The 72,089-nt window shown below is 44.8% G+C and overlaps 1 protein-coding gene across 1 annotated transcript; it reads left to right on the forward strand.

Moving 5' to 3' along the window:
* The first annotated feature begins 721 nt into the window (after positions 1-721).
* On the forward strand, positions 722-58,277 carry LOC131286342 (ecdysone receptor). Its single transcript, XM_058315283.1, has 6 exons — positions 722-1,265; positions 56,154-56,327; positions 56,404-56,726; positions 56,809-56,955; positions 57,042-57,194; positions 57,267-58,277. Exons 1-6 carry the CDS (start codon positions 737-739, stop codon positions 58,194-58,196), a joined length of 2,256 nt encoding a protein of 751 aa, XP_058171266.1. The 5' UTR covers positions 722-736; the 3' UTR covers positions 58,197-58,277.
* The last annotated feature ends 13,812 nt before the right edge of the window (positions 58,278-72,089 follow it).

The following is a 72,089-nucleotide window of genomic DNA, read 5'->3' on the forward strand; positions in this document are numbered from 1 at the left end:
TCAAGCGTGAATAAGTTCTTCGTACAATCAGCCCGCAGCAGAGTAGTATACAGTGTATTGCTGGGAAAGTGTCGACGCTGCAGGATCTATTTGAGCTAGTGAACGTCAATGCAAGTACAAGAAAAATGTTCAGATGAATTAGAAGAGTATATCTATGAGATATTTCAAAGTTTAAAGTGAAGTGAATACAAAGAGCTAAGGTTATTCATCGCGTGTGCAACGGTAGAAATATAAGTGCAGTGTGTGGACGTGCTAGTAGCGATCCATGGTAGTGATATATAGTGTGTTACTTACGTAGTTTATGTCCCCGTAGTAGGATATCGAGTATCCGATCGCGGGACGTCGGATCATCCGATCACAATCCGTTTGTACAACGCTGCTACTTCCTGCACAGCGAGTAGCAGACCCCCGACGTGTTGGCCTTTTCAAATTGGGTTTTGGGATTGATTCTCCCTACCCCACACCTCAACTTCTAGACCTCAAGCAACTGACACAAAATAGATATGACAAATACAAAACCGGAACGGGATACAACGCATTTGACCTCCGCACAGAGTACCTCATAGAGAAAAAAACCGCTGGTTTCGTGATCTAATCGCGACGGTTTTTTTTTGCTACAGCTACAACGATTAGCGAAGGAGATTTTAGAGAATCAAGCAGGATCTAGAAGGGCTTACTCCCAGGAGTATCAGGAATTTTGGAACGAATAGGCTGTTAGAACGCTTACGGCCACAAAATGATGAAACGAAGATGGTCCAACAACGGTGGCTTCACGGCGTTGCGCATGCTGGACGAGAGCAGCTCGGAGGTGACGTCCTCGTCGGCCGCGCTCGTCATGTCACCCGGCATGACCATGTCACCGACGTCGCTCGGCTCGCCGGAGTACAACGAGCTCGAGCAGCTCTGGGGTGGCTACGATGAGAACGCCTACAACGGCCACAGTGTCCTGTCGAACGGGAACAACGCCCTGGGCGGTGGCGGCGGATGTGGAGGCGTCGCCGCCAACCAGCTGCTCATGAACGGCATCATGAACGGGGGCCAGAATGGGCTGAACGGGATGATGAACGGGATCGGCATCGGGCCGGGTGTTGCCGTCGGTCCGCACGGCCCGAACCAGGCTAGCAGCAACCAGATCCAGCAGTTCGTCGGCAACCTGATCAGTGGGATGGGCCACTCGCAGACGATCATTCCACCGCTGCCCTCGATCATCCAGAACACGATCATGAACACGCCCCGCAGCGAGTCGGTCAACTCCATCTCGTCAGGTAAGTCCGGAACAACCGGAACTCAGTCTCTTGTGCCCTTGAGCCAGACGCCGTTGAATCATGGCAACAACTCTCCAACATCTCCGGCGAGTCGCCGATCTCAAGATCACATCCGCGAGCTGCGGGGGAAAACCCCTCACCGAGTCGTCATCTCTCGATTGTTACTTTCATTGACCTAGATTCGTGCGTGCGTGGTTGTGTTTCTTCTTTTTTCATGTATTTCTTACACTCGGCCTAGGCTTGTCTCGGACCAACGTATGGCAATAATACGCCAACCGAAAGCGCGTGATGATTAAGCATTCGTTTGTGCAACCTCTTCCATTCCGTCGCTCCACCATTCCTGAAGGTGTACCCTCTGCCGTTCCGATAAGAAAAGGCAGCTTTTCAGGGTTATGACGTTTATGGAAAAGAGGCCTCAAGCAATACTGGCATTGAATTCAACTACGCTATTCTTATGCTTAATTGCAAAATCTGTAAATAACTCAGAGCTGAGTTTTAGTCCGCATTAAGAGGATCGTTAAACAAATCATTTGATTTGTAGCTTTGCAATAGAATGCCTACCCATTCCACGCACGAAATGAATTGTACAACGTGTGAAGCTCATTGATACTCGCGCTTCAGCGATGACTCTATTTATTACCTTCAATAAATTACCCTCACGCCGCGACGGTGTGTGTTATTTTGCGACACTGTTGTAGGTAATTCCACTCAGGAATCTGTTCATCTGTCCATGGGATAATTTGGGAGCATACTCGTGTCTACCAGCTTCTGTCCATAAATATTAGTCCTGTTTGTGTGTTTTTTTTTTTTTGTGAATACTTGTACACTGCCACTAGTTAACAGGAGAGTGTCCATCACTCGTGCGATGAGTTCCTTCTAGAACACACCGTGTGAAGTTGGATGGTCCGCGGGTGGGTTGTATAAATTGATCATAAATTATGCTTTCATATAGGCGAGGGAGGTGGCGCTGGTGACATCTGGTAAATGCGTTACCCTCTAGCAGCCAAACCCTGCATCTTGTGCGCTCCTTGATGGCACGAGACGCTCTTGACCTCAATTTCGGCCCGTTCAGACAACATCTCTATCTCTTCGACCGTGGTAGGATCGCTGTAGAATGTAGCGGTGGAAGATCACGCATTGACGGACAACAACATGTGAGCGTGGGGTTCTGGTGCTGCTCACCCACATCCGAAAACATCAAACCCCGGTGCGGTTCCAGTTTGTGGCAGTGTTGTGTTTTGATTTCCCATTGCCGAGCATCTAAGCTCAGCTGAGTTGGTTTTGCGTTTTCATGAAGGTTCTAATCTAACAACACGCAGCTTCTTCTGAACAGTGTGGATCCGAATGTTGTGACCGCATCCTCAAACTCGGACTCGGTCCTATCAACACTTTTCTAGGTCAAAATCGTTCCACCATCGTGCGGCTCCTCGAGGGAGTTCACGCAAACATAAGCATTTTTTCACTCGAAGAGGGCGAGAGACTGTCTTTCCTCGTTTTTGGAGCAAAACATTGGCTTTGCGTCTTCCGAACGCCCAATCACCACCACTGGCGCGCGATTATCAAAAAGTAAGAGCACCCCTCAACTCCCCCCGTCCCCTCCATCTTTCCCATTGAACATGGACGGAGACTTATAGCACCACAACGCACCCATTCCGGACTCCCTCATCTCCGACAAAGGGAGGGAAACATGTGGATGAGTTTGAGTGAGCGAGCACCACGCGAGTTGAGACGTATTTTTCAGGGTCACTGCCTGCTGACTGCCAGCGTCTTCTACTTTTGTGCCGCCCGATGTCTGGATGGTTCTTATTTTCTTTGATTATGAATTTGCAAAAAACAAATACAACTCATACGATACACATGGCGGTATGCGAGGAGAGAGAATGTTGGTGCACAAGTTCACACGGTGCGCAGTGCGTGGCGCCAGCCAAAAAACCTAGCGAACCTATGATACCGATGGGGACACCGATTCCCGTCATATGAAGAAGATTTAATTGATAAGGAAAATTAATTGCTTAGCTTTTTTCTATCTCACCGAGCAAAACATCACTTTGCTGCCTGAATTTACACTGTGAGCCGTTTGCTTAGGTGTGGTATTGTGCTAGGAACTTATCAATCAAAATGAAACCAGCTGTTGATTGATTTTTATATATTAGAGTGTATTTTCTTCCCAAAATTATTCTTGCTTAGGAAAATGTTTTGATTGTTTGTTTCTATCGAAAATATATTTTTGTGATAGAAATCAAAGACAGATGGAAACAAATGCAACTCAATAAATCGTTAATCCCTTTCGGTTGTGTATCAATTCTTACAAAAACGAGGCTAAGGGAAGAAAAAACAAAACACCAAGGCCCGAAGACGCTGCCCTGAATTAATGTGGGTTAATTAACAACTATTCTGCGTGGAGTACGAGAGTGTATGGCGACGATAACACAGTTTTATCCCATTACATATCATTGGCAAACATAGGATAAATGTGTTGATCTTATTGTGCTTTTTTCGTCCATCCTTCCACGAGCTCAGGAAATTGATACTCGCCCTGGATACACTTTACTTTCTTTCCATCTTTTCTCTTTTTTCCCTCCGCCCTGAAGGGACAAAATACATTTCGGTGAGTGAGTGAATTATCAGCCACTCCAACCGAACCATTACTTACTTTCATTCAGCCTTGTCCCCTGGACCTACATGGGGTCCTCATGGCCCAACAAATCGTTCCAATGTCACATAGATGTTGCGTGGAGTGATGCCTCTATTTGGGTTATCCCGAGCTTAGCCGAGATTTTTGCCCAATTCCTGCCACTTACGGCTTGCTGTAATTGAACGAGAGTGCCCTTCGTTCACGGTTCATTACATCCCAATCCCTCTGCCCGTTCCCGGATCGAATAAAAACACACATACACGAGAACAATCGGTGCAGCGATAACGTTGATCCAAGGATTCTCCCGAGGAGAAAACTAGTAACAACAAAACATAATCATCCTTCAGCTACCGACGTTGCGGGAGTTTTCCAAACCTTGACCAACAGAAAAGGGGGGCGGGGAGGAGCACTGGCGCCACTACTACCACCGGAAACTAACACGTACTTCCTACCCGGGTGAACCTACGACGTTTGGGAGCGTTATCAGTGCGACATTCATTCTTCCGCTCGAGGACTCGTTAGCATTGCAGTCAAGCGTGTTGTGCCATTGGACTTCTGGAAGATGTTTCAAGGGCTGCGCGCGGTGTGTGGTTGTGCAATCATAACATGTTTACGCTTGATAAGTTCCTTGAAAGTGTTGTACAATTATCCTCGGCACTGTTTATAATATTTTTCGACGAACCTAACGTACCTAACGGCATCATATCTGACTTAAATTACAAGGAGATTACATGTTGTTCTAGATAGGGATAAAAGTTTAAAAGTAATCCTTACCGACCTCTCCAACTTGCCTCCCCCAAAGGGCGCCAAACATCATCCCAACAACTTACAACAACTTTTCCTCAAAGGGCTCAAAGTTGCTCCATCATATCGACCTGATGACGTGGTGTGGTGTGTTCTCCTCCACCTTTTTCCCCCGGCATTTGTTGATAACCGTTGTTTCACGGCACATTCCATTGTTTGTGCGCCACGCTACACTTCCGTATCCTTCCACCCCCCGCCGTCTAGCCCTCAAAGGAAAATGAGGTTAACTTTGTACCAATTTGATTAAATGATTACCCTCATTTTGTGCTGTTGTGGAGGTGTCGGGTCTACTTCTTTTTTTGTTTTTGCCTCCCGATAGCTTTATACACGCGAGAAGAATGGTACGCGATATCTTCGTGTATGCATTTGTAGGTCAAACGTGCCCCTAGTGGACGTGAGGATGTGGGATGTATGGAGGTTTGTACTTGATACAGCTCTTCGGGGAGACGAAGTTGTGATAGATAGTGAGAGTGCATCGATGAATATACATTCATTATGAAGAGTTGTAGATAGAAGAGTTTCATTTTTCCTCAAATCAACCTTATCGGAACAAAAGATTAACCTTCAAATTAAGGCCTGAAATGTAAATGGAAGTTTTGGATCTTCTCTGAAAAATTACTTTTTAATTCTTTTGGTACTAAAACAACTTGTTCCGTTGTTTCCAATGTCACCCTTTTTTCTAATCCTTTATCGCTGTTGGGTATGTACATGTGTGCAGAGTTTATTCGCTCACCTCTCCACGACATGTGTGTGTGTGTGTTTCTTCACACATCCACCCCTCAACAGCTCCAACCCCAAGGGTGGTTTTATGATTTCAAGGGCAACGACGGTGTAACCAATTCAACTGTACACAGCGTTACAGCGTTTGGAGGGAGTTTGTTTTGCTGTTTGCCTAAACGCACCACAACACGGGGTTGACATGTTTGGATTGTTCAATGTAAAGTCTCTCTCTCTCTCTGTTTCCCTCTCCCCTTGTTGCATCCCTTTCTATTGATTGCACCTGCTGATAAAAACCGCTTTCAAAACCACCTCGCCTAAGGTGACTCAATCCTTTAATAGAGCGGAACGGAAAAGTTCACAACTAACACGCGGGCGCACGTGGAGGTGTTGGCAAAACGACACATAAAAGCATAAAACATGTTTTTTTTTCTCTCTATTTTACACTCCGAATTGTTGCCATTTGTGTCGTTTTTTTTCTTCGTTTGTGTCACCGTTCAGCGTTGTTTGTGTGTCAAGGTTGCCCGCCGTTTCCGCGAAGGTCCTGCCCTTTTTCTCTTGTTTCGATCGCGTTGTTTTGTTTTTCGGCCAGCGACTTGCGTTTTAAAAAAAATTTCGCCCATCAAATGCTGGCAAATTTTTGGCGCGATTGCATCATTCTGGCGGATGGCCAAAGAGAACTAAAAAACGAAAAAACACACAGAGGTTGAAGCACCTACGTACTCCTAACGAGCGATGCTACTCTAGTGGGGTTTGGATATGGGTGGTGACGCATCGTAAATATGGTAGAAAAAAAAACACATCGAAACCCGCACACACTCACGTGCTCAATACGGGACACGTAAAACTTTAAAAGAAGGTGGACGCGGCATTTGATCGTCAACCACGCAAGATCATTTTCGATGCTCTGAAAATGTAATATTGGAACCTTCCTCCTTTGCTTGTATTGAAGGAGGTTGCATTTATTTTTCTGCATCCCAACCGTTATGAGATCAGAAAAATAGTTCCTTGACCCGGGAGAAAAGTGGAACATATTTCTTATGAAAATCTTGAATGTCAATTATAAGTAGTGTTTTGGGTGAGGTTTTATCTCTTTGTCGATTATGAACACCTTTAAATTAATCCAGTTGAATTCTTAAGAGCTGAAAAAGTTTTTGATTGCCTTAATTCCAGTTGGGAATCGAACCCATGCTGTTGGTGTATGGAAGACACCTCTACACGCTACACCACCAGACCGACGCCAAAAAATCGATTCGATATGGAGTTTTAAATGATCGAGGTCAAATTTTAAACCCACTTTTAAAACCTCTAAACTGTTCTAGCACCTCGTCGACGCAGCATCGACCTCAAAAATTGCGCATTTGAAAAACGAAAGTTCTTCCACCGCAAAGCGCGAGTTGGTGGACGAACAGAAAATCCCTGCCCGTCTCCACCGACACCAATCGCAATCCGTCCTGCGGTGCACCAAAAGTTCGTCGAACTGTGGTGCAGTCTCCGCCGTGCATGTGTTTTTTTCGGCGGGGTGAGATTATCTACACTTCTACACACAGCCCCACAGTGTGTTGTGTGTTGGCCTGTTTCATTTTTTTATCGCACCTAAACGTGCCTCCCTTTTGCTTATAACCGCAGAGGAAAAATAAATGGTATGTAGCACCGATCCAAGATACGGAAAGTGCACACACACATACACACCCCTTCCGCTCTTCTAATGCATTTCGCATTTGCAAGATCTACTTTCCGGCTGCGCGAGATGAACCACCGTCGTGGGTGACTGATAAGAAAAAAAAACAGGAAAAGACACCTAAGGAAGAGGGGAATAAAACTGGCGGATGCAACCAAACCAACTTCCTTGGGTTGAGTTTTTAAAAATACCTACCGCAAACACAACGATCCGGTGGCATTGTACTTATGGTTTTCATTTTTTCCCCCCTTTCCACCACACACTGAGAAGGAAGGGGGGCTGCAGTGATGCAATTTGTTTTTTTTCGTTAACTTTGGCTTTCATTTTTCGTCTTGCCAAAATTTCAAACATTGAAGACGATAGGATGGGATGGTGGTGGTGTTTGTTGGAAGAGGCGGGGGGTGGTTGTTTTTGGGGTCAAGTTCGGCAAGAGGGTTACCATATTTTCGCGCACGGCCTAGTACTACTACCACTACTACTACCAACTTACTACTACCCGAGTCTAAATCGGTCCACACAAACGAAAGGCAATGATCGGCGAAATGGACAAAATAAAACAGCATTTTTACGATGATAAACACTCGTAGTCGACACCATTCCGGGAGGGGGTGTGTGAAGGATGAAGGATGTGGTGGGCTTGGAGGGAAAATATCAACAGGGAGGATAGAGAGAAAGAGAGAGAGGAGAATGAACCGTGGATTTCTGGGTGCGCCATCAGAAGAGAGAGAGACGTGGATTTCGCGGCGCGACAACAGGACGCGGACCAGAAGTGCGACGCGTTTGGCCTTGAAACAATTTTGCTACACCCTCCCCACGACCCCAATTGGCCACCCACCCGGTCCCCCGGCCAAAACGTTCCCAACGAACGGCCTCGTACGATTATCATCATCGGTGAATGTCGAATGTGTTGCGTTTTTATTTTTCATTCCGACGAGTTTTAAGACAACTCTCAAACACAGACACACACACAGACGCGGTGCAGATAGCAGATTGTTCTCTGGGTGTTGGTACATGGGTTAGGTTGGTTGGGTTTGTTTTTTTTTTTTTTTTTTTTTCTTAATGGATACACACAATTCACGTTCCGATCAACGGCCGTTCTTCGTTCGAACCGGGGTTTTTTTAAGGTAACCAGCGTTTGAAGGTGTTTGAAGGTTCGGGAAAACAAAACGTGTGACACGAATCCCTTTGCAAAATAATGTCACGCGGGAGGGGGAGGGGGAACGATGCCTGGGAAGTGTAATTTCCTTATCGCGGTTTTGCGGGGTTTTTTTCGTTTTTATTTTCAAAACCCAACGCCTATCACCAATCGACCTTCCTCGGGTTCCTTCCCCCTCCAAACCTCTCTTCACTTTGCCTTTTTTTTATTATTGGTTGTAAATGAAGAAAAAACAACCAGTAGCTGCGTCAGGAGGACAAGACTGGGTCACCTCAATCTGCTGTATGAGTTTACCTCCTCTTCCAACTTTGTTCCTTTTGCTAGTAAAGAATTTTTGCGATAGCCTAGTATCGGTACAAGTTTATTTTTTGTTTTACTTTAGGTGCCTCCCCCCATCTCCCTTCCTCCTTCCACCACCGAAAGACATCCTCCCGAGGATGGATGACCTCTTTTTCCTCCCTTTATGAATGATGCTGCTGTTGCTGCTGCTACTTGTTGTGTGTTGTGTGAAGTTTATTTGACTGTGACCGAATTTGCTGCTCTTCTGAAGGTGCCGCCTTCATTCAGAACACGGGTGGTGTTGGTAAAAATAAAATCCTCTCTCTCGGGGATGTGTTACGCGTTGCCTTGAAGGCAGAATGTTTTCGGAGGGGTTTTTTTTATTCCTTAGTTTTATTCTTCTGAGAAAGCGTAATCACAGACTGTTTGTTCAGGATTAATCTGCTTCATCTGACGTTCGTTGTGGATTGATTTAATTTCGGTGTTGTAATGAATTCTTCTAGAATGATTTAAGTACTAGTTCTATGTAAATAGTTTTACTCTTTACTAAACTTAATAAAGACTTTAGATGTGGTTTCTTCATTGAATATTCTCCTTACCTTTTCTATCGAAAATACCGAAATAAACAACGCCGACCATTCGGAAGGTGTAAATAGATTGGGAAATCAAACGTTCTATTTCGTCATTTTGCCTTGTGGAACGTTGTGACGCCGACCGAATCCGGGCCGAAAACGAAAAAACAAATTCAGGGCTTCCCTCGCCGCTTGATTGATTCAATTTCTCGTGGCAAAATAGGTCAGACCCTTTTGCTTGCAACATCCCCCCAAAACGGCAAAACCACGTGCGGGTAGATCACCACACTAGAACCTCGTGCCAAGCCGGGTGCGAAGAACACGCTGTAGAATGATTTCACGCCACGAATCGTTTTCCACAATGTTCGACTGCCTCTCTGTCTGGCGGTTGTTGCTCAAAAATCTCCCCAACACTGTGTGAGTTGGGAAAAACAGTTTCCACACGGGGAAGATCATCCATCCGTTGAAACAACAGGCATCGTGATCAGCTTGAAATGCGAGCGGAAACGCATAATCTGACCGGGGGCGAGGTGGCCGCTTCTTCGGCAATGCAACCTAACAAACGCACCGGACAGCTGAAGAGTGCGTGATTCGTGGCGTAAACAACACACACGCTCACACAACGCGCGTCAGGGTGAAGAACTCTTCCACTGAGGGGGAAAAAAAACTGCGGGTGCTAGAGGGGAAAGAAACTTCACGTTCTACAACCCCGCGATACAAAATTGTTTCCGAGGGATGCTCTGTATTTTGAAATACAAGAGAGAAAAAGAGACACGGATATATAGCGTATAGAGGGAGCTCTAAAATCGGCATAGGGTGGTTGTGGTTGTTTTCTATTTCGGTGCGGCTGTTTACCAAACCCCACCGGATGCGGTATGGAAACTGTTCGAAGACGTTTGACTCACGTTTTGTCTCGAACACCGTGAAGATAGAGGGGGAAAGAGTAACTCTACCTCAAATGCATTAAGGAAGTACACGAGGAACGCAAATGCCAGAACTGTGGCACGCTCGCCCCGTAACGTACAACAATTGTAGAACTGATGTTTGAACTATTATTAGTTCTTTGTCTATAAGAGGTTCTTCTAGATCTGACGAATTCTACAATCTGGGACTATACTCGTACTATCAGAGACCACCCGGTTAAGTTGTCAACTAGTCCTCTGGCGTTAAACTTAAGCTACAAAGTAAGACCGTATGCCACGAGGAGCTACTAAGTCGGTGATGTAGTAGACTCAAGGACGCTCGTGCACGTTCTCAACAGATCGACGACTGATCGACACATCGGTTCGGCGGTCTAGCGAGTGGCCGAGAGTTCATTAAACCAAAAATACTTGTGCAACCCACCGCCGTTTGTGTGGCATGTGTTAGAGATCCCGTGTATGCAAGCCAATGGCGGATGTCAGGTCACAAGCCATCACACGGTTTTTTTTTCGATACGACATGGCGTTTGTACTAACTAGGTGACTAGAAGAGATGGACAGTTTTTTTATTTAGAACTTTGGGAAAATTAGTGGAAAACAATTGTTATCCAAGTATTTGAAGTTCTGAAGGCTATCTTCAATATCCACCTTTTTTGGAGTACACTTATACATAACAAATCAATAAGTTCAACTGAGAACTCATGAAATTCAAAACAACCCTGACTTATTCTTCAACTGAAACAAACTGTACAACTCAACTTCTGTTCTCCATCGTGAAGGATTTTTTTCACAGCTCCACATACCACAAACATTCAACAACATCCAGTCCTGCCTAGCACTTCGCTAGCAACGCCTGCTGCGAGGACGCGGGCAAAGTGGTAAATTTGTCAACTACACGATAAATAGCAAACAACAGCGAACCTAGGATTTTGGAGTAGCCGCCACCTACCGAGTGTGATCTATCTATCCACTTGCATACGCGATGACGTTCGATGTTAGATTTCATCATCGACAGTTTGCTCAGCCTTGAACTGATGATTAGAAAGGTTCGGGGTGATAAGTAGAGGGAATGTTTTGGAGCGGAAATGTCATCACATTCTATGTGAATATCCAGGAACATCGATGCAAACAAATTAAGTTATTTAGTGTTGTTTCTTAAAGCCACATGGGATTACATTACAGAATTGTTATGGTTCTTCACAAGTACTAAAATTGATTCATTTTCGTTTTGTTTTCTCATTTACCGAAGCTTATGCCTAAGCAACTTCCGGATGAGCACTAACTTTTTTTGAGATTGCTTCTTGTCCTCGCAATCAATCCGTCCCGGGGTCGTCGGAGTGGTCCGATTGATTGATGAATCTGCAACGCCAAGAGCATCACTTTGCTAGATGAAGTGATTTTCCCTTATCGATCTCTTCCCTTCATTCGCCTCCGTACTTCAACCTATTTTTCCTTCCTTGTTTCCATTTCCTTGTGGACATTTTCTCTTGGTTTACCGAAGTAACATTTTCCTCCCTTTTTTTGGGGTAACAGATGTGTTATTTGTTTCTGTTTTTTGTTTGTCACCACACTCCTCGATTGGTGATCGCCAGCACTTCCTTCGAACGAAATTGCGTCATTTCGTTGCGCCACCGGGCGAATATAATCTCCGATATCGGAAAGGCAGTAATGTCACTATCATAGTTCTTGTTGTTGTTGATGAAGCCGGAGTAGTCCCTTTTCCAAAAGGGTCTACGAAAACAACTACTCCGAAGAGGACCGTCGTCTCCATCTCACGCGAAATCGAAATCCATTTGCACCTCGCGAGTGTTTCGAAGAGCTACCCACCCACCCACATACACCCACACCACAGTGGTTCGGTGTTTGGTGTGACCTTGGGGCCATTATGTAGCGGCCGCAACCATTAAGGTCCAACACACTCTCCTTCCCCAAATTTGCTTGCAGAAACTACAAGAACCACGAAGACGAGTCATTAATCATCATCCAACCCAAACTAAACAACACAAGAAAAAAAAACTCCTCGAATGACACTCACGCACACCTCACCTCGGGGCGTAATGGACAATAATTTGCTTTGGTAGATGAATACCGACGCGGCACGATACGCATTCGCTACGCTTGCTTCTTTTTAAGGTGCGTCTAAATTAAAGTCAAGTCTTTCAGGACCGTCTTATAGCTGCCTGTCTTGACATTGTCCTAAAATTGGACGTCGGATTAGCCGCACCGCACCGAGAACCGGAAGGGAGAAACCAATCGATGGAGCTAAAGGAAGATCGATATCTTTCAACATATGCACCGGATGTTTTAACCATTTGTTTTTTTGTTTTTGTGCTATCTCGTCACCACCTTTGTGGTTTCGTTTTTTCTTTCTTCATAGTGTCCATTCCGCTCTCACATGGAAGTTTCATGTTTCAGCATTAGGGGTGTTGTTTTTATTTAAATTTTTTCTTCTACATTTTCCGCTGTTGGGGAACATATGGTTTAGGAGGTTTTTATTGCCAAACCTTGAAGTGGGGATGACCTTGGCAATGAAACATATTGCGCCTCCTAATTTCACTTTCCTGCTTGACATAATATTTATCCATGGATAGAGATCGAAAATTCCATTAATCCTTAGTTTGGACAAACTTAAAATTGATATTCTTTTATCCACTTTTGAAGAAGAACATCTCTTCAAACGCACGCTAATGTTGACACACTCGTTGGTTTGACGAGCTGAAGCGACATCTTTCACTGCAAATATGTGTGCTTTGGGTCAGCTTGTTGGTTGGTAGTCATTTACCGGTCAAACCGGGCAGAAGACCCTCTTCCTCTCACATTTGACAGATATCCATCAGTTAGCGGGTACTTCCCGTTCGTCTCCCGTATTTGGTGTTTTTGTTTTTGTTCGTTTTCTAGAACACCAATCGGGACGAGTGCGAATTTTGAGTCGTCTTCCTGCAGTTTGTTTAAGTTTTATTTCCTATCCATCTCTTGCAGCGGGAATTCACGCACCCCGAAAAGACTTCGAGAGACCGTTACGATTTCTTCTTTCTAAGCAAGCTAGTGGTGATCGGAGTCCGAAATCAATTACGCACACCCGAAAATAAGTCCCTCCGGGGGTGTTTATTTCTGTTGCGTAGGAACGGGCCGGAGACATTTCTACTGCTTCTCGTCGGAGGTTGGATGTGTGCCGTATTTTGGTGCAACTCTCCGACGGAAGAAGGAAAAAAGCAGTCACAAGGAAACAAAATCAGGTCGTTGAAGTGAACGAAATATGGGGTGAACGGGAGAAGATGTCCATGGATTGACTTACGGACGACGGTTGACGACGCTGACACGCTGGTCGTATCCTCCCGCTGTACGCGAGATCGATTGACAATTGACAGCTTCCGAGATTGAGGATGTACATCTGTGCGGTGAAAGTTTGCTCTAGTGAACTGTGAACTGAATCTTCCGTCTTGAGTAAATCCTGATGTTGTAACATTGTGGAAATGTGTTATTGCATTAATTTTTCACGACAAGATTTTACTACTTTATGTCAATGTTACTAATAACAATTATTTCTTTTTCATTCCAGGTAAGCCTCGAATGCCTTCAAGTCACCAATTACGTCCCTTTGAAGATTGTAGGATAAGTATAAACGGAATTGAAGCAAGCAAGCTATAAACAGCTTCAGAAATCGATGGAACCTTTTTGAAGAATTAAGCATAATTTATGTCATCAAAGACCAGATGTTTGGTGGTTAGATTTCCTTCCCGTTCTGAAGAGGAAAGCAACCCTCTTAAAATGTCCTCCACCGTAAAGACGACGGTACCCGCTGTGGCAGCTTTGTGATGGCACGCCAACCTCATACCCGGTATCAGGTTTCGTGCCTCACGACATCGCGAGGACAATTTCTCTATTCAACTCCAACGAAGATGATCACTTAATGCCTTCCATCATTGTCGACGGGGCGCGCTGTGTGAAGTGAACCGGCTTGTGTCACTGGCGGTCTATTTTTCTTTTCCATATTCCGTTCCGTGGTCTCTCCTCCCTCTCCAACCCCTAACGGAGGTGGTTGGTGACCCAATTATCAGCATGTTCGACATTGAACCGCACACAACTTTTCGCACCGGTTTTGAGTTTCACTTTCCTCTGCCAAAGGCGGGCGGGTGTGGTACGGGGTGTCGCTCCAAATAATTCCACCGCGCCTAGATCGGGTCGAACCTAGCCTAGCAACTGTCGCCCAGATCTAGTTCAACTGGCAGAGGGGGGCGGGCCTACCTTTTACGTCGAGGGAAGATGAGAAGCTACACCCGGACCGGGAGATGGCAGCAGATCATAGGAGAGGGAAAGAAAATGTCTTAAGTAGAGCATAAGGGCCATCATCGCGTCGTTTGGTCGCCGGCCAGCTATCAAGTTCCGCTGGTAGAGTCAGCGTTCCCCCTTTTTTTTGTGCGATTCTTTTCACTTTTTAATGGATCTTTAAGGTTGCCAACTTAAACCATAAAGGCCGACGAACAAGAAAGAGTACGTTGGGTAATTCTAGACTGGAGACATTGTAGAACTTTTGAGGTTATATAGTAACCCACAAAAACCCAAAAATATTACAGGATATCTTTAGAAGTTTTTTGTATCTATCTTCAACGGTTCTTTGTCTTAAAATCGATTACGAGATAAACATAGTCATAGACAAGAAGTTGGTCTAAGAGTTTGGGAACCTAATATCTGCAAACTTGATTGTTAATTGAAGGTCATCGAGCATAGAAAAAATATAAAACTTCCTTCTAAAGCATGCACATCTGATATCCTATACGTAAATTCGACATCCTGTCTATCAAGTATCCTTCTACACTTGATCGAACTTCTAGGAATTTGTCGGTTTTTGAGAGGAAGTTGGGCGATCCCATAAAAAGTTCTGCATCCCTTACGGTATCTCATGTAGGTATCTGTAAAGCTGTAAAACTCCAAACTTTTTGACAAAATACCGTGGGCAAAAGATTATCAAAGGAATCTGCTCATGACTTTGGATAAGTACTTTGTTATTTGGCGAAAGTAGCCATTTTGTGCTTCGTTACCTCATTAATTGTTAATCGTCATCTAAACTGTTGTGCGGTTAAAAAAGACATTAGGATTTCCCGGCAAAATCTGTGAGAACTAATTTTATTTTGCTTTCATTTTCCGACGGTCGTTCCAAAGTCAGCGACAGATATTCAACTCCACGTAGATTCAGGTTCAAGATGTACTGCAACTCACACAAATATACACACAAGCATAAAACCGGCACTATTTTGGGCTGGTCACGCTGAAAGGGATGCCACCGGGAACCTGCCCAGGTTTGACCGGTTTCGATCGTAAAAGCAGATCGACCGCCGGAGGGCATCGTTTTCGGACTTGGCCACATTTGGCAAGGCGTACATCTTTTTCTCCCACCCGGGGAAGTACGAAAGCCGGGTCCTAAAAGGAGGCCACACCGCCCCGAAACAGGTTGACAATGGCTGTGGGCTCCAGGGTGTGAGGCCTGCGTTCGCTTGGGAAGCCATTAAATCCCTTCATGTTTTCACGACGACCCGGCCGATTGCTATCTCCGCGCCGCGAAGGTGGGGTGTGTGGCCGGTCATTTCACTTTCGACTTTTGATTTCACGTCTTCTTTCGGCTGTGCAGATTCCCTTTCGTTCGTCCGCGGGCACACACTTTCTCCCGAAGTGACGCGCGACCGGACCGGTCTCTTCCTTCTTCCGAAAACGTGTTTCGCTATTTTGGCGGTGGCTCCGGTTGTCGCGTCTAGGCCGGGCTGTCGCTTTCGTCGCCGCCGGATCCGTTGCTTCACTTTCTTCGCTTGAAGTGCGCTTTTTCTACCTCTCCCTGCTTGTTGCACCCTTCTCGTTTCGTGGAGTACCATCGTTCGCACTTTTTTGTTCGGTTTCTTCATTCCATCCAAAATCCCGAAATCGAATGAAGTTGCGGCTTGACGAAACTTTCGCCCGCATGGAAACGGGTAATCCAAACCGTGCTTTTACTGGTGAATAACTCTGCAACATTTAAGATACAATGAAAAGAAAAAAAATAGATTAAAGATGTTTTTAAATCTAAATGATAAACTATTCTAAAACGTATATTTATGTGTAAAAAACTTAAAAATTGTAGATTGCTGCTGAAATAGTGAAAAGAGATCCAACATGACTTGAAAAGAACATTCAATTAAGAGCATATAAGTAAAATGGAATAACTCTGCACATTTTATAGGGTATAACTTATTTTATTAAAACTTTTTATAACTTCATAAACTAGAAGTAAGCGTGGCATGGATAAAAACAATGGCATTAAACGATTATCTCAAGTAAAACTAGCAAAAAATATAGAAGAAGTAAAATAGAGTGCTTTAAACAGATCTTTACATTGATTTTTAAACAACCAATCTACACAAAATCAAACATATCAAACACTTAACGTTAACGATCTACAACAAAATTTAAACGATCAACTAATGTAATGAAAACATAACAAAAGACAATCAAAAATCATATTGCTATTTATAATGGATGCAAAACAAAAAAAAGCAAATCCAAGACTACATTCACAAATTGAAATGGAAGATGGATCAGTTAAAACATGAAAACGAAACGAACATGTATGAAAATAGATGATTAAAGAGCAAATCAATCAACCGCAATACAGTGTGTGTCACGAGTTCACTCCCTAGCCCCGTGAAAGGGTGAACGATCAGTGGTGGCCGGCTCGGGCTTGGATGTTTCTGTGACACCTTTCGTAACACCCGCCCCCCGCACCACCAACCCCCCTTTTACCCATCACCCGGCATCCATCCAGCAACCAACGCGAGAAATAGTAGGATTTCACTTCTTCACCCCTTTTGCCCATGATCATCTCGATCTCATTAGGGGTGTTAAGGGTACACGCACAAATACACATACACGCACATCCATGCAAACACTCGCTTATGCTCCCAGTATGTATGCTGCTGTTGTCTAGCGTCGTGACATTCTCTATGACAAACGCCGTGGGTGCTACCGATGTTTTCTAAACGGGGCGGGCTTGACCTACTTTTTCGGTATAACCCCAACCCCAAACCACCACCACCATCACAACCAACATAGACGTGCCGTGAACAACCTCCCTTATGAGTTGCCAGTGTGCCCGTGCGCGCCAAGTTTCACGATCACGATCATCACCACCATCAACATCATCGTCATCATTGCCATGGGTTTTGTGAATCGCGCTGTAGGGAGGGGTGAAATGGGAACCGCCAACCCCCACCCCTAATTCGAAGGAGTGAAAAAAAAACCACACACACACACAACATTCAAATCGGGGCCACCGGTGAAAAGTGAAAGGGGTACGCGAAATAGGAAAGTGAGATTAGTCGCTAATGCCTGGTGTGTGCGTTTCTTCTTCTCTTTCTTCGGCGTCGCCCTCTTATTCTTTTCCACCCCGCGGAGGTGAAAATAGCAAAACCTTTCGTCTAGCTTCTCATCCCACGTTGTGTCCACGAAACGAAAGGAAAGGAAAGGGAAAAGAAAAGCGCTATCACGCGCTACACTTTTTCTTTCACACCACCACTCACGTGTTTGCCTATCTTCGGTCACTATTTTCACTTTCCTGAACCTGATCCGGTTTCCGCTGTACACTGTAGGAATGGGGGGAGGGGGGTTAGAAAACGTCACCTCGAACGGCGCTCGTTTCGATAGTGATTAAGCACCGGCTCTATCTTTTTATTTTTAAACAGTTTGACTCATTACTAAACTGCCACTGCCCTTGAACTACTTTAACCCTTGAAAAGGGGGGCCGCCCCATGCTGTTGTGAGGTGAGACCACTTTTAAAACTCAGCTGTGTAGTGTTGAGGGTTTTTCGCCTTCTTTTTTCCTCTCACCTCTTCTAAGGTGCTTTAATTTGCAAATGGCCTTTTCAACTATCGCTGCCAAATGTAGACTTTGAAATTGGTTTTGAACTAGTGTAGTGGTTAATGAATCGTTTGTCGAGATTCATTCATATGAATCTTCCACCTAACACGTTGACGTTGACACAGCAGAAATCAGTTCTAAAAAGTTTTTGACCCATAAATAAATGAAAATCCAACAAAAAAATTATAGTAATATTTTATATTAATTCTTTGGGAAGCTAACTTTTTGCGAAGCCTGCAAACATCGTCGGTTTAATAAATGTTAGGTACAAATTTTATTACCACGTTGACTGCCATGTCACCCAAAAATGAGTGACAGCAAAGCTCAGTTCTAAAAAGTTTTTGAGCCATGAATAAATGAAAATGCAACCTAAAAATTATATTAATATTTTATATCAATTCTTTGGGAAGCTAAATTTTAGCTTAGCCTTCAAAAATGGTTGGTTTAATTAATGTTTTAAACAAATTAAATTAAAAAAGATTGTTCTAAAAAAGTGTGCTAAAAACGCTTGGCAGTCAACGTGTTAAAAAAGATTGTACTAAAAAAGTGTGCTAAGAAGGCTTGGCAGTTAACGTGCTAAAATTCATTCAGATGGAATTATGAATCTTTGCGGATTCGAATCTTCAAAGTTTGATGAACCTTTCGAAACTTTAATGAATCTTCATGGATCTGTTACGAATCTTCACGATTCTTTCATTGGCGTGAACCATGCGACCAAAAACAAATAAAGGGGGTTTCCATCAGTTTGTGTGTCTTCGGGATTCATGCATCTCTCGACGAAAGATTCATGAATCCCTCAAACACTAGAGATTCACTCAGATTCATGAATCTGAATCAGATTTACACTACTCTAGTTTGAGCAATTAAAACAATTGCACCACACAATTACAAACGAAACATGAACGTGTGTTACTTTTCTCGATCTAACCAACACCTAAGCCCTTTTTGTTTGGAAAATGAATGACATTTGCATTAACAATTACCGTCCCTCGGTTTGTGTTGTGTGCAAGCTTTTAGGTCCGAGGCCTTTAATTGCCTTCTCAAGATTACCGAATGCAAGAAGTGTGCACTTGGTGGGAAAACTGTTCATTAACCATTCTATTTTGGAAGTTTTCCAGTCACAAACATTTCGCCTAAATCTGCACGCGAAAAAGCAAACCTTTTCGTAGGGAAATAAAACCGCAGACAATAGAGAGAGAGAAACCTCTGTCCAAAAGCTACTTCTTGGTTGGTTAGTTGGTTGTAAAAGGTGGTTTCTTCTTCGAAGTTGAATTTCGCATTAGGCGAGGTTATGTGTTGTGGCTTCCCGAAAGTGAATCATTAATATTCCGTTGGGCAAAAATTTAAACAAACCAGACAGCTGGCTAGTCAGACAGACACTTTCATTTTCTTGTCCCTTTCCCAGTCCCGAAGCGCAGACGGTGTTTGAGTTTGTTTGCGTTTTCGGTTGGATTCACCTTTGGGAGGTTTATTTTTCTTATTGGTTTTTAAATGGCTTTTGTTTTGTTTCACTCACTTTGTTGTTGTTGTTGAATGTGGTTGCATAAAACATTCCACAGTAGTGCACTTTCGGGAAGCAAAACCCCACCCCGGGGTAAGGGTCACCCTTGCTGTCTGCCGTACTAAGTCTCCCCCTACGATGACCTGGATAAATTGTTGGCGCTCGATTTGGCCTTTACTTGCGCTGACCTCGATTTGCGTGAGCTTCACCCCACCCCCCCTCGGTGGTCCGGTGGTGGGTTCACAATTATTACTTCGTTTTTTTTATCATTCCTTCCTCTCATGTGGTGAGTAACACTGACGGTGGTGAATGCACGTCACACCACGCACGGCTGGAAGCATTTTCTCCATAAATGGCTACACGGCACAGCATAAGGTTCCGTCCGGGGTCTGTCTGTCCGTCCGCCTTGGCCGAACCCGGACCTCGTGACCTTTATTTTAATTCTTCGTTTCTTTCCCTGCCCCCTTCAACAATCCCGAAAGGAGAGAGGTAGTGTTAGAGTTCTTCCGAAAGATGATTTTAGGTGGTGCGTCCTTCGAGGCGTTGAGGCTGTTTTGTGCATCTCATTTTCATTACTCATTATGGTTCAATTATAGCGAGCATGTAGGGGGTGGGGAGGGAAGGCAATCAGCCAGTAACGGCCGATGTAGGTTTATGGATAAATGTAAGCACGTGCGCCTTCGTTCCGAAAACGGGAAAGCGAGGTTAGGATTAACTCCCGGATGAGATGACACAGCATAGAGTGGTGGTGTACGGAGTAGTGTCCGTCACCGTGTCCTAGATTGAGGATTTGGGGATGTTGAAGGTCTTCTTCTTGTGAAGAAGCGCTTGCATACGTCAGAAAGCCTTAAGAAGGATACAGTGAAAGTATGTTACAATCCTCAACGAAACTACATCGTCATCGGATGCGTCAGTGTTACATTTGAGCCAAATTCGGTTACGGAAATCTCACCTCGTTCGTCATCGAATGCTCGATGCGGGATGTTGAAAAACAAATAGATTTTTATTGAAGCTGTAAAAGAGAAAGGATTTGATTTTTGTTAAATTGTGTTTTTTTAAAAAACCAGCTCTATTGGAGACTTATGATGGGTTTTAAATGTCAAAAGTCTTCGCCATCGACACAAAGAAACGGGGTGGCAGTAAAGTCCTGCCACATAGCGAAAATAAAGCCAGTTGAACACTCCCTCCTCCAACTGACACAATATGGTGGACAAAGAAAACTCTTTCATTTCTACTTGCCGGCCCTGCCGGATGTCTTGGCAATTTAACCAACGATTCAGGAGGAAAAAAAATTACCACAAGGTAAAGCCATCAAAAAGTCATTGCAAAAAAGTAAAAATAAGGTAAAATTTTGCATGTCTTGTGCCGCGTCATCGTTGACACAGATTCGAACTCTCCACCCGCACGAACACCGGTTCGGTATCTTTCTTTGTTGGACGAGATACACCCGTGATTATCGCGCGTGTCCCCTTTAGACGATGCAGTTTTAAGTTTTTTTTATTTTCATTCTTGACCCAATGCGGCCGCGTATGCACTTTTCACTTGCCATCAAAAGTATTTTGCATACACCCGCACACGCAACAGATTATGTTTATTTATTTGCCATTCGGCTGCATGGTGTGGCTCTTACCTTCAATTATTCTTTGTAACGCTCGTTACTGTTTGGCAGCTGTTTGCTCCATCCATTACTGTTTAATTGGATTCATTTGATGCTCTTATTGAATTCGTCTGAGGATTTTTTTGGTTTTTCTTTTTGTTTTTTGTTACCACTCGACATACATTTATTTTTCAATCGTTTCAATTTCTTCTCTAGAGAAAGTTTTTATTTTGTTTATTTTATTCATTTCTTTCATACTCTAGAGATTTTAAGAAATTTGTTGTAATTGAGATTAAGAGCAAATACCCTCTTAATTTATTATTTATTTCATATATTTCCGTACAATATTCAATAATGCTTGCTGTACATTAGCTTCATTCAACACAAAAACTCTTGAAATTGATGAGTAGATACTTTTAACGCGTTGACTGTCATGGCTATCATTTTTGATAGCCAGCTGTAATTAGTTCTAAAAAGTTTTTGTCGCACAAATAAATGAAAACGCAACATAAAAATTATAGTAATATTTAATACCAATTCTTTGAGAAGCTAAGTTTTTGCTTATCCTTCAAAAATTGTTGGTTTAACAAATGTTATAAACAAATTTTATTGATAAAGATTGTACTAAAAAAGTGTGCTAAAAACGCTTGGCAGGCAACGTGTTGATTGTAAATATTTCCTTCTTCTTTATGATGTGGTTTTCATCAAAAGAATTATTTTGTCCATAGTTTTAATACCCGCCAATTTATTATTGGCTCATTAAGGGATCTCTTAGGCGCGTACAAAAAAGATTCTTTATCTTTGAAAGATAAAGGTGGTTGCAGAGAGAAGAAATCTACTTTACAACAAAAACGATCTTGGCTCACCTTTTGAGGAGGGTGTGTTGTGGTGTTTACCTTTTCGCTCGAACAAGAACCGAAGGGATTGGACGGTACATACGCAAACACTTGCCAGACGCGTTCGAGTTATGTTCCTGGAAGCAAGTTCCAGGCGCGTGAACGAATGTAGGTCATTCGGTTTGTTTACTCCTTGCGGCAGAGCAGAGCAGAGTGACGTACTCCAGAAGCGCTCCGTAGGCAATCCTTCCCCAAATTTGCTCCCCGTCTCGAGTGCGTCTGTGGAAGGTGTTGGTTTTTTGTTCTACGGTGGAAAAAAACCGCTTCATAATATCATTTAAATGTTCCACTCCTACAAGCAAACAAGGGATCGTAAGCCGCTGTTTAAATAAACGTTCTTGTGCAGCTTCTTTTTTATTTTGCAAATCATACTCCACGTTACTCCTGGTAGCGGTTGCTAACGGTTTTTCTATTCGATACTAAACGACTCTTCTTACAGGCGCTATGATCAAAAGCTTCTTTTGCGGGAGATGTCATCGTTTGCGGAAAACATTTACCGAGTATTGATATACCGACGATATTAAGAAGAAGTACTTTAAAGAAAAGAACTCTCCATTGGAATCACCAACAAGACAAGATGTATACAACTTCATAATTTGAAATAAAAATGAAAATTGTTACTAAACAATTAACCTCACTAACTAGGAATTTACATATACTCCAATCATCATTAGAAATCAATCGGAGTTTTAGTTACAATGTTTTGCGCAATGGCAAGAGAACCCTTTGAACTGTGTTAAGAAGGCAAAAAATCGATATGAAAAGTTTGATTCTGATTTAATGTATCTCGCGTGTTTTGACCCAAACGAGCCTACGGGGAGGAGGCAATAACTTCTAATTATCATAAATGTGGAAAAAGGGTTGAACATCTCAACGGGAAGTCTGAGGGGTAAATTGTGGAACTTCCGAAGAGAATGATCATTCATTGTATAATGATACTTGACGAAGTTTCCGCGACCCAAATTTTAAATTATCTTACCAAATGTAAGCTTTGAGCTAGACATTAAAAATCGTTTTTACGCCTCCAACTTCTCTTTTGGGAAGTTTGTTAGACTCTTGTGTGCATTCAATCGTAATCGTTTTCGCATATTTTGATTAGAGTTACTATCGTTAAAGCTCACGAAAACATTCGTCTTTCTATATTTCCTGTACAGTGCGTAACAGATGCCTTCATATTATTGTTTGTAAAACTTAACGAAAAGCTAAACTTGCTGCTCGGTCGCAAGTCGAGCAGGTATAAATCATTCAGAGAATATCTCATGGTAGTAAAATGAAGTTCAAACGCTCTGGACCATGAAACGGATTAAACCCTTCCCGTTGGCGAAGCTAAAGTTTGTCGTAAATCCAATCCGCTCGCGCAGAGAAGATGTAATTAAAACTCATTTCGAAAGGCGCTGGATCGGTTCCCTCCATCGTTAAGGAAACTAAGTTTGGATGGAGCGAGATACTCGGAGCGGATAGGAGTTGGCTTGTTTTTAATTCGCTTAAAATATGATTGAAAGAGACACATTCATCTGGGATTTTATGTTAATTGCGATCCGAAACTGCTGGCTGCAGCCAGGCTTTTGTGTTTACGCATGAGCTCGACCATATAAGCTCGAATGGCGACGTTAGCAGCCATCACTAACGATGCTGTCAACGCCGGCCCATCATAATACGCTGGAAAAGCGAGAAGCTTACGTATTCTCGGCGAGTTTCTGGTCGAGCCGTCATAGTTCTTTCAACATGTTACACAACCACTCAGCTGTCACCTGTCGATCGTACTACCACCAATCTAAGCCCGCGCCCTGTGCCGCGTTCGGGCGGGATCGGAATAGTTAATGAGGATCCACACCTTTTCTAGTGGCAACTCGACGACTCCCGCCCGCGTTCTTGGGTGAGCTATCGTGTCACCGGCATCTCGAAGATCTGGCACCCGGAAGAGAGAAGAATAGGTGAGGGTGCTAGGTGACGACCGATAGAGAATTTAAAGTGCGTTTTAAGTACAGCATAGTAGTCAAGAGGAGCGTAGGGAATTCTCGTACACACGTGTCTCCTTGAAGGTACGCTGTTGGTTAAATCAGGGGACAAAGGATCAAATACCAATGCGTCGCATACAGTGGCAAACTCCGAGAGTTGCCAGGAAATGTCAAAAAAGTTTTCGTTGTCTCAGGTGAAGTATTCCAAATCAATGGAATTGATTGAAGTCCAGATATTATCAAGCTGATGATGGCCATTTGCGTCTTAAGTTATGCCAGTGTCAATTTTGGATCTCGTTTATTCAAATCACCATATGCCTTATGCTAGGAAATAAATTATTCACACTTTAACTACGCCCTAATTGGTCCTGATAGCAACCCAGGCCCTATGGATTCACCTTGAATACCTTGCTATATTTGATTTGAGTTTACATTGCACTGCCTATAATTCGTTCTTCAAATGGAAGCTCTGGCGAGCCGAAAGTCTTGACATTCACCCTTAACCCTCGTTTGACTCCATCCACTCTCTCGCGAGGTCCAGGGCCTCGAAACCGATAGTCAGAGGTCCACAACGAGGTCTTTCGGCAATGCGTTGAAATCGTGATCCAGAAAAGAATGTGAAGTACAGAGGAAAAAAAAGAACCTGTCACATCCTAGTTAACCTCAAATACCAGAGTGGCCATTTTGGTTCCATGTGCGTGTTCCACAAATTGTTTCTGCTCCACGGACCTTCCGAAGGTACTGTCAGAACGGGTCCACCCCGGGCCGGCTCGCGATATGAGCCTACTTGCGTGCCTACCCCGGTGGGTCAATAACCCTAACGCAAACAACATGATGCCGCAAAGAGGGTCCGGCGCAATGTGTGATGTAGCATATTCTACAGTAGCTCTCTGACATTACCACAGGCCTCTCCAATTATAGGTCATATCGAACGATGGCATGCAAGGCTGCGGTTGAAATTGGCTTCCTCTGACCGTTCTGAGGTGCTGGCTCTTAAAGCTTCTAGCTTTAAAATTCTTAACTTTGAAGCATTTGAAGCCTATATCAGATTACTATTGTCACGGTATTTATCTTTGCGGTACGTGCCCTGGGAAGCTACTAGAAGCGTCTTTAATTTGCCCAAAATCATCAGTCCTTCTTCTATGCCTTCTCCGAAATTGGTCGCTCCGTTGTTTTTATGGCACATCCATCAATCAATCATAATGTTCACATGGTGGAAAAATGACTTCCAACCGGTCAACTCCCACCGACACCACACCAAAAGCCGTCCTGGGGGCGTTGTTACCGTTGACTGTCGTAGGCCTTTGGCCATGTTCTGCGGTTGGTTGACGTCGAAAGAAAGAGAGGCCTCCAAGGTACGGCGGGTAAACAAAAAGTGTTGGAAAAGCAATAAATGCTGACCATCACACAAAAAAGCAGGCTCGCGGGAAAATCGGAATCAGCCGACGGACCGACGGGCAGGATCTTCTAGGCATGGTTTTAATGTATGCCGGGGTGGTGGTCCGGAAGTGTGGTACCCTACCCGAAAGGCCCTTCATCCCTTCGTTCCCATCCCTGTGCGGAAAAGCCGACGATGGTCAAAAGTAGGCCGAACGTTTCGTTTACCATTTCACCGTTGCTAGGATACGCCTTGTAGGCCTAGCGGAGCTGCCTGCGAAAAGGTTCTGTATTGGTGATACAATAACTTGGCAGAAGTTTTTGTGGTCTACAAGCGAGAGATTTTCACCTTTTTGGGCATCTTTCGATTGGGAATCAAAATGTTTGCGCATTGATTTTAGGGGCTTCTTTCCGATTGTAAAGTACAACATTGGCCTCCAACAGCGGATGCAAGCTACTCTAGGTTCTTCCGGAGCCAAAAAAACGGAGATACAACATCGGTATCGGATCTTATCAAAACGGAAATTGAGGATTATAATTGTGGCAATGAATCCAGAGGAATATGAAATAGATATTGGAAAATTGAGGATGCTCTATCAAGAATCGGACGCCTCGAACAAATGCGTTTTGCCGACAGATTTTTCTCTTCCAAAAATAGCAGGAAGTGCTACACAATCGTAACGCAATTATTTGGCGCCCGACGGGTTGTTCGTTGGGTTTGCACGTATTTTCCACATCCGGGTCCATTTTCCTTTCTCCATTTATTTTAGTTTGGAGCAAAACAGAGGGAGTGTAATTTCCACTCGCTGCATTCGGAAAAGCTCTCATCAATTTTGCGATTTTCAGGATGAACCAGTTTGACCTCCACGGAAGGGGCATAATTTGGTTTCATAATTGGGGTAAAAGCGATAACCTTTGAACAACATAGTGTGTGCACTTAACAGAGAAGAAAAGAATGTTAATACTGCCAGTTGCTGTTCTCAACATTGAGCGTTATCAAGCATCGCATTATAAGCCTATAGAATTAGATAGATTTTTACATAACTTTGGTCTGTTTTAGTAAAGCACAATTTTGTGCTTCAAAATCAAACAGGGCACCATTTCGTGACTCACCTTACGGCAAATGTACGGCCCTAGTCCTCGAAAGAAAAGTCCTCGGCAACGCCAAAAATGTTTGCCGGTAATTTGACGAAACCAACCCCAAATTGTATATTTATTTAAACAAACAAAATACAAATTGGTCGAGGGTGTTGGGTTTCTTTTTCTTCTATTCTTTTTACAGTTTTCAAACGACTTTTCTCGCCCAATCATGCCTAGCACGGTTTTCGTTTACATTGGAGTCACAGAAAAAAGGCAGTTTACCGCAAAACTTACCGACACCAGAGGGAGGTTAGGTCTCAAAAGCTACCTTCCCTCCCTCTGAAGGAGTTTTTGTTGTTTAGTCAACCGGCGAAAGTAGGAGAGTCGTCTTTTATTTTGTTTCGTTGAAAGCCATATTGAAAAAAATCTCCATTTATTGACACTCCAATCACGATTCCCATGAGCTTCCCTCGTATGACGTGTGCGCTTGGGAGGGGAAACTATCATACCGTGGTTGCGTATGTGTTAGCTAATTATTCAAATTAGCTTCAAATTTCCGGCTTCCGGGTTGGGCGAGTGCGCCGATATTGGTGAGTTGGTGGCGGCGGATGGGGGGGGGGGGGGGGGGGGGGGAGTGATAATGAGACCACAATTTACCAAAATCGTCGTGAAAGCTGTCAAGTGGCGCTGTCTACATAGAGAATTTCGTCGTTTTCGACTTTCGACTAAAAATTCGACTATTTTATAAATGAAAACTTTCCAGAATAATGATCCAAAATTGTTTCGTTTCTCTGAACAACAATCTTGAGGATATTCTGAAGAAACAATCTCCCCCCTGGAAACCCTGAACCCCACGACGCTTAGGATCTGACGTGAGTGACCCCGAAAAGCCCGTAAGGTCCCGTTTGACAAACATTCCCGGCGTCGACCGGCCTGGCAAATGAAAACAAATAATCAATAATAACAAACACAAGCGTCGTACGGGAATGTGTGTGTGTTACTGTGTGTCGTCATACCGCCACGCAGGGGTCAACAAACGTCAACGGCACTACTTTATAATCCCCTGTCCACCTCCATTTCTTTCTCTTCCAAAGCCGATGTTTGATTTACTTGTACGTTCCTCTTAGACGACAGGTTCTCGGGTTTCGCCTTTTACTTTTCGCCCGTCGTCTTCCTCACGCACAGGTTCTTTCGCGGTTTCTTCTATTTCTTTCAGCTGGGGAACCTGGACGTATATGTGTGATAATTTGCCGTCGAGCTTTCTTACGGCGCATGGTCGAGTCCTTCGAGCTCATCCCGATGCTGGGGAAGTAAGCGTTCGGGAGGACTGTTTATTTGTACCACGCTCTAAAGACGAATCGCTTAAATGTTGATCCTCTTGTTCCGTCATTCAGATAGTTCTGTTTGCCAAACCTCTACGTGACCGACTGAGGGACGGGACGGAGAGGGTGAGCAATGATTCTGTGTGCCGGTTCCATTTCGACGATCAAACCGCCCTACGCCTAAACTGCGAGGTCCCCCGCAAACAAATCTAGGGAAGTCGAGCAAATCAACCTGGTAGAGATGTTGTTGTGCTGTGAGACCTGGAAATACAATGTGAAGCAGTGTGTGGGCTAAGAAAAATTCTAAGCTAGCGTTAAATCTAAGACCTAAGTAAAAGTAGGATAGATGAAAGACCAGGTGTAAGCGCAAGAAACGAGATGGAAGGTTTTAAATGGAAACCACGGGGTTCTTCAGCTTCTTCCCACCGTTTCATGTTTGTGCCTTTTGTGAAGTTCAAGAATGGATGATGTTAATCAGGGAATCACGCTAGCAATTATGTATGGAAAAAAGAATGAGAGGGATGTGGGAGGGTGACCGGCGCTGAAACTAGCAATAAAACGTTCTAGGGGTGTTCTAGGATGGAGGAAAAATAACCATAGAATAGGAAGTTCACGATTAATCGGGGAAGGTGGATGGATGGATGGAGTGGTGGTACACATGATTTTTAATAAGCTCTTGGCAAAAGCCCCACCGCCATAGAGGTTCGCAGGTTCAGCTATTGGCTGGTTGGGCTTTTGATGTGTTAGAAATATGGCATGCCTGACGAAGATATACCTATAGGTTTAACAGCGCAAACAGTAAGAGAAATCATGATAAGACATCGCAGAATAGAAGTCTTGTGGTGCGTACCTCACATACAAAGGTGGTTCTGGCAATAACATACGGATACCTGAAAGCTCTTGAATCAAACCTGTTTTGTTGTGGGGTTCTCCTTTCCCCCTTCTGTTTTAGATCCAGACTTACCAAAGAAATAATAGACATACACATGATGTCCATATTCAAAACAACATATCGAACTGTATAATTGCAATGTGGAACGTACGCCGTAAGTTCTTGAAATTTCAAGGGAAGTTCTTTTGTATGTATCTGATATTCTCTTATCACACTGAGAGACTTCTTCTCTAAAATAACTACAACAAAACTTCAATGAAATTCTATACAAAATTTAATTTTATTAAGGTTAAGTAAATACAACGCTGCTGCTATCTAGAGTTCTTTTAAAGTTCTAAACAAGCTAAAGCCAAACGCACTGCGAGCAATGTTTCATTGGATAGTCTAAGTTTTCATGCGAGTATGTATAATTACGCCTATGTTGTTACCTTCCCCAACGAACGGGTGGCTCCGGAGAGGAGGTTGCAGTACCCTCCGCTAATCTCCCGCACCTTCCCCGCCACAGGGAGGGATTCTATTATGTAGATTATGTAGGAACTCGCGGGAAAGGGAAATGTTTAGAGCCCCGCACACGTCGGGGTCCTCTACCGGGTTTTTGTTCGCTTGTGACTACATAAGCCGGTAGGTTTGCCTCTCCATCTGTTCGTTCGAACACACTCTCCTATAAACCTTCCACGTAGTTGCGTTGCCAATCGTAGTCGGCGTCTACCATAACCTTAGCTTTTGCTCCTCCATAGACTTCCTGCACTTTGCTGCTCGGGGTTGTTGTTACACGCGGGTACGAACGCGAATGTGGAATGGTTGGGGTTTTATTTTCCTTTTTCAACGTTCTACTACAGTTCCCCACTGACACTGGCGCTGGCGTCTATATCCAGTTCCAGTGCCCGTGGTCTATACACGTTCCAAGCGCTGGAGAACTTTCCTAGGGTGGAGAGGAAATGTCGGTATACAGGTTTCGAGCGTAGTTGGTTAGTGGAATACGCGGCTAGGGCGAAGACTGGCAAGTAAAGCGAGTGAAAGGAAGTAAGTTCGCGGTCGACAACTTGCTTCAAAGTCACCAGCACCAGTTGTTCTACACTTTTTCACGTGCTACACGCCACTCTTTTTGGCATGCCGTTGGATAGGCTCAGGGGATTAAGTTTAATTTATTTATTCTACCCTTTTTTAATTCTCGCACGTCACTCATTTCTAGGGCATGTGGAAATATGGACCTTTTTTAATAAGCGTTATGTGCATTACGCGTAGTACCTTTATTTAATTCAGAACAAGTAAGTTTTTGTTGTCCAATAAGAAGTCCAATAGGTTACCCTGGAATTCTAAAGAAGGTCGATAACCAAAAATGTGTAATTGGCCAACTGCCAATTCATAACTGAGGCATGATATCAAGATCTAAAATAGAATAGTTGAACACCCAGAGGGGGGAGGTATGTCTTATTACTCCGCATGAAATTAATTTTCCACGCTTGTCTAAAGTTTTGCCTCAGCACACAAACACACATTAGTGCCATTAGTTTTCCAACGGGGAGTTTATGGTGCACTCTACCGATTTCACCAGCAAGACTCTCTGACGTCAGTAATGAGCTCTAGTTTAATTGAATCTCCAATTACCGGAATGTAACAACATCCGCGCACCGCTCCGTGTTTGCACTTCCCATCCAATTCGCATCATCGGCCATGATCCCCATAAGAATCAGGCCCAAGATCAGCGAGTCGAGGGAACCATTCTGCTGAATGGTACGCCAGAGATCGACGATCGTGCAAAAAGATCACCCGTGGATCGTCGTTTATGGTTTGCAGCTACAAAAAGGGCAGCATACAGCTTGGTGGTGTTCGGTATCTGAAGGGTTTTGGGTTGGGTGATGCATCTCCATTCCCTAGCCGGGGGGAGGGACAACAATACCGCGAATTTAAGCTGTCCAACCCCATCTGAAGGGGATCAGATGCTTCGGATCTGGGATGCGTCTGTTGTAACTTCGAAGATGACATGGAAGAATCAGCCAACCTTCCTCCCTTCAGATGTGCACGTGACGATGACGCTGATGCCGCCAATGACCTGAACGAGATCGCTGAGCCGCGATTAGCTGCACTTTCCGTAGGATCGCGTGCACTTCCAGCCTGACCGCCTGACAACCGTTGCCATTGTGTGCCCTTCTCCCGTTCACTCTCCCTCTCTCTTTCTCTCACTCGAGTTATCTGTCCCTTTTGCATGAGTTGATGCCCTTCGGGTTCTGAACGCGTTCCAGCAGCCCGCGTCGACAGGGTTTGAACTTGCCCCCCCTTCATGAGGTCTCGCTTCGGAGCCAGTCAATGGCTCAAAGGGCAAGGTTGCAATCGGTTGCCCGAGACGCTCACCAACACATCACACTCTTTGCAACGGGGGCTTGCAATAGAAACAACCAAGGGGGAGTGGAGTGGAGGAAGGAGTTATGTAAAGCTAACGTTACGCGCCGATGATCTTGCCCTTCCCGTAAGGTGCGAGACCCTTTTGTGAAGGTGACGTCGAACGCCTCTTGCGAGACGGGAGGAGGGATACCATTTTGCATCATGGAATAGTTCCACTATGCAAATCGGGAGTACTCGAGACGAAGCCTCTGAAGCCTCCGCTTGGAATATCTTTGGAGAAGGTTGATTTGCCGATTCTGAAATGGTTTAATCTCTTAATACCTTACTACATCTGGAACAAATTAAGCATGCTTCAGCAACATCTTAAAACCACCAAAGCAAATAAAAGAAAAACAAAAATGAAGAAATTAAACCCTAATAAGTCAATCGTATTCATACTCAGACAAATTAAACTCCTTCCCAACGTCTCGCCGATTCATGGCGCCATCAGATGAAAGACGATAGTTTACGTTTGGATGTTGCATCCACGGGAGACCGCCATTAAAAACTGCACTGTGTTTGTGTATGTGTGTGTAAGGAATGTTTAAATGCATGCGGGTATGCCTTCCTTTAGCTCGACATATGTGCAAATATGTGAAGCTAAGCATTTGGTTGCAGTTTCCCTCACAGTTTCTCTCTCTCTCTTTCTCCAAAGACCGCTGAGCCTAACCCTGTTGCCTCTTGTTTGCCGATACAAACAACCTAGGATAGTATTTTCTATTTTCATTTGCGGTCACCCCCGCAACAGTGGACTTTTGCGTCAGTAGATCCTCCTTCCTCCAGTCGCTCGTTACCCGAGAAGACGTTCTTTAACGACCCTGCTAGACCTCCGTTGGTTTGCGGTTTTCCCCTGCAGAGCATGTTCTTGACACTCCGTGTTCAAACCGCCACATGGTTTCGCTCATCGCCCGCTAGCTGCATCTGGCTTCCGGCCGACGGATGGGGATAAGCCTGGGTGTGCAACATTGTAACCACAATAGTCTTCCCGGTTGGTGATGTTTGTGTGTTGTTCAAATTGCATTCTAAAAAGAATCTCCTCGCATGTTCTTACGGGTTTTGTGCCGTTGTTTTCTTTAAACGTTCTTTGCACAGGCTCCCGTTTAAAGGTTGCCACACGGGGTTGGCTTCCTGTTTTGGATATGGTATGGACAATGGAAAGTATGCGATCTCTTAACACATTGACCGTGAAGCGTTTTTAGTACACTTTTTAGTACAATCTTTTTTAATATAATTTGTTTATAACATTTATTAAACCAACGATTTTTGAAGGCATAGCAAAAACTTTGCTTCCCGAAGAATTAATATAATATATTGCAATAATTTTTATGTTGCATTTTCATTAATTTATGGGTCAAAAACTTTTTAGAACTGATTTCTGCTGTCAGCCACTTTTGGGTGACATGGCAGTCAACGTGTTAAAGGTTAAGCTTGCTTGCTCCTTCTGGTTGTTTGACATGAAGTATATTTAATTTATTTACATTCATGTATCTTGAACTACTTTCAATACATTTCTTTTACCAAATTAACTAAACGATTTTTATTTTCATCTTTTTCAGGTGAGTCTAGCGTGTGGTCTTCCTACATCAGGCTGCTCGATCAAGGTAGTAGTAGTAGTATTTTATCAGCTTCCAAATCTTACGCAACCTGTCAGTTGCATTTCGATGCATTAACGTTCAAATGGACCAAATTCCGCCATTTGTGGGGCGCATTTTGGGGAGTGTTCAATCCATTCGGAAGGGAAAGACATTGATTGGCGAAGTCCGAAAGAATAAGGCGATTTAGATTCGTTTGCACTTTTTTGCTCCGTGAAGCAGTGGTGCATTTTCTGCTTTGTATTTGTGAAAAAAATGAGAGAAAAAAAAAACAAACCGTAGCGAAAAACGAAGAACGCAATGTTTTAGTCATCCAATGCCGGTCCCAATCCGCAATAATGCAAATCCGCTGCAAACGTCCCGGGAATGGAAGCTGGCTAATGTTGCCAACGATCATGATGATGATGATGTTTGGTTTTTTTAGGAAATGCTAATGAAAACAAACGGCCCGATGCACTTCGTGCTGCAAGATTTGTTTCTTGAGATGCCAACAAAACAAAAAGCCACCTAACCATGCACTCGGTGCCGGGCTCGAGAATGCAACAAATTGTTCGAAATCATTTTGTTTTGAACAAAAATAATCTAAAAACGCCAGGATTTTGGTGCATTCGTGCATGGAGCCGTTCGCGAGTCGATTGTTTACGTTCGGGCCGCAACGTGGTAAAGTTTTGATTTTCCCTCCACTGCCGGACGCCTGCAACCATGCAAGGATGAACACAACAGTGCACTCAACCCGATGGTGGATGAAGCATGCGTTTTGTTTTTAATACTTTCGCGCGACCGATTCACGAAACTGCGCGTGAAATCAATTAACTCTGCATCCCGCTGTTTTCGTTCCTTCGGCGATCTCGTTGCAAGAAGGCGTTTGGAATGGGTTTGATTTAAGCTGTTCTGCAAGAAATGCTGCACAATTTAGTTGGAAGTGGAAACACATTGTTGTTATTGACCAACAAATTTGGTAGTGATTGGATAAGTCACGATCTAAATATGAAAACATGCTGCAAAGTGTAACTAACGCAGTTGTTTGAAGTAAATCATTAATCAATTATTACCTGATGTTATGAACCGCTTTCCATCTCTCCATTTTGTAAATCTGAAACCTTCGGCGGGATTAGAGAACATTTTCGTTTAAGCCCCTTGTTCCGGCGGCAATTTAATGCGAGGTTAATTCGGCAAATATGGTAAATTAATTCGGAATCTTCCAAGTAATGAAAAATGATCCACCGCATTGGCCGATGCGAGGGCGACAAAGCAAATGGACGGTGTGGGTGACGTCTTTCTTTAAATGCCAGCTCCGGTGCGGTTCTGGTCCGGCTCTAATAGGCTTACAGCTGCACCTACGCACCTTTTGGAGACAATTTTGATAATGAAACTCACGCTTTTTAAAATGCACTTTTCGAGTCTGATTCGAATGGAGTGTCTGAACGGTTTTTTTCTTCACGTTCAGAATTATTAACTGTTGGTCCAATTAGTAAAATTATGACCTAACCTAAATTCATCTTTACGGAAAAAAACCTTTAATAAAATCACCTCGACACGCACTGTTGAATAAATAAACCAGAACCATTTTGCTTTCAAAGTCCGAAGAAAAGGAAACCCTCGCGGGGCCGATCGATTATTTGGCCTGTTGTATTTGAAACATTTTTCGCCATGCCTCTTCCTACGACTTAATGATGATGAGGCATGTTCTTTTTTCGCTGTACTACCCCCTCGAAATGCATCCCTCGATCTGTGGTTTCCTAGCCTTCAGTGTTCGTCGGCGGAAACTACCTAATACCGCCGCAACAAACGAGCTTTAGAACGAACCGGAGGTTAAAAGCATATAGCAGCTATAATAGAGACTCGTGGAAAGATGGATGCGCCTAGTCATGGTCGAAATCGCCCAGTTTCCGGTTGATGCTAGATTTAGATACACCCTGTAGAGAAGGGGAGAGAAAGAGAGAGGATGAGGAACTGAAAAAAAAAGATGTAGAACAAGACGATCGAAGCATTATTCCCTCCAGAATGCGGAAGGCATAATTCTTTCGCAAACTTTATTGCATCATGAAGATTTCTTTAGTTTTGTGGTTTATACTTATAATTAAACTTTATGGCAAGCCGTCCTCAAACTAACGAGTTTAGTTTAATACCATCAAACCATCACATCTTCTTTTATTATGGAACATCACAAATCCTCCAAGAATTGTTTCTTCTCATCGCACATCAGGTACTTGATCTTGATCCTAGTACTCCTAGGCAGTTCTCATCCTCATCTCCTCTTCTGTTCATAGAGGAGTCTCGAGTTGTGGCGAGACAAAATGAAATCGAAAACCCCGTTTTATTTCTGCCACGCATGATCGCCTTGATTGTGATTCGACTTCGACTCACAGCGCAAGACCACAGACACCCGGTGGGAATGTAGTTACACTAGACGAGCGTGGTCAGATCGAACTCTAGCAGTTAGCTCTATCCTGTAGCGAGCGACCGGTAGAAGCTTTCAAGGTGAAGTCCATTTCTCAAACCCTCTCCCATGCCGATTTGAATATCCACCCGGCTCTTAGTCTAACGTGGTCAGCATGCAGTGCTGGGTGAGGTGGTAACTGGCACTACGCGAACCACGTCTCGTTGCACGCCAACTCGGTACAACAAGACACCAAGTACTCTCGTCGTTACGCCGTCACGCACACTAGCCACGATCCGGTTTGAAAGCGCAGGCTCCTCCTAGGCACAACAGGGGTGGGGTAACAGTAGAGACCTCTTCAGAGATCTGCACCAGTGCCATTGTGTGGGACTTGCTCCCAGGACTGGTTCTCCCTAGGACAAAAATGCCGATATCATTCTAGAAACTATTCACTCTTTCTCTCGCTCTCTGCAGAATTTTTATACCTTAGCTGCGCAACTCTAGAAGTGCGTCATAGCTCGCTGGCGATGGCCGTTAAACTAGTTCGAGGTGTAATTAAAATTAAACAATTCTGCCGTTTGTTTTTTATTGGCGCTTAATAAAAATGGTTTAAAAGTCGATGCAATTCGCCACGCTGAAGGGGGGGATTTGCACTGCAAAACCAGTACTGGTTCCGATGTAAACGTTCTTGGAACCAGTTCGTTGTACGTGGGTCACCAGGTTTTGTCAGGTTCTCCGCAGACATCGTAGACCAAAAACTGTGACTTTCTACTCGGTTTGATCTTGAGCATAGCGAAACACGAATCGAGGTGCCTGATAGCCATCTCGGCATCTCGTTCCGGCGATCATTGCGAGCCGGTTATCGATCGCAACCTGTAAGACCTTTATCAAGAAATGCGACTCAAGCAAACCAGTTTTTAAAGGCCTTTATGTATTATGGCTGGACGATGATGATGAAGAGATGGCCGCCATCATAAACATCTCTCCACGCAGTGGGCCTATGCAGGGGGATGGCTGTGTTGCCAGACTTGTTCCGTTCCGACTCGCACCTCACGCTTGTCGAGTGTGGCGTCGTGTAGGCTCTCTTCTGGTAAGCTCTGCATAAGCTAGTTTCGATGCAGGAAATGTCAAAGTTCGTGAGTGATCGTTCGAGAGCCATGGAACCTACTCAGCTTCATCTTCCAACGAGCCACCAACCTGTTCGCAAAATCCAAACACAAAGAACCAAAAAAAAAAGGCAGTTACCCTCCCATCTACCGAAAATTATGATCGGCTTCCGCCCTTTTTCGCTCGATTATCTACGGCGATCAGCGATTTAGCATAATCTCTCGTTGGTGCGGGCCAATAAGAAGCTTGCTGAAGGTTTCCCTGCATCATCTCATGATAGTTTTGTTGTTTTTTTTCCCCCGATGCCTAATGAGTTGCAGGTTTTTTTGCCCGCTATAAGGTGGAGTGTTTCGATCAAAGCCAAAGTAGAGTTAAAAAACGCTTCCTCCCAAACGATCGATCCTCAACCTCGAACTCCATTTAGTTGGGCCTTTCATCGAACCTCGAACCTTCGAGCGAGCTGGAGGAAATGTGGAACGAATGGGCCCTCCGAGCCTCCAACTCCACCCAGCTCCACAAGTGGATCTCACTCGAAACGTTCGATTCCTTTTACTTTTCGTTCGATTATTTATAACTTCCTTCCTCTTCTGCCGAACGCCGCCTGGTGGAGAGGCCCGTGATCTCGTGTGGACCTTCTTGATCGAACAGCGCGAGCTGTGTGAGCGGTGGAGCCTGAACTAGATCGTGGGTTTCATGTGGGGCTCCTCGATTCAAGGTCAGCCATCGTCCATTTTGATCGATCTTATCTAGCTATGTTGTGAGGCTCGTTTCATGTATTTGTGGACCATTGTAGCCCTACTTCAGCTACTAGCCCCTGTTGCATATGTAAACCCAGAACATTGACGGAGGGGGCCTGCCCTTCACTGAGGAAGGTATGAAGTGCCTATTTACACGCCTATAGAGATATGGAGCTTATGTAGTTGAAGGTTTTTAAATCCATGTTGGAGATATGCAACTCCTTCGAATTATGCTCTTGCAGTTGGTACTCAATGTTTGTAGGAAACTTCCTTAACACGTTGACTGCCAAGCGTTTTTAATACAATCTTTTTTAATAAAATGTGCTTATAACATTCATCAAATCGATGGTTTTCGAAGGCCAAGCAAACAATGCTTGGAATTATATTTTAATATTACAACTTTAGAATTATAGAAGAATTTTAAAAATTAGAATTAGAGAAGAATTATATTTTAATATTACAACAGTTTTTATGTTGCATTTTTATTTATTTATAGTGCAAAAACTTTTTAGAACTAATGACAGCTGGCTATCAAAAATGATAGTCAACGTGTTAACAATATGTATTAACAATGAGTGTATTTTTATTGATCTAATGTCAGCCTTTTGGAGAATGTGATTAGGTGTTAGTGTTGGTAGTTCAGCTGGAAAATATAGGCCCAATAATATCTTCCACCCATTTCGCCATCACTTCCCGTTCCGGTAACACCAAGTCTCTACCACCTGCAACCACTCTGTTGTATACTTCTTTCGGCATGAGCTTTTCGCCACGCTTCGGTGCGAAATGTTTTATTCCATTTTCCGAGTCAAGTTCAGGGCAGTTTCCACACCTGGCCGACTCAAAGAGAGAGAGACGGTAGCAACAACCATCAAGTCACCGTTTTCTTCCTCGCGTGTTGTTTAGTTTGTTGTTTGTTTTGCTTGAAGAATGGCTACTTCCTGTGGTGCACAACTCATCCGTCATGTCGACTGACGTAACGTCAAAATTAGTAGCGTATGCCATCTTGGTTGCTCCGATTTGCTATGTTTTTTTTTGTTTTGGTTTTGTTTTCTTACGTTCACGCCGAATTACACTTCATTTCCTTGTACGTTGAAAACGTTTCCGGATGTGTGAACGTGTAATTTGGAGCCCCCAGATTTGACATGAGGCTTAGAAAGAGTACCATCCTAACATCGTCCTTTTGCATCGTCGACAGTCATTAATGCTCGTAAACGTTTTAATATGCTACAACATGTGTTTCGTTAATGAGAATCGTTTTTCCCTATTGCCAACAGTTTTATTTCCCACCGCAAAGCGACAAAGGTGGAAACATGGTGGAACCAAGAACTAACCTCTTCACAAATCGGGAATTCTAGAAAACTGCAACAAGCACTTGTTGTTTGTTAGTTTTCTTGTTGTCGCCGGCGCGACTTCTTTTATTTATTGTGCTGCAACTCTTAATGGAAACTCTTAATGCGCTAGTTAGCTCTGTTTTTGCATTATTTAAAATCACATTCACCTTTCGTCGGTGCAATGCAAATGGAAGAACCCGTCCAGCGGGGATGACAGCAGCAAAGGCCGGGGAAGGATTCCGTTTTCCGTCCACCGTTTTCGTGGCGGCTGTCAAAAATGCATATAAAACAAATGCGCGTTCGGTTCTTCATTTTCTGACATTTGTTTTTTTTTTCGTTTTTGCTTTAAATTTCGTCAAGTTTGGCGAGGCGTGGCATTAGTTCGCTTCCTGCGCGCATACAAACGATTCAATTAAAAGGTGTTGTTGTCTTTATCTTGCCCACCTCGTGTCTGGTTCTCGTGGCAATGCCAGAAAAATACATCGCGAATTTTGACATTGTCACAGTTTTTTTTTTCTTCACACACACACACACACACACTCCAAAGGAACATCCATCTTTTTCCGGTCTCTAGGAGGTGCACTTTTGCACCGGTGGCCAAATCCGAGACGCTGCTATCGGCGCTTCATTCCGTTGCATGGCGTCGAAATAACAACATGGCAGAAATTGGAAGCAAAGCAAGAAAAAAAAGGACCAATCGAAAATGCGAAACCCCGAATCTAAACGAAAACCGACAAGAAAGCTATACGGGCCGATTTAAAACAAACAAAAAAACGAGAAACAAAAATTAAATCGGCTGCATCGGTTGCGCCGCCGTCGACGACTATCGTGCATCCCAAATTGGTCGCTAAAAATATCCTTTGGAGTAGCGAATTGTAGGATATATTTTATCGGCTGCAAGCAGTGCGTTTCGCCGGATTTTATTTCACCGGCGCGCGTGTTGTTTGCTAATGTTGGTTGGTGCAGTTGTTGTTTTGTTTGGTGTAAAAGATTTGATTTTTCTTCTCTCTATTTGTATTTTTCTTCTCTTTTTTTGTGATCCGTGGTCTCATTTGGTGGCCATTTTCATGTCCGCTTCCTCTTGTGGGCACACCAAGAAACCTTTCGCAACACTTCAGAGGGAGGATGACGGCCAACTCCAAAAAAAACCTCAACCACCAGAAGGGGCTGCCCATTTGTTGCAGATGGAAGAAGACAAGGGGTGCCGATGTCAATGCACTTTGTAACTCGCGATCCTAAACTGTCGTGATGGTTTGTTGTTTTGTTCTTAAGACTTTCCCACCACCACCAGAGAGGAGTTTGGGAGGGGGAGGAAGGCAATAAAAAAAAGGAATCAATCAACAGGGTGCGCGGACACCTCCTCGTTGGGCTGTTTAGACGATTTTATTGATCAATTTTGTGACTCAAGCGGGTCGTGTCGCTTCTCGATGCGTGTCACCTCACTTTTTATGTTGTTTTAAATCATTGTACTCCGACGATTGCAGTGTTTCTCTTTTCGTTTGCTTTTGTGTAAACCTTTTCTGAAACACGAACCGTCTTATGTAGGCTTTCAAAACACATCTTCTACGTGTTGTTTTTTGTTTTGACGGCCATAATTTTACATCTTTATCGTGCACTCCATTGCGTCAAATCCGTCCTCCGGTTATCATAAGGTGAGGTAAATTATTGCCCATCCTGCTTCATTGTTTTTTCCGTCAAAAACAACCGTGGTTTTCGGCAACCGAACGGAAGTGTGACGGAAAACGTAGGAAGGTTTTGTAATTGTGCAAGTTTAGAAATTTTCAAAATAAATCGAAATTTTCTATTGAAGTGATCAAGTGGCAAATCACAAAAATACATTCTGTTTCATAAGCTACAACTCGTTTTTCTTCTTGCTAAACCGTAATTGGATTGCACGCGATGTTGGTGCCGATAATTGGGACAAGATGAGCAGACTGCAGACATTGACCATAACCTTCCACGGCTTCAATGAAGGTTATTATTTAATCCCACCAATTACAGTACCCAGTTTCGCTGCCTGCCACTATCTAAATCCGATCTGGATCGGTCAATGATCGTGCGAAACAAACAACACGTTTGTGTGGAAGAAGAAAGAACCTCTCAACAGCTCCTTCATTGGAGGTTTTCTCTGATGCTCGGAAACAGAAAGGGAGTTCTTCGAAAATGGTTCCGGAATATTATGTTTCAAAGTTGCAGCGCCTTTAAACATGTCTTGAAAATGCTATACTGCATATATCCTTTCATCAATCTGTCAGTTCTGCTATAGAGCCCGACTCATAAGTCTAATTAATTCGTCGAGATTGAAACAGGTTTTCTTGACGCAATATACTAGTTTTCAGTTAATGTAAAATGCCACAAAATCGTTTACTTCTCCTCCTATTGCATATCACTAAGGTGCGTGCAAGAGAGTACCCTACAGTATCTATCTACTCGCCCTTAATGTACCCACTGTTTTCGTCGAGATTGCAAATTCTGCTTCAGTACTTTATTTTTAAACGTGTAAATGGACCACGTTAATGCATCAGCGAAAGCTATCTTTAGTAATTCAAACCAATCATCTAATGGTGACAATCAAATTGCGCTTATATGTGTACTCGTATTACCGTCGTTTGCACGTCAACTCCCACTGTGCGGAATTGCTTCCGCAAATTTATTGTATGGGCTTACGAAATTGCTTAAATATCTTCCGCGAATCGGAGAATACCCACGGGACTTCTCGCATTACACTTTGATGTTGGCCAAGAAGATGTTTGAAAAGCTATCACGACCGCAACAGCAAACGACGCTCAGGAGGTTTGTTGAAAATGGTGCAAACGAGTTGTGAAAATGTGACACGCCGAATTTCAATGTCAACCAATGGGAAAAGAAGAGAACAAAAATGGTACCATCCTAGCAGAGGATAATTTTAGCGACCGAAGAACAATTTCGTCAAGGAGCGTTGACGCAGAGACGATGTTTCTTGCGAGAAGGGCATCTTATTTTTGAAACAAATTTTGCTAATAATATGTAGGTATTTACGATCCCCTCCGTGTTTTTCTTCTATATCGGAAAGCGATGGTTTTAATCAATTCAATCAAACACCCTTCATTTCGCACATCAACACGCGGCCAAATGTTGAGTGATAGGCTTTCGGTCGCACCGGTTTTATTTATTTACGACCATTTTTAATGATATGCGTCGGGGACGGGTTTTTGCAAATTTCTTCACTTTTTTCCCACTTTCCGTTTTGCTCAATCAACATCAATCATGCGATCTTGCTTTTCCGTATTCAGAGTCCTGCACGAGTTCTCTTGTGGTCATTTTCTTCACTCTTGTATTTTTTTGTGTGGGTAGATTCTGTTTTTATGAGCTACATGCATCGCTTTCTCGATGTTTTCCACACTTGCTTGTACATATATGTTGTCTGTTTTATTGCTTAATTAATTAAATGCGTTTCGAGTTACTTACCTTTTTTAACGACTACATCAGCAAGTTGTTTAAATGTTAATAAGAGTTTAATGAATCTACCAAGAAATGCTTCTTTTGTTTTTGTTTATTAAGAAGATCTGTCACTGATCACCCTTTAAAATATTGTTTTAGTAGATACTAACTAATACTGTATTGTGTAAATTGATCCATCGCAAAGACTATAATCAAATATGACGTGTATGATGCGATTCCTAGTTAGCAATACCTCCTCAAAAGGAACTCCAATGTGACGAAAGGCCTGACAGTTAGTTAGGCTTCGGGTTTTCGAAAGTATGCTTCCATTTCTTGCGCTGCGGCACAAACCGGCATCATACTGAAAGTTGTAGCCGACGTGCAGGGACATTCTCCGCCTCGCCGATTGCTCAAGTGTGCAAGTGACCGACGGCGCTGCGACGTTGCAATCGAGATATGCAGGTCTAAGATCAGCCAACCCGCTGACGACAAGTCTTAGAAGAGTCCGTCAGAAAAATGTCGATCACTGCTGCAGCAGCAGCAGCACACACCTCCTCTTGGATGGTTTAAAATGGAGAACTTATGGTTCGCGTTGTTGCAAATTGACAAACCGGTCGCGCGCCAACACTCATTAAGCATTGCAACATGGACGACGGGGCGGCGGTTGCAAACGCACAGCATAGGATCGGTTTTGTAAGGTCGCCCGGTCAGTTCCTGTGCGGAGCTCTCGAGCTCCTCCGCGATGGCGGCAACGCCAACTCGATTAACTAAAGCCCGCCAGCGAACGTTGGAGTTCCAGTCATGGCAGAAATAGACTGAAACATTTCTCTGCTTTGCCATTCTAGTAGATCTAGAGAATCGCAGTGAGCTTTCAGCGTAAGTTGTTGTAATTACCTAGAAGAGCTACCGAACGAGATCTGCCTACTTAATAGGAATATATCATATCGTGACTCCTAACATCTGCTGGCTTCCGATGGGCCTCTTTTAAACCATCCTTGGCCTTCGATAGAACCCTCCCTCTGGAAGCCTAGAAAACCACTCTAACCATCTCAACCATGGTTGGAAAAGTTAACCTATAGCTACAACTCCAGACTTACCTCGTCCTTGAATCACCACTTCAGAGCGTCAGGCCCACTGATTCCTCCTAAAAATAACCATCTTCACTTCCGTCGGCCTATGGTCGGGTCGATTGCATTTCGTGCACGACTTCACGATCAACTCGCCAGAAGAGAGAGAGAGGGAGAGATCAAGTCACGATCAAGTTTCAAACGATCCGGCGATCGAAATGATGCGTTGTTCAAGAGCAATTGCACGCACGCCCGGGTTTCCGATGGCGATCATGGGCACGATCAATGACCAATCAGTAAGTCCCGGAGTTAAGTATGCGGAAGACGGGGAAAATAGGTTTAGAAGACCTCAGAGGTTTGGAGAACGTAGAACTGACCTCACTCACGTTGGGGTACGGTTCATGCTGCATAATCCAAGCTCCAGAAGAGGAGTGCCAGTTACTCCCGTGGTCAGTTTCCATTTCCACTGCAATCCCTGATTTGAAGGCAAGGGCGTAATGAAGCGTAATGCGGTGCGATTTCTGATGTCTGATGACGCACGACCGTTGTAATTTTCGTACACGTTGGACGCTGCCTCCTCCTCAGCAAAAATGTGGTAATCTTAACCATTCTGATACAACATTCAGCGATAGGAGGAGGCCTCTTCTCGTGGAACTAGAGGAATAATAATAGTCCATTCAGAAAACGAAACCCCTCGGCGACGACGACGAATTGCAGGCGTGGTGCAGTCAATTGCCCGGATGTCCCCGAGCTCGTGGCAACGTGGTTATGGTTGGGAAGCTGCAAGAGCGAGAGCCTGAAGTGTATACCATGCACAGGGAATCGTGCACAGTGCGAGTTTCATCTTCATCCCCCATCTCGGCGCATCGCCTATCCTCCTCTCCTCCGAGACCCGTGCGTTGCATCCATTGATGCAGAAGTGCAGCATTTTCTGGTGCAGCAACAAGAGTCAAGGACGCACACTGCCCTCGCATCGCGGCGGACGCGACCGTCGACGCCGTCTCTAGTACTACTACTACGGCTTACCACTACGCCACGAGACCACGAGCGGCCGACGTGCGCTTCCAACTTTTCACTTTCCACTTAAACACAACTCTTCCACCTTTTTATTCTCGGTCGTCGGGGAGGGTGAAGAATATTATTCACCACCATACTCTACCCACCCGGCGTCATACAACCCCCTTCCTTCCTTCCTACCAGACCTCCTTCCTACAAGATCCGAGAATAGCAACGGATAGGCGTCGACGGAACGGACGACGTTCGGATGAAGATTCGCAATTTTCTACCAATTTCGCCCGCTGTAGCAACAGCACACAGGTTCTCGGCCACTTCTGTGTGTGCATGTGTGCATTTGTGTGTGTGTGGCCAAGTTGCACTTCTAGTTTCATTCTCCGTAACGATGATAAATTGCATCTGCGGTAGGGAACCGCCGCTCGTGGTCACATTTTGTGCTGAGTTCACTTGGGCGGCGAGTTTTTTTTTTTTTGTTTCTGATTAGAGAATTGATGAATGCCGCCTCCAAAACCCCCTGAGCCACAACCTGAGTGTGCTACTATCTCTGAGCTTGAGCGGGAGAGGGAAATGAAGGACCTCAACAACTGGAACTACTACCGTTAATAGATGGTCCGAGATCCTAGAGCTTAGATAAGGGCCACCACACTCGACGATCCAGTGCACTATCGTGTGATTGAGTCGAGTGAGGTTTTGTTTTTGAAAACCTAACTAAGTCGTGTCACGTGTTGCGAACCTTCGATTGGTTGTTAATTCGAGTATGATCCATGAGAGAATCTCTGGACTATTCGCCAACGAGGCAATGATGTGGAAGATTTAAACAAATCTCTCCTTTTTTATTTGAACTTCTGTAATGTCGTAACGCTATTCTATTCTATAACACTATTTTAGATTTATTTTATTCCTGTTACTTCTTCTTAAGTTCTTATATTTAATCAATTCTCTTACTATCCTGGAATAGTAAGATCTATGTGGGCTACATTTTCAAGCCTCGTCATTCTCCACTTCGATCCAATTTTAAAAAGTTCCATCGAAGCCTTTCCATGTGTATAGTTCTTTTCGGAAATTATCTTCCATGGAAACCGAATTAGTTGAAAACTGTCTATCTCGATATTATTCTCGGTTCGAAGTTCAATATCCTATCGGGCGCCCATAAAATGCACCACACATGATAGTTTCTCATGAAAAATCCTAACCGTAAAGACAACTGAATTAATCCCATCTAGAGTTAGTTTGCTTTACGCAACTCCGGCGCTCCCCTTAGCGTTTGGAAGCATTTTCTATTAATCATCAAATTTTTTACAACCCTCCGCCGTTTTTATATCCCTAACCCGATGTTTATGCGAAGCCTTCGATTCGCCTTAACTAATCGCGGGTTTGTATAGGATGAGAGAAGTATGGGATGGGGGGATGAGAGATGGAAAAATCCTACTGCTTCCAGGATGCTCGTTGTACATGCTACTACTTCCTATTTCCGCCTTTAGTTGGGGCGCCATAAACAACGACGATGATGCTGCATGAATTGGGAACACTAGAGGATCTGGAGTTTGTGACGGATGACTGGGCGTGTGTGTGTGTGTGTGTGTCCCAAGGCATATCGTTTGCACAAGACGCGCTGCTGCACATTTGCTTGTTAAGTTTTCGCGACGTTTTATGTCCCTTTTTTCGGGGAGAGGAGTGGTGGTTGTTCTCCTCAGATATACACTGCTACTGCTAGTTGTGTGTCCGCCATCGTCTCTCTCCGTTGGGATAAACGTATAAGTTGTCGAGCTTGTTGGGGATTCTTCGCCTCAACCGGGTTGCAACCCGGAGGAATACGAAGAACATCCGAAACTGTAGCGAAGAAGTCGTCGACAGTGAGGCGTCGACGCCGTATCCTAGGCGTTCTCCTCGTGAAACTGTCGGCGTGTGAACAGAAGTCGCTTCCAGGCTAAGTCCCGGGCAGAGTCGCAAGCAGTCGCGGAGTCGCACCAGCTTCACGTTCGACGGCTATCTTTAGACGGATCTATCATCCCACCCAATGTTCCGTCCTCTCTCCTCCTCCTCCGCATCGACGTCTGTTCCTCGGTGCACACAAGAAACCCAGTAACTTACTTGCAGTTGGCGTCGTGTTCGCATCACCATATGCAAGTTCCGGCAAACATGCAGCAGCTCCCGGTCCCTTCGATCGATAATTCTTTGTTTTATACCTCCCTCCCCGAGTTGCAGCTCCCGGTGCATCCTTCTTTCCATCTTCCCTTTCTTCGCATTCAACACACATTTGTCTTCACTTTCTTCGGGTGTCCAAGAGCAAACATCGTCGGCGTCTCGCACAACGCACATCGCGCTGCATAACTATATACACACACACACGCGCGGGGTGGTGGATATACATAAACTTGGAGGTTTTTCTTTTTCCTCACTTCCACTTCGTTTTCGTGTCCTTCCGTGTTCTGCTCGGTGCTCTCCACGACCTATGGCAGTAGTTTTACGCGTCGGGTAGGATGGAGCATACATACATTTTCTGGGTTGGATTTCCAACCCCACACCTTTCTCCCAGCGCGAAGGGACAGTTTCTGAAGGTGAGGGTGGGTTTTTATTACCACCATGTGTGTGTGTGTGTGTTTGCTACAACACACCGGTTAGAAGAAGAACCGTTCGTTCGATGTGAGTGTCGCGCCGTTGTTTGGTTTATTTTCTTCATTTTCCCCCCTTATGCTTTTATGCACGCATCGATGCCCCCAACGGTAGAGAGCATATCTTCCACTCGCGTGTGTTGGGTTTTTGTTTTTTGTTTCACCAAGGTACTTCACCAACTCCCAACCTACGTGTGTGGAGTGCCCTTTTTTCGCGATTTATCAAGAGCCACTAGCTAAATCAACTCTTGGCTAGAAATTGGTTCCGGAAGGCCGGAACGGGTGAAGAGATCTCTCGAGCAGCGAAGTTTGTGTTCGCGCAGTCGACTGCGAGTGCGAGTTGTGTCGACCGTAAACGATCGATGATGCATTTATGGGAAACAGAGTGCACATGCACCATGTCCCATTACAGTACGCTAGAACGATGTGACGAAGAACTTTTACAGCAACGAAATAATTTGTACCGACATGGGGTGCGGTGGTGGTTTTTACTTTTTCAATACTTGGTTGTGCATTCATATTTTTTTTGTCTTTTAATGAGCGGTACGTGGGGAATAGTTAGAGCAAAACAAATTTATTTCTTTCCGGACCGATCCGACGGCTCCGGCTGCCGACTAGCGGCTCTGGACGGTTCCGGTCGGTTCAGGACGGCTCTGACGGCTCCGGACGCTTCCGAGTCCGGTCGGTTCCGGACGGCTCCGACAGCTCCGGACGGTTCCGGACGGCTCCGACGGCTCCGGCTGCCGACTAGCGGCTCCGGACGGTTCCGGACGGTTCTGGGTCCGGTCGGTTCCGGACGGCTCTGACGGCTCCGAACGCTTCCGGGTCCGGTCGGCTCCGACAGCTCCGGACGGCTCCGGACGGCTCCGGACGGTTCCGGGTCCGGTCGGTTCCGGACGGCTCTGACGGCTCCGGACGGCTCCGGCGGCTCCGGCTGCCGACTAGCGGCTCCAGACGGTTCCTGGTCCGGTCGGTTCCGGACGGCTCCGGACGGCTCCGACGGCTCCGGCTGCCGACTAGCATCTCCGGACGGCTCCGACGGCTGCCGACTAGCGGCTCTGGTCGGTTCCGGACGGCTCCGACAGCTCCGGACGGTACCGGACGGTTCCAAACGGCTCCGACGGCTCCGGACGCTTCCGGGTCCGGTCGGTTCCGGACGGCTCCGACAGCTCTGGCTGCCAACTAGCGGCTCCGGACGGTTCTGGACGGTTCTGGGTCCGGTCGGTTCCGGACGGCTCTGACGGCTCCGAACGCTTCCGGGTCCGGACGGTTCCGGACGGTTCCGGACGGCTCCGACGGCTCCGATGGCTCCAGCTGCCGGCTAGCGGCTCCAGACGGTTCCGGGTCCGGTCGGTTCCGGACGGCTCTGACGGGTCCGGACGCTTCCGGGTCCGGTCGGTTCCGGACGGCTCCGACAGCTCCGGACGGCTCCGACAGCTCCGGACGGCTCCGACGGCTCCGGTTGCCGATTAGCGGCTACGGACGGTTCCGGACGGCTCCGACAGCTCCGGCTGCCATCTAGCGGCTCCGGAAAGTTCCGGACGGTTCTGAGTCCGGTCGGTTCCGGACGGCTCCGACCGCTCCGGACGGCTCCGGACGGTTCCGGGTCCGGTCGGTTCAGGACGGCTCCGACGGCTCCGGCTGCCGACTAGCGGCTCTGAACGTTTCCGGACGGTTCCGGGTCCGGTCGGTTCCGGACGGCTCCGACGACTCCGACGGTTCCGGACGGCTCCGACGGCTCCGGCTGCCGACTAGCGGCTACGGACGGCTCCGGACGGCTCCGACAGCTCCGACGGCTCCGGCTGCCGACTAGCGGCTCCGGACGGCTCCGACTAGCGGCTCCGGACGGCTCCGACAGCTCCGGCTGCCAACTAGCGGCTACGGACGGTTCCGGACGGTTCCGGGTCCGGTCGGGTCCGGTCGGTTCCGGACGGCTCCGACGGCTCCGGCTGCCGACTAGCGGCTCAAGGCGGTTCCGGGTCCGGTCGGTTCCGGACGGCTCCGAAGGCTCCGGACGCTTCCGGGTCGTGTCGGTTCCGGACGGCTCCGACAGCTCCGGGCGGCTCCGACGGCTCCGGCTGCCGACTAGGATCTCCGGACGGCTCCGACGGCTGCCGACTAGCGGCTCCGGTCGGTTCCGGACGGCTCCGAGAGCTCCGGACGGTACCGGACGGTTCCGGGTCCGGACGGTTCCGAACGGCTCCAACGGCTCCGGACGCTTCCGGGTCCGGTCGGTTCCGGACGGCTCCGAAGGCTCCGGACGCTTCCGGGTCCGGTCGGTTCCGGACGGCTCCGACAGCTCTGGCTGCCAACTAGCGGCTCCGGACGGTTCTGGACGGTTCTGGGTCCGGTCGGTTCCGGACGGCTCTGACGGCTCCGGACGCTTACGGGTCCGATCGGTTCCGGACGGCTCCGACAGCTCCGGACGGTTCCGGACGACTCCGACAGCTCCGGCTGCCAACTAGCGGCTACGGACGGCTCCGGACGGTTCCGGGTCCGGTCGGTTCCGGACGGCTCCGACGGCTCCGGCTGCCGACTAGCGGCTGCGGACGGTTCCGGAAGGTTCCGAACGGTTCCGGGTCTGGTCGGTTCCGGAGGGCTCCGACAGCTCCGACGGTTCCGGCGGCCGACTAGCGGCTACGGACGGTTCCGGACGGTTCCGGGTCCGGTCGGTTCCGGACGGCTCCGACGGCTCCGACGGCTCCGGCTGCCGACTAGCGGCTCCGGACGGTTACGGACGGTTCCGGACGGTTCCGGACGGCTCCGACAGCTCCGGGTGCCAACTAACGGCTCCGGTCGGTTCCGGACGGTTCCGGGTCCGGTTGGTTCCGGACGGCTCCGGACGGTTCCGGAGGGCTCCGACGGCTCCGGACGGTTCCGGAGGGCTCCGACGGCTCCGGCTGTCGACTAGCGGCTCCGACAGCTCCGGGTGCCAACTAGCGGCTTCGGTCGGTTCCGGACGGCTCCGGATGGTTCCGGACGGCTCCGACGGCTCCGGCCGTCGACTAGCGGCTCCGGACGACTTCGGACGGCTCAGACGGCTCCAGCTGCCGACTAGCGGCTCCGGACGGTTACGGACGGTTCCGGACGGTTCCGGACGGCTCCGACGGCTCCGGCTGCCGACTAGCGGCTCCCGTCGGTTACGGACGGTTCCGGACGGTTCCGGACGGCTCCGACAGCTCCGGGTGCCAACTAACGGCTCCGGTCGGTTCCGGACGGTTCCGGGTCCGGTTGGTTCCGGACGGCTCCGGACGGTTCCGGAGGGCTCCGACGGCTCCGGCTGTCGACTAGCGGCTCCGACAGCTCCGGGTGCCAACTAGCGGCTTCGGTCGGTTCCGGACGGCTCCGGATGGTTCCGGACGGCTCCGACGGCTCCGGCCGTCGACTAGCGGCTCCGGACGACTTCGGACGGCTCAGACGGCTCCAGCTGCCGACTAGCTGCTCCGGACGGCTCCGGACGGTTCCAGACGGCTGCGGACAGTTGTAAACTTCTTCGAAACTAATTACAAATTCAACTAAACAACTTAAAACATGCTCGAAGGTAAACTTTGTACCGAACCGGTTCAGAATTACCTTCCTCTAATAATAATAATCCCCAAACGTACGGAAAACGGTAGCGCGCCCCGCCGTGAGGACATTAAATCACAAAATAAATACGATCACACCGGAGGGGCCATTCTTGGAATGCATCTGTTTGCCTTTATTCGGGACCCGTGGCACAACATTGTTGCCCGAAGGAACGCTTCCTACTTAAGCTTGCCATTTTCCGAAGCATGTATATATTGTCGCACATCATATAATACACCCCTGTCCTCCGACTCTTCGGAATTCTTAATGATCTCCTTTATGTGATCGCACAAAATTAATCGTTCGCCTCCAAACGGGGGGTTTCTTCTACCAATCCAGAAATGAATAAAGAAGTTTCATTTTAAAATTGGCTTTTTCGTTTTGAGGACTTGTAACGCTGGATGTATCTCTCTTTTTGTACGATCGTAAACCCCTGAATCAGGTCAGGCGTCAGTAGTGTCCATCCCATGAAAAAGCTCCGCTCAGGGGGCTACCGTGTTATTTCCTTTTCGCCGATTGGCTAACGACCATAAGACGCAACCGAGCAGCGCAACATTTTGTAGACCGAATATGTTGCGAATTAATTTTTGAGAAATAAAACTAAGCGCAACACGAGAGTTTAAACGCTTAAATTCCACTCCGAACGGCTTGGGGGGGTAGTAGACCAGCAGGAGATCGTTACCGGTCGAAACCGTGGATGCATAGAAACCGGGGTTTTCAGCCATACCTCGGCCTCAACACACCGTGCACCAGCCTAGCGAAGCAATAAGATGCGTTTCTTCAACGGCGTGGATCCTTCTGAAAATAAATGAGCACCATAAAATAACTCACCAAAATCGTAAACGCCTCATTATGCGCCTTTTGGTGGTCACTGTTTTCGGCGAAAAGCCCTCAACAAATTCTTCTTCCCTTTCCTCCCATCCCAAAAGAAGAACCAAACAGTTTGATAGCTTAAACAGCAGGACATCACAAAACGGTGACGGTTGGCCTTTGCGTGTGGTTTGAGGTGTAAATAAATTCGCGAACGACAGGATCATCCCTCTTCCGCTGGGAAAAAGAGGTTCGCCAAACTGAAGTTCACCAATCGGTAGATGAGCTGCAAATTGGTCCGAATTTAAGCTCGGGGGTTTGACTTATTTCTCGGGGCCAAAACATTCACTGGAGTTGGGTTGGATCATAAATATGAAGATTATCATCCACGAGAGGTTTGGGATTTGAACTCTTAGCTTACGAGGCTGGAGACTTCCCTTTCGTTCTCTTGGTTTGTGCTTGGAGAAACAACTTCAGGCACTATAAACTAAATAATTGAAACGTCATCCAGTGGAGCAAGTTGTTAGTTTTTAAACAGACCTATTGCAAACCGTATGAACTCTCAGTTTCTAGCAAGCTCTCTCGGCCTATTGCCTGTCGAACCGGTATATGTTACGACGAAACCTTTGATCGATCGTACTTGACTCGACGTTTGAATCACTTCAGAGACTGCAACTGTTGCACAAGTCAATCGAATCTGCCTCCGAATGCACCACGAGAGACCGCGAGAGAGGGAGACGGTCCGTCTAATGCATTCAGAAACATTCTATTGCATTATTTACAACCCGTCGGGACACCGTCGTTGTCGTCGTCGTCGTTGGTGGTGCTGTTGTGGTGATACGTGCCTTTTTTTTTGTGTGCATTCGATCGCCGGGAAAGAAGCCACCGACATCACCCACTCCGCATTCTTCCACGGAGGTCGTCGATCGTCGTGTAGCCGCCAAAGCGAAGAGAACGTTGACGTCATGCGCCGTCAATTCGCGATAACTTAACCCACCTTCCAGGCCCCGGCCGAGTGGCGTGTTTCAAACGCAAAACTTGCACGACGCCACCAACGCAACAACTGTGGCCACCAACTACTACCGGTTGCAACTAATGCAAAGCGGCGGCGGCGGCGGCGAATGCAGCGCGATGGCAGGAAATAAATCGTCATTTTCCTTCGCTAAAGCCGGTCTTAGGGGAATCGAGGGCAATTCCGCACCACAAGGGTTGGATTTGTATGTACCTTTGATTATTTCATGGTACTTCAAACGTTTGCAAAGTTCTTGTCTATACTTCTATATTTCATACTTTTTAATGAACATTCCACGAATTAAATCCTAGAGATATACTTTAATTCCGTATTCCCCAAGATCACCCTACAGTATTTCGTTGCCTTTCTAGGATGAGTCGTACATCCGAATTAGTAGTATGAGTAGTCTCCCACGATGGACGCGCATTAGCACCCAGAATTAGTTTCCTGCTTGATGACACGCTCAACACAAGCAGAACCTCTGGGCTGCGGTTGGTTAAAGAGGAAAGCGCGTCACAAACTCCCTATTGCCCTTCAAGCCCTTGTTAACCTTCCAGCCCCACTAAGCTTGATAAGTCCACTGCGCGCTAGAAGTAATGAATTCCTGTAGGTGCGTGACCACCACGACATGAAATACGACTTTCAGACCTTTTATGGAAAAGAGATCTCCCAAGCGTAGGAGTGCATCGCTGTCTATCGGCGAGGAATAATGGATGCGCGTGACCATAGGCCTTCTAACGCCTCATTATGATGTTCTGAAGCTGTCAACTAATCTTCTGGAGGACATAGACATCACATTTGTTAAGTCATAGTTAGTCATAAGTTTGTCATTCCTCCTTGTAGGTTACGTAAACTATCCAGAGTTGGGATCTTGTAACCAAGAACACTTTCTAGACCCTTCTAAGGGAGTATTCCTCAAACCAGTTGGATAACATTCGGGGAATCCATCCCTAGCTCAACCGATGGTTACTTGTGATCGGTGAAATCGGTGAGCTACATAATCCGCATCCCCAAAAAGAATTCAGATCACTGTCAGCATCGGCCGCGTGAGTGGCCCCCCACGGTCAAAAACATTACGCCACCGCGTCCCATCACACGTCCCGTCAGCGTGCGCGAGCTGTCGATAATCGTAAACCAGTTCGGGGGCCCAAAACTGTTTTGTAAGTTAATTTTCAAGGACTCGCACATAAATTCCGAGCCCGATCCATCGCTCAAGTGTGTTTTTAACGGCCTAATGTCAGCGTCCTTTCTTCCCGCATGGGGTTGTGTATCGAAGGATCACTTTAGGGGTGACGATGTGATGATTCCGTAAAAACCTCATGTTTATTTACGCGCTCCTTAGCTAGCCAGCGCCCGTGGTCATGGAGCTCCCCTGGGAAGCCAATGAACCGATCCAAGGAAAAAAGGCGCGCTTTTACGCGACAACGGTGATCTCCGGTGGCGCCATTTTTTTACTGGAGAAGATCCTAACCACACATTGTCCAATTGTTGGAATTGTTAATGTAGGATTATTGTCAGCATCGTCGCTTCCGTGTTCACCTTAAGAATTCCATGGTCAGTGTAATTTCGGCAGAAGGCAATGATCACTTGAAGGAGGAGTACCACCGACTCCTAGGAAAGTAGAAGGCAACGATCACTTGAAGGAGGAGCACCACCGACTCCTAGACCGATTATTGTGAACCTTGTAAATATTCTTCAAGACTGATTTCTCCCCAACCTAACATCCTGCCTTGCCTTATGTGTCACTTTCCGGAATAAAGACAAAATTCCAATCGTCCCAAAAGTGAAAGGACGACCGACAGTGCTGGCTTTGGTGTACATTTTCGTGCACCGGGAGATTTATGGCAAATGTTTGTGAATTTCCATTCTCCACGCCACATCCCCAGCATGATGATCAAGCTGGAGCCTGGTGGATTTGGCCTCCGGTGGTGCTGCTGGTAGGCATTATTTGATTTATACTATCTTTCTTTTTTTTCTGCATCCCTTCTCCAAAACCTCCCGGAGGTGTCTTGTCCCTTCCCGCGAGTGTGCTGGCGTGATTAGCGGAGGGAAGTCTTAAGCGTTTTGTTTTCTGTTTTCTTTTTCTGGCCCGAAGAACACAACAAACCGTGGCCAAAGTTTTTGCTCATCCACGCCGGAATGCAACAACCGCGACGACATATAAATATATTTATATATCTCATCCTGCAAATCCCATCCTACTACTCCTCTTTCCACCCGGAGGGAAATGCACTTCAAAAATGCATTTCTACATCCTCCGCGTTGGAGAAAAAATGGGGAGGGGGGGGTTTTATGTTGCCCAAAAGATTCCGAACCGATTGTGGCCGTATGTTGTTTGTTCTGCGATACCCCTCACAATCCCCCCCCCCCCCTCTCCCCTCTTCCTATGCACGCACCCGAAATGAGTCCCATAATTCATTCGCTGCACTCTTCCGCGGGATGTTTTTTTTGTCCCCCTCTTGAATTCGCATTTTTTCTTATGCGCCTTTAGATTTTTAATTTCTCATCACACCGAGGACAACAAAAAAAACCGCATCGTTTCCCCGGAATCTGGAATGTTTTTTGTGGAGTTGTTCTTCTTCGGTGGAGCTTCCCATCTAATGTCTCGCACAACACACACAGATCCGCCACCTTCCGGCAATGGCGGCGGGGTGGCAGACGACAAAATTGCACTTTCCGGTGGTGGAAAAAAAGCAAATCACGAGCGCTTCGGGACAATAAATTTTGGTCGGCCCCAAAAAATTCCGGTACGCCACGCCGACACAGTGATATGTGCTTCTCGTGTTTTGATGTAGGTGTCATTAATTTAGTGCGAAAATCCCCTCGCTCCTTAGAGGGAAGGCACCTGAAGAGGACACAGGCTGGACTAGATCAATCCCGTGCCGATGTGTGGCCTCCTTTCGCGCTTTCCAACACGCGACACGACGCCCAAATTCCAGCCGGCCGGGGAGATCCTGCAAACGGCGGGCGCGACATCCCTCCGCGCGACCTTTGCATGTCAGCGCGGTTGAAAGATATACGATTCGGGTTGTAATTAATTGGATGCTTCTGCATCATCGTCCTCGCCGTCGTCGTCGCCACCAGTCAGGGCAGCAAAGAATGGGACACCCTGCTGCGGTGCAACGCAAATGTGCAGTAGCAGACCCACTGCAGGGGTGCCCGAGCAGAGAATGTGCATTCGAAAATCGAGGAGAAAATAAAACTGATTCTCCCTTTGGTTCCTTCCTTCCTACCTTAGGAAAGGAGTGAACAAACGAACGGCAGGATTTGGTAGCAAAATCGAAGAACCCCACAACTCTCGTATAAAGGACATGAGAGAGAGGGAGCGACCTTTTTCGAAACCGACACCGAGTTTAATAACGCGCAGCGCACGAAACTGGCACAATAAATACATCTGCGCATGATATAATGAGTACTTTTTATTTCTACACTTAATTTATTTCCCTTCCGTCCATCCCGCACGGTCGGTTCTCCTCCCGTGTCGAACGCACAACTGGTGCATTCTTTCGTCCGCCATTCGGGCGGAGAAGGACGCCCGCTGCTTGTAAATGCAATTTTGCAACGCATATTCGTCAGCTTCAAAAGTGATATTTGGAAGAAATGTGAGCCCACTCGGGGCCTCCCCAAACCCCGAGTGGAGTGGTGTGATTTCCCGGGAACTGTCACACACAAAATCCAACCCCCCTCCCTTCCGAGGCAGGCAGGCAAGGTGGAGTCACCGGGGGGAAGGTCGTGAAGAGATCAAAACTCGCACAAACTGACGGGTCCCGAAATGAGTTCAAGAGCAACCATTTTCCGGGGGTAATTAAAATGTCTTCATGCGGTGCGAAAGAACGCTCAAGGAAGGGAGGGGAACGGGGGGAATGAAATCCTCCAATCCCTATGGCAACCTCCCTGTCAGTGCGAACGAACACTCAAGTGCCGTCAAGCGTGATCCCCGTTCCCCGCACATGTGTCTTATCAAATAAGGCATTAAAAAGAAGCACAGCTCGCAGATTTGTAGATTTTCAACAGTGCATTTCGCGGCTTTTGCGCACACTTTCCGCCAAATAAAAGAGCATAAAAGAGAGTGCATTAAACGAAAAAAAAAGAAAATGAAAACGCAGCGGTGTGTGATAAGATCGCGCGCGGAAGCGGATCGCTCATCCTGCATCGCAAGAAAAAACACCATAAGAGAACATCACAAAATGCACTTCACTTTTCGTATGCTTTCGGTTGTTTTATATGGTACGCCGTTGATGATGATGCTGATGATGATTCGTGGAAAAATCCCGCTTGTTCTTGCATCTTTCGTTGATTTATCTTCGCCACTTTCCAGATGCGTAAGAAGTTTGTTTTCGCGGCCGAGAGAAACGCATTTGTGGAAGTGTTGTCCAATAAAGCACTTGAGGTGGGATTACGTGTTGAGGGAAATAACTGTTGAAAAACAACCATAAACGAGGTTATAATTATGGAGCATAATATCGCACATAAATATTGCGCAATGGTTGTTAAATTAGTTAAGTGCCCGCTTGAGCATATTGTACTAATCTGCGTTTTTTTGTTGTTCCATTTCGTTTCGTTGCATGTTCTCTCCTGTTCCCGTCAGGACGTGAAGATCTGTCCCCGTCGAGCAGTCTCAACGGCTACACCGGCGATGGGAGCGAGGCGAAGAAGCAGAAGAAGGGTCCGACGCCACGGCAGCAGGAGGAGCTGTGTCTCGTGTGCGGCGATCGGGCCTCCGGCTATCACTACAACGCGCTCACCTGCGAAGGCTGCAAGGGTAAGTAGTACCTTCTTGTCCCCAGGGAAGGAATCGATGTAATCTTTTTCTTCGTTTTGCTTGCCCCGTTGCACAGGGTTCTTCCGGCGCAGCGTCACCAAGAACGCGGTGTACTGCTGCAAGTTTGGGCACGCGTGCGAGATGGACATGTACATGCGGCGTAAGTGCCAGGAGTGTCGGCTGAAGAAGTGCCTGGCGGTCGGTATGCGGCCCGAGTGCGTCGTCCCCGAGACGCAGTGCGCCATGAAGCGGAAGGAGAAGAAGGCGCAGAAGGAGAAGGACAAGGTGCAGACGCACCCGTCGTCGTCGCCGGTCAGCACGACGAACAGCAGCAACTACAAGTCGGAGCTGCTGCCGGTGCTGATGAAGTGCGAACTGCCACCGACCACCGCGATACCCGTATGTAGTGAAACAGGGTACACCTTCGATTCGATTCCGTTCGTGTTGACAGCTCCATTTTTCCCCGTTTCCGTCGTTTTAGCTCCTGCCGGAAAAGCTGCTGAACGAAAACCGACAAAGAAACATACCTCTCCTCACGTCCAACCAGATGGCCGTCATCTACAAGCTGATCTGGTACCAGGATGGCTACGAGCAACCATCGGAGGAAGATCTCAAGAGGATAATGATCGTAAGTATCACCAGACAGCACCACAGAAATGTACTTCCTAGAAAGAAGTATGAAATTGTTACTAATACCCCGTCTCTCGTTTATAGAACTCACCGAACGAGGAGGAAGATCCACACGAAATCCACTTCCGGCACATAACGGAAATCACCATTCTCACAGTACAACTTATCGTCGAGTTCGCGAAGGGACTGCCAGCATTTACCAAGATCCCGCAGGAGGATCAAATAACGTTACTAAAGGTAAGTATGACACGCAACCCTGCCGGGGTACGGATTGTGAACTGATCGAGGACCTACCTCTCCCCCACGCAGGCCTGCTCCAGTGAGGTGATGATGCTGCGAATGGCCCGACGGTACGACGCCGAAACCGACTCGATCCTGTTCGCCAACAACCGTTCCTATACGCGCGACTCGTACAAGATGGCCGGCATGGCGGACACGATCGAGGACCTGCTGCACTTCTGCCGGCAGATGTACACGCTGACGGTGGACAACGTCGAGTACGCGCTGCTGACCGCGATCGTAATCTTCTCTGACCGGCCCGGTCTGGAGAAGGCGGAGCTGGTCGAGACGATCCAGAGCTACTACATCGACACGCTGCGCGTGTACATCCTCAACCGGCACGGTGGTGACCCCAAGTGCAGCGTCACCTTCGCCAAGCTGCTGTCGATCCTCACCGAGCTCCGGACGCTCGGCAACCAGAACTCGGAGATGTGCTTCTCGCTCAAGCTAAAGAACCGCAAGCTGCCCCGCTTCCTGGAGGAGATCTGGGACGTGCAGGACATACCGCCGGTCGGGCTCGCGCGACACCAAGAGCTCGTCGCCCAGCAGCAGCAGCAACAGCAGCAGCAGCAACAACAATTACAGCAACAGCCTGACAATCCCAATGCTTCCTCCATGGCGTCCACGTCGTCCCCGTCGAACCTTCAGCAGCTGGAAATGGCGGCCCAGCTACAGCATCTGCAGCAAGTACACAACAATGGCACCGCCACGATCGTCGTCGGACCCCCGAACACCAACACCGCCACCAACGGGAACACCCTCAACGGCAGTAGTAGTAGCGGCGGCGGCGGCGGCGGCAGCAGTAGTAGCAGCAGCAGCAGTAGTAGTAGTAGCAGCAGTAGCACAAATAACAACAGCAGCAGCAGTAGTGGCAGCAGCACTAACAGTAGTAATAGCAGTAACGGCAACACAAGCAACGGTTTGCTCGCGACCGTCGGGATGCTCGATCACCACGTATAGCTAGTGTAGGACACGGTGCCCGCTGTTGCTGCCACCACCACCGTCGTCGTCGTCGAAGGAGGACAGCAGCATCAGCACCAGCAGCAGCAGCGTGGACTGGTGGATGGTACGCTTTACGAAGCGCACCACCACCACCACCACGCGCATCCGCTGACGGGCCTCGTCGTCTCCGACTCCGACAACGACGACGACGATGTAGGCGACACCGGCGGCAGCGTCTTTCCGGACGACGACATTCTATTTATCGTAGAGAGCTAATTTATTTTACCGATTACCATCCACCGGACAAACGCTTAGTATCGTAAAAAATAGGTTTTGACGGTTCTCTTACTTTCGTTAATTTTCATTACTTTTTTTCGTTTCTTTTTTTTCATTTACTTTCACCCATCGTTTGCTCGAACCAGGGTTGTATGTGTTCGATGTTACGCTCGTTTGTAACCGAACGTGGCCTAACAAACGATTATCCTTTCATTCCTCTTGCGTGTCACGCGGTTTAAAGTTTTTTTTTCCTTTTCTCTCATTATTCATTATTATTTTCGTTTACATTTATTTTTCCTACTTGCATATTACACCACACTTGGCGTGTAATTTGCTACCTAATGCAAATATCAAATCGATTTGTGAACGGGGGGTTCCGAAACGGGGAAGAATGCAATATTAAACCACTTTTGTTTGTTCGCGCGAAAAGAGTGTGCTGTAGATAATCACACCGGATTCCGTGGTGGGACAACCTTATGTTGGAAGTGAAGTTGGAATTAGGAGAATAAAGAGAAGAAGAAAAAAACAACAAACACACAAAAAGGGGAGAGTAAAAGTACTACTACTAGTGGTTAAGGTTTCCAGGGAGGGAGAGAGAGAGGGAGAGATGGTACGAAGAGAGAGGTATCTATAGTGAAGCGGAAAGAGGTAGGAGGGTTTGCTTTCCACCGAGAAAGGCTAGGGAATTTCGCCAACGAAGGTGTGTATTTAAAAACGTAAAAAAATAAACTAACAAGCTAAGGGGAAACAGTAAGAAAAGTGGTTGAAAAGTAGATAAAACACACACACACAATGGAAAAGATACTAGTTCGATAGGGCAACCCCCACTACATCTGTGGAAGAAGGCGAAAGAAGGGAACCACGCATTTTCACACCGCCAAGAGAAATAAGGGACCGATGAGGACGGGCGACTACTTTGCGGATTAACCGGACACCACCGGGTTTGATGTCCCGGAGCAGTAGTAGATTTGTAGAGAGCACAGCTCCCTTGGATTATTTTATTTATGTGTATCGTACAAATTACGATCGAGTAGTAGAGAGGTCTGCATCGCAGTAGGCATGCAGGCTACCACGGTTCATCGTAATATCCCCATTTTGCTACATAACGACACAGAACTACAATAACGAAAAAATACTGCCAGCTACTAAGCGCTGCTAAGTTTACTTTGACTGCTACACTCTACAACTGCTATTGTGAACGGCTACTGCCACTGGGGGAACTGCGGACAACGAACCACTGCAACACTGCTATTACAACATCAAGAACTACTACTACTACTACTGCTACTGCTGGTGCAGCATTACCGAAACAAGGAAACCACCGTCGCAACGGCTGCTATATTCCATCCACATTCACCCAAACGCACTGCCAGAGATAGTCAGCGATGACTGGTAGCGACGGACATAGTTCTATATGCCAGGAAAGAATCATTCTTTTTCATCCCTTACCGTTAAAATAGAAAAAAAAACAAAAGTCGAGAGTGGTGTACACTGTTCGTGTGGCTGGTGTGTTGGTAGTAGGCGACTACTGTTGCCCCCGGTTTCGGTGCGAGGATAACTCCGGTTAGAAAGCAGCAGGCGTTGCTTTTCCCATACACCCCCCTCACCCTGTAAACGAGGGAGCGCAATGATGTGAAGGTGTGTTGGAAACCTTCTTTCGTATCGTTTGGCTGTGACTTGTTAATATTTTTTAAGAGAAGCATATATATTATTATTACTACAAGTGTAACTATAGCGTAAAGACCCCCGCCCCGGGTCCCCCGCCAAAAAACGTGGGACGCGACGGTAGGAAAAGCACACACACACACACACAGCATGCCCCATTTCCGGAATGAGAAAGCACGTAATTCCGGAGATACAAAAATCGCTGGTAAAAATACGGAAGAAAATCCCCGGACGAGAGAAAAATTGTAAAAAGAAGAAAATTGACTAGAAGTTAAGGAAGAATTAGCAGAAAAGAAAACAGAACTAGAAACACACACACACACACGGTAAAATCTTCCCATAAGAATCCAGCGGAAAGTGGAAGCACCCAGCAGAGGAACGGTTGAAACGGAGTAATTGTTTTCCGATATTTGGAACGAAGCCGTTTTTTTAAGGACAAAAATGATGGGAAAGGAAAGATACAGCCATCGGAAGGGTAGGAAAGGAATGAACATTTTTTAAACAGTTAAGTCAACCTTAGAGAAAGCAAATTGTTCGCTTTTTTCCAGTACGTTACAGTTCTTAACAGTGTAAAAAGGAACCGAATTTAAGCGAACAAAACTAAGCACACTGGCTTGTGTTGCGCATTGGAGAGATGGTTTGCGCGCGATCATCTGCTTAGGAGAGGAATTTGTTTTTCCAAAAACCTTTTCGCATAATGTTTTGGACCAGTTAGAGAAGGTTTTTCTATTCGTCCCATGCTGTAGTAATTTAAAATGCAGCCCAATTTGGATTAATGCTCTCAACGAAAGGATTACAATTGAGCTCGCTCTCGATGAACTTGGAAGTTGTTTGAATTATTGCTTGAATTGTTTAAGAGCCGGTATCTTATTCCCGCCCATCTGTCCATCTGTCCATCTGAACGAACGTTTGCTGATAGAAAAATTATGCATTTATACATTTACTATACTTTGAACTAGACTTCACACAAAAGGCAGCTTTTGTACTACCTACGGTTAGAACCTAAAAAGGCACACCAAACCTAGCAGCAAATAATTGTACGCAGGTCTTAGGTGTCGTTTTTCCTTACTTTTTGTTAATCCAATTTCTGTTAACCTAACCTCTTTGCTAGCAAAACAAAAAAATATGAACTACAAAACACTTACATATCCTTTCGGACAACATTAAATTTTCTTTGTTTATTCTGGCGAACCGAAATTGTATCCGCAGAGAAACTCAAAAAAACAATGGAAAAAGAAGAACGACTAGCAAAAATCTTAATGGGTTTGAAACTTTAAAACAAATTAAATTAATGTTTAGTAAAATTTTTCCACATCGGTTAGTGAAAAAAGATGCAAACCAATTGTTAGTTGATTTTCGTCCCCATGAACGGAGAGAGTAGGAAAATGTTGCAGTACTGTATCAGTTGATGAGTTTACTTTTCTCCTTCCTATTTGAAGTGCTCGATTCAGATTCCTCAAATAAGTTTGCATGTGAATAGAATGAAGGATCATTTGTTTTATTTGTTTTTTGGAAACGGAGGTGCCTTTTGATAACAAACAAACAAAGAAACAAAACAAAATAAACAAACAAATAACCGAACAAATTATGCAAAAATAGTGCAGAAAATGCTGCAAAGCGGTAGGAAAAAACAAAGAACATTTAACTCTCATGCTTCATTCAACTTCATCCAAAATCAAAAACCAGAAGAAAAGCAAAAGACAAACATTTTCGTAAAGCGGATCGAATTATGTTGCTAACCGCACGGAGAAAGGAAGGTGCAAACATGAAGTGCAGTTTCATTTACACACCGCAAAGCAAAGTTGCATTCAAGAAACGCCTCCACAGTAGATAGGAAGAGTTTAATAGTGGAATGGAGTTGTACGGGAAAGTATCCAGACTGATTCGCTAGCGATGAGAAACCAATATTTGGGACAACAAAAAAAAAAGAAGCCTCAAACTGTAATGTAAATTCCCTTGGCGCATGGTCCGTTTGTTTTTACCCATTGGAAAAGGGGGGGATGGACGCATTAAACTTTATTGCAACCGTGAACGATACAAAACGAAACGAGAAAGTAAGGCTAACTGAAACCACAATACACACTAAAGTGGAGACGAGTGGAATAATGTATGAAAAACTCTAAACGGCAAACGAATCGATACAATGTAATCAAATGTGCGCAAAACCAACAGTTCAGCGTGTGTGTGTTATGTTTGATGTAAAATTGTACAGTTCTTAAACATTAGGGCCCTCCCCGCGGGAGAGGACAACGTGTCTGTTTTGAATGATAATGCGTGAACGTTTGTTGAGTGTGTATGTGAGTCGAGAAGAATGCATATATCGTCCTAGTGACGACCGGTTATTTCGTACGCGGTTAGGATTAATGGGGAGAAGGATAACACTCAGAAAGCGGGCAAGAGTCACCGAGCAGCAGCAGCCGCGGGAAGAGCGGAAGGTAGCAAATCGGAACAGCAAACCGAATGTGACAAAGTAATCTTAGGGGGAGGGGAAAGCGGCCTCGGCATGTTGCCGGAAACGCATTGAGCATGTAGAATTCGTAATTCGTTAAGCGTGAACTGGGATATGTGCAAAATTTTCTCAAATACTATTAATGACTTATCGTAGTTACTTTTATTATTATTGCGCTATATTATTTTATTATTTTTTTGTAATAAAATATTTCCTTTTTATTCAACTTTTGCGTTTTTTTGTGTATTATTTTTTACTCGTTTAAGAAAATACTATTTATTTGAAACATTTTACCATTTTAATTTATCACATCCTTTATACCGATCCTTTGATCGCAAAATTTCTAGCCGATTCTAGCTTCATATGAAAATCGCTGAACCCAACTCGAAATCACTTTAAATTTCACCCAAAAAACAGACCACGATCGGCAGCTCTGATAACAGCGTCGATCAAATACGGCATACCAAAAGTCAAAGGTCAGAAAAAGAGATAATAAATCCTTTCAATTACGCTTAAAGTTTGCCTCAATCAAACTGGTCGTTCCGTGTGCTCTGATAACAAGGAAAAATGCGTGGTCTAATAAGAGATTTCAAATCTCTAAATCTTTCCACCTGAGCTAATATTCGAGGTTTTTAAGAGTAAAGAAACTTGAAACTAGTTCATCTTGCTGTGTGAAAGCAATGTAAAGATGTTATCCATTTTCACTCCAAGAGTGAATGCAGGATGCAATTTCAGAAATTATCAATATTACGCCACACCACTTCTAAATTGGGCTATATTTATATTTTCGCCAGAGTCCTTCAGGAACAATAATAACCGCTGATTTCAAAATCAGTCAACGTAGTACCATACCAGATCCGCTAGAGGACGCTCTCTCTTTTAGTGGTTGCACGAACCATTTGTCTTAGCAGCGACATCTAGCGTGATGAAAGTGAAACTTGTGAACCGGGCCAACTAAGGCAGCGCTCTGTGAGCTATCGAACAAGACAAACACGACAAACACGACAAAAAAAAAACGATCAAACCCAAGCAATCGTATGGAGGTGCTCTGTCAACCTGCATCGAACATGTCAGACAAACACGACACAGAACAAAACAGTTTGATTTTGTCGTGCAGGGCTGTATCCCACTGTGAAACTGTTATACCTTGTGTATTCTGCTACCTTGCTGCTTGGATGAGTGACAGTTCTTCACGACAATTCGCAGAGCACCTTTCCGACAGTGTCGTGTTTGTCTGGTTTGTTGGACTGTTCACAGAGCGCTGCCTAAACCGTTAGTTTCATTTAAAATTTTTGGAGATTGTAAATCAGAAATTTGAGATTCAAAACTGATATTTTTATAATCATTAGCATTTCGTAATTCATTTTCATCATATGGGACTTGAAAAATTGGTTTTTGGTTTCCAGATATTGCAATTGCTTTTTTGTTCCAAACCGCAACTTCATGTGTTGATTTTATTTACTTTCAAATGGTATTTGAGGAAATCGAACACCGATGAGTATAAAGCGAGAATGGTTCTTCTACAACCGGCAGTAAGTGTATGAAATTGTGTGATAAATCAATTCCGAATACCTCCCACGGTAGAAGGCTTCCGATCCGGTTGACGATCGAGTGTAACGAAGCTGGAGAAAATTCGTGTTTTCCCCACAGCCTGCTAGTTTTGCATGGACACAAATCCCTTCCCAAATTAAGCGGGACCGAACGGAGGAATCGATGGTTGGGATGGTGAGGAAAAGTAGTGTTTTTTTCTATATACGGGCCAATCACTGCCGTTTATAAGCATAGTATATCTACAACATTAGCTGTCAATAAGAGTTGAAGTGCTAGAGAATGAAGCAGTAACATTATACAGAGATATTAGCGATAGCGTAGCGTGGAACCTTTGGCAGCAAACATTGATACCACTGAAGCAGATCATACCTTCATGAAGCATGCATGGTTGGCCATGAAAATACATCTCCCAAAATTAAAAATGACCACATTCCTTCGATCCTTCGTAAGCTTAAGGTCTAAGAAAATGTTCTAATTTTGAAATGAGTGTATGTTTAATATCTCTCACATTTGTAAAAGATTGAATTACTAATCTAACAGGCGTACAAGTAGCAGCTGGATGAGAGCAGCACATTAAACAACACCGTAACGTCTACAGCTTAGTGTAACACATGGGGTAAATGCAACCGGCAGGAGCAGTTGAAAAATATTAATTAAACAACGCCACGAAGTCCTTCGGGACTGCGCGAACGGGAGAGCAAAAAGTCTTCAAAAACAATCACCCAAACCTCGTTTTGTCGGTGGGTTGCGGTGGTTGAGAAAGCAACACAACAACAGTTTGAGCAGAAAAAAAACAAACACACCACCATTCTATAAGATAGCGTACGGTAAGCAACCAATAACAAAAACATAACAACGGTGTTTAGTAGTAATAATGTACTTTTGACGTAGAGATGAAAGTTGGAGAATTTTTGTAGCATTTGAATGGCTAGAGAAGAGATAACAGCAAACAATTTCATCTAAGGCCAAAGGGGGAAGAACACGAATCATCACATACGAAGCCGGAAGAGAAGAAGAAACATATAAGAAGATCAAATAAACTTAATCTCATCAGCACGTAATCTATTCCCAAATAATTAAAAAAAAACACACACACATAGAAGCGGCATAATATACAACATCCTTAAATATTAAGATTCTTATGCTCGAATGCTGCGTAAAAATGGTAATTAAAATCACTAACCTTACCAAGATGATCGAGGAGAAGAAAACATTTATAATCATGATCATAACTAACCGCACTTTGCTGCACTGTTGAGAAAAAAGGGAGAATTTTAGTTGATAAAACAGTTGAATTCAACGATTTGCTCCCGATGGAGAAGGAAACGAAAAATCACTGCCAATATGGAAGGGGCGAGTTTTGTCTAATATTTTGAAATACAATACACGCATACATTGGAAGTAAAATTTTGAAAAATAAATTGAACATCAAATGGCTATCCTTGAAATATTTCTTTAGCCTCCCGACTTGCTTCAAATCCAGCGTTACGGTGCGTTTCTTCACGGAAGCAATCAACAATGATGATAATCTATGGAAAACTAGTCTTACAACATAGCGTAGTGCTTACAAAAACTAAAATCTTCCATTTTTGGGACTATCATGCAAAGTTGAACCACAATGACTTTGGATTGAAATTAAGCCATAACTGCCATATTTGCAGCGAGTGGTCCGCGATCGACCATTAGGTGTTCATTTAAATAGAAAAGCTATCGTTTTAATTTTCGTAAAAAAGCCTACCCGACATTCACTTCGTTTTTATTATGCTTTAAAAGCCTTCAATTTTATCTCCAAGAATGAAACTGAGACATCTTTGACTTCTTCAAATGATGCAAGCGAGATCTGAGAACATCTACTCGGTTCTGAAAAATACGATCCTAACCTAACAATCCTAATACGTACGAATGAACGATCGAAATGAACGAACGAGAAGAGGGCCAAAGGAGGAACGAAGGATTTTCCAACGTCCTCCCTGTTGGTGATCAGGAATGACTAGCGAGACGATCTTGACCATCTATGTACATAACAATCCGTGTGTTTCCAGCGTAACCTTTCGCGTAAAACCGAGAAAACTTTCCGCAACTCTTGGGTGAATGTTTGTTAAGACATAAAACAAATAACCTAGAGATACTGATAATGGCATGAAAAGAAACACACCCTTAGGGAAGGGAAGTAAAGCATTAACAACCTTTTTGTTTCTCTTCGCTTCGTACCCTCTTCTGCATCGATCGAGTGTGATCGGTCGAATAGGATAAGCAGATCATAAAATGATATCCAAATTAACACCTCTTTAAACACTTTATTGTATGTAGCGAGCGGGAGTGAAGCGAAAAACAACATTCGTGCATTTTAAGGAGTAAGTAGTAAGACAGTCGATAAAAGATAAAACATTAACCTTAAATTAACAGAACAAAATGAGACTGGAAGATGAAAGAAGGGCAATGCTTCGAACGATTGTAATGGACAAATACGAAATTTTCTGTATCGGTTTGTCGTTTAATTTACATTTGCTGAATGAAAAACTATTGCCTTTCTTCACTTATAGCAGATCAACTGATTTAGTTCACAATATTTCAATTTTTCGATTACAAGTCTACAAAATTGGCTTCAAACGAAAGGCATTGGTGAATTTAAATATGATTTTATCATCTTTGGATAGTCTTAAGAACAATTATGATAAATTTTCGTTCTACTTTAGTTTTGAAAAATCAACCAACCAATAATGGAAAAATTTAACGAAAGATGACTGATTGCGGTGCTCTTGATAGTAGGATTAAACGTAAGCGAACAAATCAATGGATCGATTAAATTAACAAAACGCAAACACTAGCATAAGCATTAACGAACGAAAGCGAAACGAATGCTTTTATCGTACGTAAGAAATTAAACTGTCCAACGTGAAATAAATAAAAATGTAGCTTCATGTCTTCATTGCACCTCCTATCGGGATGGTTTTTGGAATTTGTTTTGTGCACCGAGACCCTTGAAAAACATTTCAAACGATTCGGAAAAAGTGAGGAGCAGGATTTAATCCTACTGGAAGACGACTTATGCACCAATTTTGTTTTTTTTTTAAGCGTGAACAATTGGATATAAATATTAAACAAAAGGTGAAAACCCGTTTACTCATGCTATATAAACAAACCAGCAAACACCGAAGGACTGAATGAAAATGGTTTGGAAAATTGAGACTAAAGTAAACCACATACCACATTGGGAAAATGAAAATTCAAAATTAGACTGGCAACGCGTATTTACGAAACTCGTAAGTAGGGTGTGTATAATGAGATGAAAAAATCATAAAAAAGAAGCAAACTTAAATTGAAAAGAGAAGAGAAGAAGTAAAAATCTTTACTATAAACATATTAACTCCTTCATCAACGATACTTACTCATGTCCACTACTGCAAATAACCCTTTAGGTGCTGTAGTAGGGTTGAGCTAGTTTCTCCTTAAGGTTGTTCGTACTTATATTGATCAAAAAAACAGAGAACAAGCGAGAAATCGATTATCCTAAACCGAACTAGCATTTATGCAAACATTTCCCCTTAGCTTGTTCAGTGTTTCTCCCTTGCCTAGACGATATATATATATTCGGGAAGAAAGCAGCCATTTACTAGTCCAAAATCGTTTCGTTACTGCGCTTTTCGTGAGCCTTTTACGTACATTAAAAACGCCCCTTTTACAAAGAAAAGTATTTCCTACGAGTATGTTTGAAACACCTTTTAGCATATTGATTTTTTCCAGTTAGAAAAAAAAAAGTTAGTTAATCGATTGGGCCACACGGCCACATCGTTCCGAATTCGGTAGCTATTTTGAATTGCGGCGATTGTTCTTTGAGATGATGCGTTTTTGTATCATTTTCGGTAGATCCAAGGTTAGTTAATTTTATTAGAAAATTTTAGTTGTGAAAAAGTCCCCCTGACACGAGTGGAAAACGGAATGGAACCAATATACCTGCCGGTACGAGCTATAAATGAAGGTCGAGAATAAAAAGAATCTTAAAAATCCTGTTCAGGAAGTTTAGTGTAAATAAAAAAAGAACGAGTGAAACGCAATGCACAGAAGGTTAAGCGAAGAAGCGCACAAAACCGGGGCTTGTTTTATGGTGAAGAAAGATTGATAAAATTATCGTAGAGCACAAACCTTCCTCCCTAGTATGACTTTAATATGCGTAATCCTGTACAAGTGAACAATCTTTGACCTGACCCTTGAATTGTTGAGTTTCTATTATCCTAGTGATAGTTCCCTATTCGGCCCTGCCCACAGTCCTCTATATGAAACCGGGAAAGGAACACAGTCGAAACGGCATTGCAGGAAGTAAAACAAAACGGATACGAAAAATAAATTATCACGATGAATATGATGGAAGAAAATAAATCTCAACGCAGAGCACAAACAATACACTAAAAGACATTGTACAGGACAAAAAACCGGACGAGAAACAAACTAACTAAACTGTAACACAAAAATACAAAACGGATCGATGGAAACAACTCAGTGAAAACCTGAATATAAAACAGATGCGGATAAAACCTGAATGGCGACGGTTACGAGAAGGTAATGGCGAAAGGTTGAAATGGTTTATTATTTTTATACTGCTTCAAAGAGACAAACATTTATAAATAAAGAAACCTAATGTAAAAAGTAATGGCATCAGAGCAAAAGATCGCCGAGGCAAACTAATAATAACATCTGGAAAACTAAATCCCCGATATGCTAAAGTAATACAAAATCATTCATATAAAAACATGAGAGTGTGTCAAGAAAAGAGAACAGATAAGGAACGTGGTATCCGAGAAGCAGAGAGAAAGTCTATCAGCATCGATTTCTCGTGAAAACGTTTTATCTTTAAATCTAGTTGAACTTCTCATACGTACAAAACACAAATGTCACAAAATCAATAGAACCTGTTTAATAGGAGCTGCGTTTACCTCAGTGCAAGCTGTAGCTGACACAAGTTGAAATAACGAAAAGCAGCACCTTCAAACAAACAAACAAACAAACAAACCAACAAATAAAAGAAACACAACACGATAAAGCCGGAGCAATTTATGCAAAGGCCAAAAAAGGACATGGATTTCCGTAAGCCATATTTACGACTCTTTTCATCCAAAGCTGCTCAGATTGGAAAATCTGACTATTTATAAACGGAAGAAATGAAACATTGAACCATACAATGAAAGAGCATCAACAGCCGTGAGATAATGTTTAGCAAACCTAGACTAACATTAACAAACAAAACAAAACCAACTGAAACCAAACTCAGAAGTCGAAAATATATATATTATATATACACACACGCAAAATGAACTCTACAAACAAAAGTGGGATGAAAGGTGAACGGAGAAGAGTGTAATTATATGAAAAAAAGGAGCGGAACGAAAAGAAAATAAATGCAAAGAGTGAAATTTAGAGCGATATAGGAAGAAACTGTAGGGAAAATGAATGAATGCGAGAATAAAAAAAAAATGCATAAATGTATGATAAAATGGTCAAAGGTGAAGGAATGTAAAACCAACTCACGAAAATACAAAAATAGAAAACTGCATACAAAGCAACCGCCGCCGTAATGTGGTATGAATTTCAATAAAATATGTATTAATTATTAAAACTGGTTTGCCTTCGTTCTTTGCTTCAGTTTATATGTCATGTAGTAGAATTCAAGAGATTACTTATCGGTTACAGTATCATTAAAATGGTTTACTTCTCACGGAAACGAGACACACCGGATTCTGCGGTAAGTTCTATTTTCTCATGGATGCAGCTTAACCACGAGGAGGCTTACAGTGCAGCCCGATGTGAGTAGAACATCCCGAGTCTCAGGCTCCGTTATAGCTGATAATTGTTATGGTGGTTTTGGGTCGGTTCTTATCTCACAACCGCACAGCGAAACCGCGTCTAGTCCAGTTCCATTCCCAGGCAACGCTCAACGGAACCTTCGGGAGATTTTACAGCTTCCCTGATAACCTTCCGCTCCTCCAGGGTCACGGTGGAGGGTCATTAGAAGTCTATACATCGGTCGAAGATTGAGTATTTGTTTGATTTTCATTTGGTTATCAGGACTGACTTTTTTTCTTCTTATTTGCTTCCATTCATTTTAAAACGCTAAGCTATCGACAAAAGCCTCCGTTTTGTAGGGTTTTGCAATTTGCACAACAAAAAATAAAAATGCTTCTCAGTGCGTTATACTTTTGAAACGCTCGATAAGAGACTGTGTTTACCTCAACCGAGCACTTCATGGCGCAATGCAATAGCTTGCAGCGAGGGTTGGTGAGGGAAAAAGAAGCAAGCTTATTGACAGAATTATTTCTATGCTTCCATCAACGTGTCAGCACCAGCTAATCGTATAATAAATCCGCTGTTTGGAGAAAGAGGCAATGCAGGCCATAAATCGTTTTTCACCCCGAGCTGATAAGACAAAGCGAGCTTGCCTGCTTCGAAGGAGATCGTTTGCAGTGCTTGCTTTGACTTGGAATGAATGAATGGAAAATCACTTGCAGGCCCAAAGTCACACGAAAGTCACAGAACGTGACACGATCATATATGTAAGTTGAGAATCATAATACAACATCTTGATTGATAACGATTGTGAGGCAAGCATAAACATTACACAGCTATCATCCCGAACTAAAGTAAACCCTATCAAGGTGACTTTGTTAAACGGTAAGTATCAAACAGTTTCATCAAAAATATTTTTCTATTTAGTTCATGGCCTTCGGAAGATACTGTCAATAATTATTATACTATATTAGCGAGTAACACAGTTGAAAAGTTAAAATAATAAAAATGTGGAATATAACGACAATTTCAAACCTGCGGCACGTGATTTTGAATCACTTTTGAACACACGATGACAGACGCACGAACTGTCATAGTCAGATTGAATTATCACTGTAATCACTGTAATCTGGACTTTTTTTGACGTCACCAAGGTCGATCGCTAAATTTTGCCTTACTTTGCACACCTTTTCGTTTTACCGCCAAAAAAGCGCGTGATCAACTCTCTCACTCACACACGGTAGCATATTAGAGATAAATCGTAGCGTCTAGTATTTCGCGTCATTTAATGATTTTACGAAGAATAACGTGCTGATTGTATAAAGTAGTGCGCTATGAAGTGTTGGAACTTGTGACTATTCAATTGATAAGTAATCTTGGACTAAAACCGGAAAACTTTGCGAAGATCGATTGCTAAATTTTGCCTTACTTTGCACACCTTTTCGTTTTACCGCCAAAAAGGCGCGTGATCAACTCTCTCACTCACACACGGTCGCATATTAGAGATAAATCGTAGCAGCTAGTATTTCGCGTCATTTAATGATTTTACGAAGAATAACGTGCTGATTGCATAAAGCAGTGCGCTGTGAAGTGTTGGAACTTGTGACTAATCAATTGATAAGTAATCTTGGACTAAAACCGGAAAACTTTGCGACGCACGCGATGATGTCAAAACCTCGTGTACAAATTCTGCGAACACTGAAAGAATAGACTCAGATTGACGTTAGACCAGCAGCGGCCCCAAAGCCGTTCCATCTCACTCTCGGTTACTCTTCCACTCACAAGGGTTTAACAACGCATGTGTTGTCTCGTTTCTCCCCACCGGGTGTGTCGGGGTTTTCGTGCAAAATGCTGCTTTCGTGGCGATTTTTTGACACCGGCACCCCATACCACTGTGTGCGTGTAGGCTGTGGATAGTTTTGTACCACGAATTGTAACGGATTAATTATCAAAAAACCGGCAGATGTCCGTGCGATTGTGGTGTTTTCATGCATGAGGTGATAATTGGTGGCTTTGCACTGGTTAATGGATGCTCCAGGTTAACTATAATAATCGTGGGTACTAGAAAAAGTGGTGATGGTGGCGTCCCCTACAACATTTTGGATAATTGTACAAACGATCGAAGTAGGCATGGTAAGTTAAAGTTTAACTTTACTCAAAATCAATGAAAGCTTCTACAAATCAATCTTCCG

Source organism: Anopheles ziemanni, chromosome 3 (assembly GCF_943734765.1).
Source record: "Anopheles ziemanni chromosome 3, idAnoZiCoDA_A2_x.2, whole genome shotgun sequence".
In the NCBI taxonomy this organism is placed as follows: domain Eukaryota; kingdom Metazoa; phylum Arthropoda; class Insecta; order Diptera; family Culicidae; genus Anopheles; species Anopheles ziemanni.

What these genes read in the sequence shown, in the direction of transcription:
- LOC131286342 (XM_058315283.1), top strand. Translation starts at nt 737, where the DNA reads ATGATGAAACGAAGATGGTCCAACAACGGTGGCTTCACGGCGTTGCGC. An exon ending in CACCTGCGAAGGCTGCAAGG is followed by an intron (nt 56,328 to 56,403) that starts GTAAGTAGTACC and finishes CCCGTTGCACAG; the next exon opens with GGTTCTTCCGGCGCAGCGTC. An exon ending in ATCTCAAGAGGATAATGATC is followed by an intron (nt 56,956 to 57,041) that starts GTAAGTATCACC and finishes TCTCGTTTATAG; the next exon opens with AACTCACCGAACGAGGAGGA.